The 72089-nt window shown below is 44.8% G+C and overlaps 1 long non-coding RNA gene across 1 annotated transcript; it reads left to right on the forward strand.

The window, feature by feature from the left end:
* Positions 1–30327: 30327 nt before the first annotated feature.
* On the forward strand, positions 30328–39061 carry LOC146208718 (uncharacterized). The gene is made up of 4 exons (XR_014703400.1): positions 30328–30378; positions 32808–32878; positions 35319–35392; positions 38974–39061. It is a non-coding gene; the product is annotated as an uncharacterized LOC146208718 (long non-coding RNA).
* Positions 39062–72089: the final 33028 nt, after the last annotated feature.

A 72089-nucleotide genomic window follows, 5' to 3' on the forward strand; every position in this document is an offset into this window, starting at 1 on the left:
CTCAATTCTGGATTTGTCTCAGAAGGTAACGGAGGCCAATCCAGCGTGGAACATTCCTTCTTCTGCAACTGCACCTTTCAATTTGGGATAACGGAAGTGGTTTCATACTTCATGTTGCATAGTGGAGGACAATCACACTGTAGGTTGTCCTTTCTCTAGCTGGATTCCTTTGAGTATGGTTTCCCCGCTTGAATTAAGCAGCGCAGCATTATATGAGGGCATGAAGTTTATTAATTTCACTGTAGATAACCAGGCTACTTTCAGCCGGGTGTCGAATGTAGCCAGTGGCTTCGAGATTAAATGCTCTGTGCAGGAAAGAACCTTCCTGCATTGTTCTACTTTTCCGTGACACAGCGAGTGACAATGGTTGTAGAACTGAAAGGAAATTTCGACGCAAGCTCAAGCATAACCTAGTCTGCAAAGAGTCGAAACAGGAAAATATTCTATTTACGCACGAACTGGTAAAGGTTGTTCGAAACAAGCAGAACGTATTACTGTCCTGGTGCTCCAATATGTAAGCGAAAGTAGCGAATCAGCATTGTCATGTAGAATGATGATTTATTAATAATTCATACACGTTTTAATGTGTTATCCGTTGACGTTGTTTCTGCCTCTGGGATCTGGAAACCGTCATACCTCTTAATACGTGCGCTTGTTTTAGCTTTATTATTACCTTTCTGCGCCCGAATACATATCGTGTTCCGCGCTTTAACTAATGAACGTCGGAAAGACGTTTTCGTTGGAGGTGGTTGTTTTTCATTATTCGTTGCTACGTCTTACGAAAAAACGCACGTAAATTTTGGGAAGGACTATATCCGTGTTCGTTAAATACAGGTGTAGGCTCTTGTGTTTCTAAAGTTCATCATCATCATTATTATCATCATCATCATCAGCAGCAGCAGCAGCAAAGATATACCCACTGCAGGGTAAAGGCCTCTCCCATACTCCTCCAATTAATTTGGTCCGGTGCTAGCTGCATCCACTTTATCACTGCGAAATTCTTAACACCAATGCCAACCTATCTTCTGCTGGGATCCAATTTCTTACTCTTAGCGACCATTGGTTGTCCTCTGTACGCACTGTGCCCATTTCTTCTTCTTGGTTTCCTCTAGAACGTCATTAATTCGAGTTATTTCTCTGACCAGCTCTGCGCGCTTCCTATCTCTTAACGTTACACCTGCCATTTTTTGTTAATAGCCCTCTGCGTTGTTTTCAACTTAAGTAGAACCCTCTTCGTTAGCCTTCAAGTTACAGCCTTATAGGTGAGTATAGGTAAGATGCGACTATTTTATACTTTCATCTTGAGCGATACCGGTAAGCTACTAGTCATAATCTGCGAGTGATTGCCAAATGCGTTCCATCCCAATCTTAATCTTCTTGTTACTTCCTTTTCATGGTTTGGATCTGCGGTTACTACCTGTCCTAAGTAGACATATTCGCCTACTACTTCCAGTATTTCGCTACCTAATGTAAACTGCTGTTCCTTCCCGAGGCTGCTGAACATTACCTTAGTCTTCTGCATATTGATTTTCAAGCCTACCTTTCTACTTTTCCTGTCTAGGTCATCAACCATTATTTGCAGTTCATCCCCTTAGTTACTTAGCAAGGCAATATGATCTGTGAATCGCAGATTACTGATCTATTCGCGATCGAAACTTATCCCTAACTGCTGCCATTCGAAGTCTCTGAATACTTCCTCTAAGAAGCTGTGAACAGTAATGGGGAGATCGTGTCTGCCTAAGAGCTTTCTGCATGGGAATTTTGTTACTTTGTTTACGGAGTATACGGTTTTTGTTGAGCCACTACAGGTATTTTTCAGTACTTTCACATAAGGCTCGTCTACACCCTCATTTCGAAATACCTGTATGGCAGCCGAGGTTTGTACTGAGTCATGTTTTTTTTTGTAGTTAGCGCCATTTATAACGACTGGTTATATTCCGAGTAATTTTCTATCACATGGTTGATGGTATGTACTGTAGCCCAGAGACAGTATCCATTTCCGCCCTGGTACAGCCTTCCCTCTACATGTGACCTCACACTGACAGCCTTCCGAAAAAATCAAACAGCACACGAACACATATTACAGGAATACCTAGCACTACGAGAGAAGTATATGAACTTCACAGAATTTTTCACAGATGGATCAAAAACAGCAAATTATGTTGGATGTGCTGTCGTGCAAGGCAACAGAGAAAAAGTTGTAAGGCTACCTAACAGTGCCTCAATATTTACTGCAGAATGTTACGCTGTCTATGTAGCTGTAAATAAAATTATGCAACAGAACTGTGAAAAGAGCATAATCTATACCGATTCTTTAAGTGTGCTAACGGCATTACATTCCAAAAATGCAGTTGAGCCTATAGTAGGGAACATCATTCACGGCATAGAAAAAATCACAACGCAAGGCCAAACCATAATCTTTTGCTGGGTTCCTAGCCATGTTGGGATAGATGGTAACGAAGTAGCCGACTCATGTGCTGCACAAGCTCGAACTAAGAAAATAAAGAAAATACCAATTCCCTACAAGGATTGTATTAAGTTAGAGAAAAGAAGCCTGATAGATAAATGGCAGAAAAAATGGAATAACGAAGAGCAAAATAAACTACACACAGTAAAACCCATAGTAAGAGAATGGAAATCATGTACACAGAACAAACGCTTCAGTGAGGGGATTTTGTGCCGTCTTCGAATCGGACATACACACTTGACACACAATTTCTTACTGAGAAAAGAGCAAAAACCCTTATGCAAAGAATGTGGAGGTGAGCTCACCGTGAACCACATTTTGATCTCGTGCACAGAACTTGAACAGTTAAGGAAAAAATATTTTACTCCATTCTATAATGAACGCATCCCATTCCACCCCTGTTTACTATTAGGAGACAACCCGCTTGTTGAAATTTCATCTGTTTTTAGTTTTCTTAAAGAGTTAGGGATTCTAAATCAGCTGTAATTTTCTAAACTTTTCATTTTCACTCTCAGCAACCTAGTGTTTGGCGCATGATGGCCATAGTAGCCTATGTGCCAAAAAACCCAACCCAACCCAACCCATTATAGATAAAGTACCTTTTCCGGAAATCTGCTTGATCGTTTGCTTGATTGAAATCAGCGATTGTCCCGATTCCGTTAGCGACTGGTTATATTTCGAGTATTTTTCTATCACCTGGTTGATCGTTTGCTTGATTGAAGTCAGATTGTCCCGATTCCGTTAGCAATTAGCTTAGGAGATACCTTATATTTAACGGATAACAAGATGATTGGCCTGTAATTTTTCAAGTCCTTAGCGTCCCCTTTCTCATGAATTAAGATAATGTTAGCATTCTTCCACGACTGCGTGGTACCATCGATGACACCTATAGTTGGTGACCAGTTTTTCGAGCACGATATCCCCCTCTCCTTCAAGTCTATAGTTATCCTCCCCAGCTGTTTTCCCCTTTTGATAGTTTTTAAAGCTTTCTTTACGGAGCCGATAGCTATGGGTAAATATGCTAAAATTCCCGCATAGGTTCAAAATTTATGCGTCATTACGAGCACACGTTACTTCAATAGTCTAGTAGCTACGCTGATCAAGATGAAATTGGAAGCCAGTTCGGTCCTTGAGGACTTACTAAACGTAAAAGAAAGAACGCAAGCATACAACGAAATAAAATCACCGGATCAATTGACCGCACTTTAACGCGCGGAATAGAGAAGAATAAAAATGATCAACAAGGTCCCGCCGCATAAGGTCGTCATCAATTAACTGCGCACGCATGTGCCGAAAGATATTAATAGAACTGGTGAAAAGGGCATAAAGGCTTGCGCACAGAAGGGTGCGGGCCAAGGCCATGATCGCTACGCAGATGCATGGTGACTCGTTGTGTCGATTGCGCGCCCGCGCGAACGACCGTGGCATAAGCGCAGTCAGTAGATGAGTACGATATTGGAGGACTTCCCGTTGAACGCGCACGACAGCAAGCATTAAGATTCGAGTACCCGCTTTAGGAAATCTTATAAACGCCGCGAAGAACCTAGTTTTGCATCTTGTCGTTAAGCAGCGCTTGTAACTTTTGACCTCCCACCCATCCACTCGGTCTTTGCAGGTACAGTGAGGAAGGCAATCAACAGAGCCACGAGCTGCAGCCAGTTAATGTAACATTTACGAACCCACTCGGGCTCCTTTAGGCACAGTGAAGAAGGCGAGTGAGGCAGGGCCACGAGACGCCGTCAGTTAAAGCAGCAGTTACAAATTGTGACCACCAGAGGCAGCATCATTAGTAGGGTCATTTTTCTCCGCTCTTTTCGCACTTTATATTGGTGCATACGTGAAGATTCTTTTTGGCTGGAGGAACGTTCTTTATATACCTGCGCTTGGAATTCCGTCTTTGGAAACTGTCTTTAGAAGCGCCGGAGAGTGATACCTTCTCCCTGCCTCGCGCCTATCCACAGCTGCAGCAACATAGAAATCATTTTTTTTTACATTCAGCGTATAGTTACGCGTTCTGCCGCTATTGAAGCACCATTCTGGAGTTACAGTCGACGAGACCACGAGTTGGTCCCTCCATGGGCATCGCCATTCTTGAGTCAGTTCTGCCGATCGTACAACCAGAAATTAGTGTTGGCGACAAGAAGTTATAAAATGTTTCATTGTCAGATGAGGCTACCTACAAGAGGGTACTGGCATGCCCTCTTCATAGCTAATCGAGCAGACGACGCGGGCCGATGTGTTTAAAAATTAGATGGTTTAGACAGCCAGTGACACGAAAGTTCCTAACCACGTATCGCTTAGTTTTTAAAAATACAAAGCGGGCATATTTGCATCTCTCAGAGTTTTCCTGCTCACAGAGGCCGCGAAAGCTCATCCCACCTGCCACTGCCTTGTAGGAATGGCAGCAGAATTGCCGAAAATCATAGCGCACTAAAACTGTACTGCCATCTCTCCGCAGCCTGGGAGCGCCGGCGGAGCACTTTTCTTTCCTTCACCATGGCCTTGTACGTGATGATCGGATCCTTTGATCTCGATGGACATGATCGGGAATGTATTGTATAGGAGGTTACGGGTTCATGCTCCATAGTGTAGCAAGACGACGAGGGACAGATAGAAGCGCTAAACTTCCATCAGCGCTTTTGTTGGCGCTCGCATAGTTTATACTTGAAATATTAAATTGATAAGTGTGAGGGTAGAATACATGCTTTGCAAACAAGAAATCAAAAAGCAGAAAGGAAACGTAAAAACCTCAAAACTTGCGAACTCGTTTCATCGGTTCGCAAAGTGCCCTGACTTAAAGGATGCAGTAACTGTTTCTGACTGCGACAATGAAGGACATCGGACACAGCTTCTAAGTCCGGGTTTTTCAATTGTCGAGGCCTCGGCAATCTCTCTGATTAATCTATCTGCATTTCTGTCAAATCCATGGCACTCCTAAAAACTAAATTGATCTTTTATGAACACGACACGGCCATGCCACATTTCGGATTCCCCATCCCTAACTTCCCCATTGTGCCCTCCTAAGCGCTTATTAAGACAACGACCTGACTCTCCGATGGACGCCTTGCGACACGAACGTTGTATCCTGCAGATAAGGTTCTCAGTGTGGCATGGTACAAAGCGGGTTCTAGTCCGAATTGTGCAATTATTCTGAACCCTGCAGCCATATTTTTCCCGTGCAAACACATCTTTGCTCCCACTTTTGGATGATCATTTTGTAGGACATATTGTAGGAGTGTGAAGTCTGTAGGATATGACACTACCACTATCTTCTTACCCCTTTCATCTCCAGTTTCTTTCTTCGCTGTCTTGCCCCGCTGGTACAGGCTCGCGGCGATAAACTAGACGCGCCTCGGGAATCCCGCTGCTTTAAGGTGGTCAGCCTGCTTTTGAAAACTTATTTTCATCAGGCATGCGCAAGACCTGCTAACGGCATTTGAAAGAGTGTAAGAGCGACTTTCAGTTCAAGGCCCATTCATACAGCAAATGCTCTTCGCAGAAACCAGCTTCACATGAAAACGCCGTATAGCGCCCTAAGCAGGAAACTGACGATGCTCCGTAGAGGTAGAAATATCACCATGGCTCTTACTAAGGACTACTAAGTAGTCGTCTACAAATCCGAACATTCAATTGGGTATTTCACCATCAAGACTATTTCGTAGTTGCCTTTCTGAACTCGCAAGCCAAATGTCACTCAGCACATGCGTAATACACGAGCCAATGCAGACAACATCCTTTTGCAGGAATATCTCCTTATTGTGAGTGACAAAGGTTGACTTCAAATAGAGAGACAATAAACTCACGAAGTAACAGCTACACCGGATTCACTCTGATAGGCTCCAGGATTAATGCTGCTGATGCGGAAGAAATCTCTATAAGATAGGATCTCTATAAGGATCTCTATAAGAAATAATATAGTGGGAGTAAAATGAGTTGCCTACTGTGACTTGTGCGCGTCTGATAAAACAGAACTATGAACGTTTTTTATCTTTATTGGCTTATTTGTTTGCGGCAGCCCATACGCTTCAGTTCCGGAATCACCGTAGGCCCTCGGCGGTTTCCTGATGGCGTCGGATGACAGCGATTCAAAAACTGCATCGCGTAAGTGTTCATTCAGTAGTCCTTGTAACAGAGTTGCAAAAAGTATTGAAAAACAGGTGGATGATGGATATACTATGTAACACTTTTCCATAATTTCCAGCTCTTCAAGTGCTTTTTAGGCAGGTCATGCTGACCAGTATCCAGAGCCGTGTGCGCTGAAAGTAAAGGGGCCAAACTAAAATGGGACGCTGCCATCTAGTTGAATTGTTGCTATATCTTCTATATTCTAGCAGGAATTGTAACTACACACCATAGTAAGCCCCGAGGTTGCCAGCTGCGCAAGCAAATTATGTCTTGTATAGTTCATGGCCAGATTTCCGCCCTCATACAGCACAATGCGACGCATGTCAACGTTCAAAGTACCCGGAATTGTTTTTGAATTACAAAAGCACAGCTGAGATAGATTTCCAATAGGCGGTGGTAGAAACGAATGATAAAATAGTTTAATTACAAGAAAATTCTTACCTGCTGGTAAACAGCCTGCGCCCGGAAAACCATCAACTTCCCCCAATAGTTACAGGCGCATAGCTTTCACTAGCTGTCTGACAAAATGTTTTCAAAAGGTTTAAAATTCAGAATGACCTAAATTTTAGAATCTCGCCAATTTTTTGATATTCGTCAATGCGCTTATAAAAGAACATGCTACTACAGATCACTTAATTCGACTTGAAGCTTCAATCAGAGATTCATTCATACACGCATGGCACTGCATTGCTGTCTTGAAGATACGGAACTGTTGTGTGACCTAGGAGGCTTAGTCATACTTTGCAGGATGCTGAGAGTTTTGAGCGATTTGTTGTCCAACCACACATTAAGGTTTGTCTTGGCGCAGTCTTGTCAAAAACCTTTACACAGGGAAACGGTGTCACTCATGGCTGTACTTTGAGCCCCACACTTTTTATTGTAAAACTGAATTTCATTAACTGAATGCCTGAATGTATTATGTATTTAGTTTATGTCTATGGCCTCGAATAGTCAGCCCCTCAAAATATATCAACCTGTGAAAGACAAGTAAAATTATAATAAATAAAATAATCACATGGGCTAATAAAAACGGGTTTTAGTTTCCTCCACAGAAAAGTGGCGGTTATGTCTTCGTTCAAACAGGGCATACAGGTCAACCCCACATGAGACTACACTACCAGTCAAAAATAAACGAGTTTCTGGAGATAACTTTTGACAAAAAGCTCATACTTCTACTTCATATCAACGACCTTAAAAAGGAAGCTTCAAACTCCCTGAACATACATACTCAAAGTGCTTCCACAAAAATTCTGAGGGACCGACAGAACACATTTAACACTCCGTAATGTGGTCTTGTTTAGACAATGCTTCTGTAGTGCGTGCAGCGGCAAGACCATCCTACTTGAAACGATTTGACCCAGTGCATAACCTGGGCTCGCTTATCTCAACTGATGCTTATCGAACATCCCTCATAAACAGCCTCTGCCTTGATACAAATGAACCTTCCCTTGAATGCAGAAGATCCATGCTTACAGGCTCGTATGTCTTTAAAATACAGCCCCTGCCAAAACATATACGCTACCCCGTGGTTACAAAGTGCTCCTCTAGAATACTGTTCCGAAATAAGCCACAGTAAACTAGACTTTTATCTCTCCATTTTGAGGAAACATGCGTAGAATCAGGAATACTGGACAGCCGTCCAGACATTGCTTTAAGGCAAGTTCTATTACTCCCCTGGTACAATCTCCCTTTGTATGCAACTTCACGGTAACACACTTTCACAAAAAGCTATCTCCACGTAACACATACAAGAGTTCTTGACATTGAAGGAGTAATAATTTAGGAACTGTACCAATGGTTCTAGGACGGCACATCAGGTGGGAAGCGCTGTACGGCAACCTAAATAAGAAAAAAGAGTAAGATTGCCTAATTGTGCGCGTGTTTTCACTGCTGAATGTTTATTTTTGTTGCAGTGAAATATATAATCGAAAGCACATTCTTCCTGATTCTCTCAGTGCAATCACGCCTCTATATTCCAGAAATGCAGTCGAGTCTTTAGTAGGAGCCCTTAGCAGGTAATACATTACATAACAGCAGCAACATAGGAATCGTGTTGCAGTCTCTGATGTGTGTTGTTTTAGAAGTTGCAATGCTTCTAAAAAAATTGTAAAATCTTTGGTTTCGTAATTTGTATTCATGACATAAACATAATACGCATCGTCTTTGGCGCATATAGCCTTAGCTGCTTATGCACCATAAAATCCAATACAACAGAATACTGAGGAAGTTCAGTGGACTCAGTACGGTATGAAGGAACAGCCAAACCACCTGCACTAAGATTATTTTGTAATGCTTGCCGAATGAGATTTCTTTTTACGCCTACTTTCTTGCTGCCATTAGCAGCCGCGTACCCACGGTTTCCGTGATAAAAATTTATTCCCCTCAAGAATATGAATTGACAGATTTGGGTAAAATGATTGAAATCAAAGGTTATATTACATAAATCGCGTATAGCAGTGGCAATATTTGGTTTGATGATGCACTAATTTTCGTTGATAATACTTAATGGCATGCCAGTGCCTATCGCATGCAATGATTTTCCCGGCTTTAAAGGTGAAAAACGCTGCAGCGTATTTTGAACGTAAAGTCTACATCACACTCTTGCAGTGCTAGTGAGTCTGACGCCCTGACATGACAGTGCTCCCAGAGCAGCGTGGCAGCAACTGCGATACATAGTTATGAACAGGAGCATAGATAAAAGCGTAAAATAGGTTTATAAAACTCACTTCCTGCTTGTCCGCTTAGTGTGTTTTCTGTAACTGTACAAAGACGACAATGTCACAGTTACCAGGAAATGCTTTAAATGTAGGAGCACTGCCAATGGTACTACCACTTTTAAGGCCGGCAGTATCTTTTTCTAGAAACTTTAACTGGTGTTGTAAAGCATATTGACTCAGCTAAAGATGTTTATTTGGTCTAAGAACAAAATTTGCCTCACATTATGCGTCGAAAACACGTTACCCCATAAAGTGCATTCTTTTCATGTTCATAAATGTGATCTTTACATAACCCTTAAGATTTACATGTACCCTAGCTCTCAGTTTATGTGGGCATAGGAATGACGACGATCAACAATTTATCATCTCTTTCATGATGCACAAAGCGAAAAAGGTTATGCAATAACGTTGATATTGCCGACCGTGATAACTTAGTGTCCTTGATTTACATGTGGTGTCCTAAGATCAGGGGCCAATCCTGGTTAGGAAGACCGCCCTTCAATGGACGAGAAGTGTAAAACAGGTCATATGTTGCAGAAAGACGCAACACTTACTTGTCACACTTTATGGTTTGACACACATAAACCGTGTCAAACCATATGTCTATGTACTAATTTTATGGCGTTTGAAGGTATGCCTTATCTGCCCTACCTGCTTCGATCGCATGCGGTCTGCAGCATTATGTAAATAAATAAAATAAATAAACGTTGGTTGAGTTCATGCGAACCTCTCCACTACGCCGCCAGCTGTAGGGCACATGCCGCTTTTTCACGTGAACCCCACGAAAATATAACGTACCACGCAAGAATGCAATCCTTGGAAAGCCGCCAGTATATAATGCCCTGACGGTCATGTTCTCTAAGCTGGCTTTTCACAACCTTGGCTTCATTTCTGTCCCTCAGTCTGGGTGTCTTCCCTGGAAGCCAATGCCGGATGATATCATCAGGCGGCTACGGTGTCGGAGGTGAGAACACGCACCTTCTTGCTTCTTCCTCTGTTTTCTCTGGAAACTCGAAGACTGAGAGGCTCGGTAAAATTTGAGGACTTTATCTTTTATTATAAGGTAGATGACACAAATGTAGTCAGGAATAGAGCGCAAAGCATGCAGAAATCAACTATCACATTTTGCATTTGTAGTGCAGAATTGGTAACAGGAAAGGATTCTGGACGTTATACTCTGGTTGGCAGAACCTCTATCCATTACCCTAAGAGTTTGTTCCTGACTAGCATTTAGCGTTCCTTCGGTGTGGCGACACTAAAAAACAGCTCTATCAATGCATGTGTCAGCAGGCAGATCGGCAAGTGGAAAAGGAGGGCCGCAGCCTTGTGGCCACTGGCAGCTGTGCTCAACTGCTTACCATACAATGCCTACGCTTCCCTACCAGGCCAATCGGCTCACCGGTACGTATCACGCTAATAAATGGAGAAATATTCGACGTCGCTATGAACGAAGCGATTTGCACTACATGGCATAAAATCGGTAACGTAGAGTGGCGGAGTCCGAGTCCTTAAAAGGCGTGTGTGTGTGCCCAGTAAAGTGTCTGCTCCACAAGCGCGAGAGAGAGCGATGTAATGAGTCGAGGCGGTGACCTACGCTGTCATCCGCTCCATTGCTTGTGACGTGAACAGCCGATTGGTGCCTGCGTCTTCTGCGGGAGTATAGTGTGTCCGAACTGAGTTGATTTGGTTCTAAGCAAAAATTATTCAAACATCGAATTTCTTCCTATTAACTAGAGGGAAAGATGGCGGCGCTGCACTCCTCGTACCAACGACTCCTCAAGCACCCGCTATACATTCAAAATAACATATAAGTCACTCAGCTACGATCTGGAGTGTCTGCAATTCCGCTATAATATCGGCTTCGGGGCACGTTTTAAAATCTCTGATTTGGCGCTATTGACTTAAACGCCAGCACCTTACCTAGACGTCCAGTGAGCGTGCACCAGTTATGTAGAGCGCGCCGTTGTCTGCAGGTTCACGCTTAAGACATAATCCCACTGTCAATATTTCGAACAGTAACTGCGATTTACAACAATTATAATAGAGCGATCATTGTCTGTGGTTTTGAAGGCCTTGGATTCGACTTTATATTGTACCCAGAATAAAAAAATACGATCACCTAATTAAATTATCTAAATGGCTATTAATGACCTGCGGCCTTTATCATAAAGCTCTGCTTGATTTACAATCCATCTGAGCAGAGTTAAGAGCCGTGCCCTTCACGGATATCACAATTTTGAGATACTGATAATTTAACGCTTGGATACAGCATCAAGCGTGTGTAGAAACAAAGGCTTTGACTATAAGTTCATATTCAAGCCCTTTAGTGTCTTCATGTTTTCCAAGTGAATGTGAATGTACAACAAGCATTTGAGGTGTGGCCATCTAGCATCCTTATATGGTTTTCCGCAACATCATTCTCATCAAACGTCTCCCCTTCTCCAGGCCAGTCTGTGTGTCCTCCATGGAAGCCAATGATGCGCGGGATCACCTTACCGGGAAGCGAATCTGTAGTGATCTACATGGCCGTCCCGATCACAGGAAGTGAGAAGCACTCTTTTTAATATTCTGTATACTACACTACGATTGCGCGAATTCTCGGAGTGTCCATTGGAGCCACAAACACGTCGCAGATGAGAATGATCGTGTGCGTGCCACACATGGGGCACGCGTCTACGCGAATGCCCGCGAGGAGGAGAGATGCATGCACACCTTTCGAATGTATGGGGAGGGCGTGCCAGTACTCAGCAGCTGTTTGCCATCTGTTAACATGGCAAGTAACCTGTACCAGCTACCACAATGTTCAATGTTGGCACCGAAATTTCCGGCAAAAAGCGAGAACAAAATGTAATATCTGATGTAATGTGATCAGATGGTTGAATTTGCGATGTCTGGATGTGTATGACGTGTCGTACGTTAAAGATTTGTGATGTTATTGTCATGGTCGTGTGAGTCGTTGTTGCATTCTTGAGTCGGGCATGAGTCATGATCAGAGCCATGATTAAACACATGCTTAAGGGCTTACCTAAGTCATGCAAAATCTTGAATCATATAAAGGATTTGTGTGTCGCGAAAAGTGCTGAGTCATGGGTGACATATTTCACGTTACTACGAGATTATCACGTGAAAAGGTCACGTTTAATAAATTTTAAGGAAGATATGACTTGGCTATGAGAGTATCTTGCGGTAAAGACACATGACGGCCAAGCATGAGAACTGCGCCTGACTGAGAACGTCAGGCGGCAGTGGCACACGTGCCACTGCTGCCTGCTGCGAACGCGCGCCAAGAAACGTCACGCGCTAAAAGTGATGCCCAACTCACAGGAAGACAACCTAACATGCACCAAAGAAAGGAAATGTCCACTCTACCTGATGAGCCTCGATTTTGCTAGCTAGCTATATATATATATATGCCGCGTGCGATGTCCCGGGGACAGAAACAAAGCCCAGGCTTTCGCATTTCTCCAGTGCAGTCTCCGCAGCGCTTTGTCTCCATCTGATGAACAAGAACTGGACGGATGATACGGTGCCGGAGGAATGGAGGCACGCGGACGTGGTCATGATCCCCAAGCCAGGGAAGAAACTGGAAATAGAAAATCTGAGACCGATCTAGCTAACGTCTTGCCTCGGCAAACTCTGAGTGGGTGGTCACCGAAAGGCTGCAGAATTACATGGAAGACAAAGATCTATTTCCCCAAACCATGTTCGGCTTCCGATCGAAACTATCAACACAAGACGTCCTGCTACAGCTAAAGGAGGAAGTCATCCAGAAAGCAACGAAGGCAAACGAGTGCGTCGTCATGACCTTAGACGGCAAAGGTGCTGTTGACAACGTGAGCCATGGCGCGGTCCTCGCAGGGCTTGAAAAGCTCGGCTGTGGGAAGAAGATCTACGACTATGTCAGGGCGTTCCTGTCGGACCTGACGGCCACGCTGCGACTGGGCGAAATTCAATCCGAAAAGTTCCACGTACCCAACAAGGCACGCCGCAGGGGTCAGTCATTTCACCGCTGCTATTCAATGCAGCAATGATAGGGCTGGTCAGAAAATTAGAGAAAATCGAAGGATCCCTCGGAGAGAAAGAGAGGCTGCAAGCGGCGGCCACCTGCGTGGAAGAGTACATCCTAGTGCGGGGGCTGTCATGCTCGACAGAAAAGTCGGAGCTGATAAGAATCTGGAGAGGCAGCAAAACAAAAGAGCAGATCGCAGCAGAACTGGGTCTCAAGATACTGCTGCACGGGGCAGAAATACCAGAAAAGAACATGGAGCGGATATTGGGGATGTGGATACAGTCAAACCAGCGCAGTACCCACACCCTAGCGCTGCTCAAAACGGCGACGTCACAGGTAGCGAAAATGATAAGAGTAACTGGGAAAAGACATGGGCTAAGGAAGGAAGACATCCTCAGGCTGGTGGGGAGCCTGGTGGTAAGCAGAGTGATCTACAGCCTGCCCTACCAGGCTCTCAACAAGTCGAGGCCATGATAAGATCGGCGTATAAGACGGCGCTAGGCCTCCCCGAAACGACGTCAACGGAGAAGCTCTTAGCTCTGGGGCTCCATAACACTTTCGAAGAACATAAGGAAGCCCTGCTGCACATGCAGAAAATACGACCCACCCAAACAACGACTGGAAGGGCCCTCCTAAAAAGGTTAGGGTACCAGGGGCAGCTTCGGGATGTTGAAGGCATGTGCAACAATCCAGATGAGACACGCATGATAAGGGTAGCCTCGATGCCAAGAAACATGGACCCACGGCTCCACGCGGACAGACGCGAGGCAAGGGTGAAAGCTTTGGAAAGAAGTCTCGAGAAGAAGGGAGCGATGTATGTGGACGCAGCCACATGCGGAAAGGACAGACAGAAGGCAGTTGCGACGGTGGTCAGCTTCACACACAAGAAAGTTGCAAGCACATCGATCAGAGACTGCTCTGTAACGGAAGCGGAAGAAGTCGCCGTGGCTTTAGCGGCGGCGGAAGGCTTTCGTAAAAGACGGTCGCTAACAATTCTGACTCTCAAATGGCTTGCCGGAATTTTAGAGACGGCAGGGTGCACAAGGCCGCCATGCGTGTACTCCTTGAGGCGGCTTGTGATGAAATAAAAAACGGTGAAGGAGTCATCAGACCTATACAGCACGATATCATATGGGTGCCGGGACACGCAGGAATGGCGGGGAATCAAGAGGCGGATCGGGTAGCTCGAGGATATGTATGGTGCCGAGCTCCCGGACCATCCGATCTTGAAGAACCTACGCCGGTGCCTTGCGAGTACTCGGCGATACTTGTATATTATAGGGGGGCGAGACGCAGATACGCGCCACCACATAAAGATCTCAACAAAGAAGAGGCGGGTATATGGCGAAAACTACAGACAGGGATGTTCTCGAATCTCTACGTACGAAACATTATTAACCCCACGGCATATCCGCCCTTATGCCCGTGGTGTGGTGAAAAACCCACGATGTATCATATAACATGGACGTGCCAAAAGATTGACGTGGTAAACGTCATAAGAGACCCTAGTGCGGAGCAGTGGGATGCAATGCTGGCCAGCGACCGCTGTGAAGACCAACGAGGTCTGATACAGCGTGCTCTACGGGCGGCGGAAGCAAGTGGAGCCCTGGAATAAGGACACCAACCAGTGCCGAAGGCTCTACAAAAGGAGCAACCGCGAAGAACGCCCTGATCAAATAAAGTTATTCAATCAATCTTCAGTGCTCTCAGTTTTTAAGGCGATGGCCTTTGACGACGCATCTTTGTCCGTCGGTCGGCAAAAGCTGTCACACTACAGCTGTATATCATCTAGACGCAGCCGTAACGGACACGTGAGAAATATATCCGAGTTCTCCATGCCTTTTGGCGCTTCCTCGAACGCTGCACTACACATAATACTCAAGCAGACGCAGTGAATCAGGATTTAGCGGCGTTTAAAATATGTTTACAAGAAAAGGCGCTGTATCTACCACACATTTCCACAGACATGTGAACCACACCCTAAGAGAAGGGAGGAAGGTGGGAGTCGCAAAAAGAGGGGCCATAGTGGAAGGCCACGGACCACTGCGCTGTAAAGGCATTTGTCTCATCACAGTTTGCTTTCTTTCTTCGGTAGAATGGGGAGGAAGCGCGCGCTGTTTTACGTATTTTATTTTTTTATTCCTCTCTACTGCGCTCCTCTCAGCCTGTGTGTTTGTTCTCTGACACTTTACTCAGTGTCCACACCGTCATTTGTCTGCTTGAGTCCTGGATTTAGAATGGTACAGGACGAAGTTCTAATATACGGTTGACGTTTTTGAAGCTAAAGCTTCACTACGCAAGACAGTCGGGTATGGGCGGTTTTCACTTTGAGAAATACATATATATAATATACCAGTCCTTATCCATAAAATAATAACAAACCTTGTTCCGGCGCATGATAACCTGAGTTGATTAGGCGCCAAAAAACCCAATACAATACAGTACTTTATCCGGAACTCCAAACTATTTAAGGTGTTCCCTCCCGAAAAGATTTGGGACATTAAATCTTTGTAAACCACACAATAGGCAGTTTATGCATATTTCATACATCTTTTCGGACACAAGAGTCGCTTGCGATTTCAATATTTATCGCACCAATATGTGCGTTTTAGAAACTTGCGCTATAAATGTTGAGCTTTTACAACACGCGCAGTCTGAGATGGTCATTCAATAAATACTTGTAGGATTAGCCTGCCAGCTGTCACCTCTTCTCTCTCGGCAACTCCACAAATGGCGGTGTTGTTAACGCGGAAGAGTGTGTTCGGTATTGAAAAGCTGCACCTTTGCAGATAACAAACGGAGACTGCACCCCTGGAAAGACAAGGTCACGTGATCAGGCCCGAGCTTTGACAGTGCAAGTCAGATTGGGCTGGGATGTCTGATGGATGGCTGGCATGAGGCTTGTGTTAATTGCCCTGAACGTTTCAGGATCCTCCAGTTTGCCTCTCGCGAAACCCTTCATTGAGAAGGTATATGGTAATACGTGGAGCCATATCGAGCAATAAGCTACCACAGGTGGCGGTCAAAAGATTTTGATTGGCTTGCAAGGTGCACTACAATGGTGACTGTATTGCAAAAGGGTAAAATGGGTGGTAATATATTGCTCTAACCCTACGCATTATACAGTGAAAAATTCCTGGCTTCAGTAATCTTAGTTATTTCTTTCGTTTAGCGCCAGCCCGTGCACCTGCAGTTCCGGGATCAACAACGACCTTCGGCGACTTCCTGATGACCTGGCCTTGCAGTTGCCTGCTTACTACTCGCGTGAGTGCGCTGTCAATATTTTTTTTATTGCAGCTGCATATAAAGCTCTATGCACTTTTGCCATGAAGGAACAGCGATATTCGCGTCATGTAGATTCTTATATGTCTGTCTAATTAGGTTTTCTAATTAATGGCTACTTTCAGGCTAAGATAAACAGGAATGCTCTTAAAGGTTTCTGTAGGATGTGATTTATCATGTATGACTGCGATTATCATTTTCGAAGCCGTGTAGAAGTGGCTCGTATTTGAATAGATAGGGCTTTAATTTCCACAGATGTTGTATTCTTTGCTCAAAGCCACACTTCCCATGCTGTGTATAAATAAGAAATAGGTCTAGGGTTAGACATGCAGCAGAAATATTAGAATTCGACATTTTGATTCGCTTACGTCACTATGCGAAATGCACGTTAATGTGCCCTTACGTCACTATACGGCATGCACGTTAGTGTGCCTTAGCATCTGACACTAGCGATCGTTGCCTGAGTTGTGATGAATATATTTCATGCGAACTGCATGTTATAGCTGAGAATGGGTGTACAGACGAGCATTCCAACAGACATTGATATATAGTTGACCTGGACTTGCGTTATACGAGTGAAAAGTATAAGGAAGGTTTTTCATCGTTCACGGTAATATTTCGTACCACACAACAATGCCCTCCTTTGAATGTCGCCATTCTTTTGCGTAATATAGCCTTATCAGACAAGTCTTGCAAGCAGCGTTTCAACAACAGTACCGTTATTTCTTACCTGCAGTCTGGGTGCCTTCTTGGAAGCCAAATATGGACACGATCATCTGCTCTGGATAAGCTAAGAGAAGCAGAATGCACTAGATTGTCTGCACTGGTATCGTCAACTCGGCGCAAGACTCTTCTGTGTTACAAGGTGAATACAGTGCAGGGGGTGAGTAGAGATACTGTTCTTCGCTTCGCCCGCTGTTTTCTCTGGGAACTCGGAACACTGCGAGGCTGTTAATAACAATATTAATTGGTTCACCGGAAGGGAAAGGCGCAATATCGGTCACACATGTTTCTGTTTACACCTGAACCACGTCGTAAGGGAAAGGAGGAGGGTGGGAGTGAAAGTGGATAGAGAGAAAGAGGAGCCATAGTGGAGGGCTGCGGAGTAATTTCGACCACCTGGGGATCTCGAACGTGCACTGACACAGAAGTTGGTTTGTGGTTGCTCCTGGCCCTATGGGGCTGGGACTGGTCGGTCATGGCCACTTGCGATGGGCGGTAGCCTGCCACCATTTTTTTATCTGTTGTAGGCGGTCATTGCACCGTATCAGTGCAATCTACTGTCTGCAGGAGGCAGCGGAGGTGGCTCTGCTGCAGAGCCAGTCGCAGATCCAAGCATTTTCTTCTTCCTTCAGGCTCGAGAACGCTGGCATCCCACAGCACACGGACGCCTCTTCGTTTCGCCTCCATTGAAACGCGACCGCGGTGGATGGGATCCCCGGTACTTCTGCACAGTAGTCGGGCGTCTTACCACTGCACCACCATGATGGGGCGAGGCTGTTAACATTGTCCTTTTGTTGTAAGCTAGATGTCGATGTGGGCTGGAATATACAGAAGTAGACAAGAAACAAACGGCATTTTTTCAATTGAGAGCATAGACGTGGGCTCGGAAAACGTTTGCGCAGTATTCGCGGGTAGGAAGCACCACTGGAAATCATTCTGCAAGTTATGCTACAATAGAAAGCACTGCTATCGTTCTCAACCTTTTAGCGTTTGTTTCCTATCTTTTAGCTGCGCGTGCTCTATGGCTCCTCCAAAAAGCTGGGCATTCTTCGTCACAGGATGCAGCTCGGCACGAGGGAAATGACAACCTCCTGGTTGATGCCAGCTGTGCTCTGTGGGCTTGCCATTATTCAACCGGTCATCATGGAGGGGCCGTGCTTCCGGGCTAAGATCATCGGCAGCCCGGTACGTATTACGTTAAGAAATTCGGGAAATATTGACGTCTCTTCACATGACGGTGTGCTCCATGCGTCATAAAATCAGTAGCATGAAGTTGGGAGTCCCTGTGCTTAACATGGCTGGAGTATGTCCAGTGAAGAGTCGATAAGTCGACGCGACTTATCGAGGCGGGAAGACCACGACCGATTTCTCCGTTTATTAGTGGGCAGCACCGAAGTAAGAGAAGACAAACTATCACTCAAACGTGTGCGTAAGCTATCACATTTGATCTGATTGGAATTATAGAAATTGTGAAAGTGTGGAGTGCTATAGCCCTGAGAGAAAGGTCGTGACACGGCTCTCTTGTCACCATGGGCTCTCTATACGTCGGGAGATGGCGCTGTACCTAGTGCGGGACAACAAGGCTTTTTAGACCGCATGGTGCGGCATACCTGAAAGGAACCATTCTGAAGGCTGTTTCTTCGTTCGTGTCCAGTCATACCGTTTAAGTGAGGATCCTTTGAGATCCGTGTTGCAAAACCTTCGCACTAGTTAAGAAAGGAAGGGAAGGAGGATTGTGCATGTAGATTCTCCATTGATTTCTCAGCTCTCGGTAGGATCGTTTATATATCAGCGTGGGCCAGAAACGGTTTTGTTTAATTGGCTACCACCAATGAAACATTTACCTGGATGGTTGCAGCATTGTGTGTTAAATCTACTTCATAGATTAAATCAAGGGAAATGGTCGCAAGGTGCCCTTGTCAGCATGAACACGGCTGCCACTTTCTTTAGTCAAAGTTCTGTTTGGCTCGGTGTGGATTGATGTTTTAAATATTAGAGGGTCTCTTAAATGTCTCTTAAAAGGAGAATGGCAAATGCCTACCCATTTTCTCCAATCATTTGCAGCTTATCGGCGTTCGTTCCAGTGGCACATATAGTTACCATTGTTTTACAGTAAAGGAATGGCGCAGTGTTTGTCACACTTTTTCCGGTAGTGTTTGGACGGTACACCATAGCTCCTGTTGTGTGTTCAAATGAGGCATTGCAGATGCCAGAAACGCTAGACAAGGACTAATATCGCAGAATCTTGAGCACAGATCTCGCGCACAACTATGACGCACGGGATTTCGTTTCATGAGTCTAGAGAGGCTTTCGCGCTAAAATCTACACGCTTAGTGAATTAGACATGGTGAAAACGGACACGTTACGCGCCCAGCGACTTCTCGAGGCCTGAACATAGTGCATGGAAAATGCAGCGTGGAAAACACAACAGTAGCCAACATCAATGGAAAATATATTTTTCACAAGTCAAACAGAAAAAGCGCATCCAATGAGCATATGAGATAACACTGAAGAAAATGTGCTAGAAAAGGGTGCCTGTTATGAAGTATCGCTCCTTTCAGTGGTGTCTTATATTTGTTGCTAGGTTACAAGGCTGTCTTCTTTTTGGGGCACACTTCTTGCTGGCTTACGTAAAAATACGTTTCTACTTGCTTTTCTCAATTTGAAGCCATCGTGTTCAATGTGAAGACTTTTGTGAATCTACAGGCTCATTTGTTTTGCGACATGTCTGGTTAAAATGTAGAGTTGAGCAGTCGGCAGCATGACACCCCATGATGCTAAGACCATCCATGGCCTTGGAAGCGATTTCTAAAAAAATCCCATAGGCATTATTTTGTAGCGAGAGCTGCATTGGCTAGAGTCTCGCCATTTCACCGTTCTTGTCCGTGCGTGTCCAGTGCCTGTCCGTGCATGTCAAAAGAGCGAAGAAAGAAATCGTGGAAAAGAGTGGCTGGCAGCTGACATGGTCGAGAAATAATTGGACGTAGGACTTCCTGTTTGGCAGGAGCTGCCAACTCGGGCCTTTTCATATGAGAGGGTGATATCACAATCAGGCTGCCAAAACCTTATCACTCACGTTATCCCTAAGCCACGGAGGCACGTTCTAACGGCTTGATTAAAGCGGGGCATTATATGTTGGCTAGTATTTTACGCTATTGAGTCATCGCGAAGGTGGGTGTAAAAACAGAGAAACAGAGGTGCCATAGTGGAGGACTTCGGACCACCGCGCGATAGATGCTTTCGCCTCATTGCACAGTCAGGGTGAAAAATGCCCATCTACTTTCAAGCCGAACCTAAGCGTAGCCATGCAGACGGCTTCCGCATACCTCCAGATCTAACCACAAGCTAAGACTCAGCTATTTTTTCCTATAGTTAACACCAAGCTGTTCGATGTATGCAAGTGAGAATTTGCGAACTGACAAATTGTCTACGAAAGCTGAGGTCAACACAGAGATACAGAGCGAAAAATAATAGGTGCACCGTTAAGAGACGGGAATCATTCGAAGTGGGTGCGAGACGGCTCAGGTTACTGACATTCTAGTCGAAATCAACAGGAGTACACAGTTGCGTGCCGGACACGTAATACGAACTGAGGAAAACCGATGGTTGCAAAGAGGCAAAAAATTGTATTCCAAGGGAAGGAAAACGCAGCAGGAGACTGCAGAAAGTAAGGTGGGGGGACGAAGTTAGGCATTCGCTAGGGCCAAGTGGATGTAGTTAGCGGAGGACAGGGTAATGTTTTTCAATATGATATATGCCTTCTCCCTGCGGTGACCATAGCCCGGCTAGTGAGGATGGTGAATTCTGTACCTGCAGCTGCAGCCCAAGTCACGTGTATGAGAGCTCTATCCTCAATGCCCTTGGGCTGCAGCTGCAGCCCAGGGGCACTGAGGATAGAGCTCCCATACACGTGACTCGGAGCGCATATCGGCAGCCCTCTGTTACAGAGAAGCAGATACTTCTTTTAGCTGAAAATATATCCATTGAAGAAGAGAACGATCAACAACAGAAACAGAAGACAAAGCTGTAGCAACTGTCGATGTTAAGAAGTTTGGCGCTTGCCAGAACCTTTACGCAAGTCAGCGGCTGATGTGTTTCCTGTTCTAACTTCTTCTTCTCCTCTTCTTCTTAGCGTTGATCTTCGTCTTCTTCAATGGATGTTCAGTAACGCAGGAGATATATGTGGCAATAAATGGGCTTGTCTCCTAGTTAGCTAAAATGGTGCAGGAAAAGGAACACTTCTTATTTTGAGCCTTACTATACTATACTTACAGGTAAGGCGAAACCTTTAGGGCATCAGTGGTACAGCAGACCGCATGAAAATGTGGACTCGTTTGTTGAGGCGACAGAGATCTCGGATGGGGAAGACGTGTTATGCGACAGACAGGAAGCGGCGAGTCAGGGTCCTAGGACTGAAATATTTTGCGGTTGCCGAACTGAGGGACGAAGCTAGCTAAACCTAAAATAAACCCTATACAAACACTAACACACGACGGCGCAGGTGGTAGTTTGGTGTCTTGTCTTGCCGCCATCCTTTACAACTGTCACCTCCGCTTTTGTGGAGCTTTCAGGTACGCGGAGCTCGGCTTTTATATATCGCACACTCTTTCTCTCTCTGAATTCTATTTGTACAGTATAATATGTTTCACTTGTTACGTTGTTTTCAAAGCTTCTGCTGTCGCATTTAGCGTTAATTCAAGCATCATTACTTCACAGAAAGCAATTTCCTACCAATAGCATGTGAACGAAAACCTTGTAAGTCTTAGATATAATGAAAAATTTGAACTATAACGCTAACCGGGTTATGACATAGGGTTCGCACATAAGAAAATTTTTTATTTAATTAATTAAATTAAATACTCTTACACTACCTCCATTATTTCACAGTAATAATACACTAAACCTTCTAACTACGGCCGCATTAGCACCTTTAGATATGTTCTTCCGCAACGTTGTTCTGAACGTCACTCATTCCCTTCTTGATTTTCAGCTCAGAGCCTGTGTTCTTCTTGGAAGCCAAAGGTGCGGTAGATCGCCTTTGCTAAGCATCTTCCAGGAAGAACGAGATTGCTGCTGCCTGCAGTGACTTCTTCGCATGGATACGAGTCCAGAGAGTGAATCTGGTGTGATCTATGGTCGGAGGGAGGACCCATGGTGAGGAGGAACCGATTTGAAATCTATGCTCCGCTGCGCGTTGGCGTCACCTTTTTGGTGTGGCTAGTGGAGGATCAAAGACATAACCAGTGAGACTGGTTATGTGACGCTTCGACGCTGTGAAGACGGTGTTTCAGTACGCAGCGATATGCCCTCATGAAATGCTTAACACACTTCGCCTTTGCTGTTTACACGGCGGGGAACTAATAACAACCCGTACGTTTTTCGTTTTTGATGGCATTGTTTATTCCCTTAAACCATAATTTGAGATGGAAATCCAAAGAGTATGACTCTGCGCTCTTCCTTGTTGGCTCGTGGTGTGCTGTGAACTAGACCCATTTGAGATCGTGGTTTTATACAACCTACAGCCAATGTCCGCCACAACTGCACGTTTACACCTAGTCTGGACTACGGTAAAGGCAGGAATTATTTAGAAACTCTTTTTCGCAGAATGTGTTGACGTTTGTGCGTGGGTACTGCATGACGTCGAGGGCGTGATAACAGGATTTCTTCGAGGATGCCACTATCTATTTCTATCGTTTTATTCTAGCAGTGTACTGTACTGTCATGACTGTACAGCTGCATTAATGTAATTGTGCAAAATGCTAAGGTTTCTGTCCCCAGGAATTTAGTGTAAGAAATTGATGCCCAACAAAGAAAGAACGGATGGAAAACGTTGAATGCACTCTGCTCGAGGAATGACGAATAAAAATACCTCATTGCAGGCAGTCAATTAACTAGTACCGTCTGCACACAAGAATAGCCACGTCTTTGCTCCAGTGCTAAAACCTTATTATCCACCAGGTAGAATATAGGCATTAGCCAGCCACCATCTCGGTGCACCTTGCGCGACAAAGAAATTGGTAAGGCTGCGTATCGCAACAGTGAGCATGAACAAAGAATACAGAATCAATTCGTGCGCTGGAATCACAGTCGGTGGCTGTCGAAAAACAAAGATGTGAATGTTTCGCGTCCTTATCTCTGATCGTTAAGCATTTTTACTTGTTTAAACTCAGTTTAGGTCATTCCAGTCACCGTTGGACCTATGTTCATTTCGTAGTCACTATGAGTCAAGCTTATTCGCTGCAGTCATTACCACTCGCAGCGAAGCATGTTTACTCATTTTCATTCAGTTGCGGTCATTATAAGTCGGCGTTTCACAATTGTTTCGTAGTCATGATGAGTCAGGCCTAGTCACTGTAGTCATAGCTGAGCATTTGAACTCATTTTCTATCAGTTGCTATCATTACATGTGGTCGTTTGACATACTGTTTGTTTCGTAGACATTAGCAGTAATGATGAGTCGTGATTACCAGGCATCGCTAAACACTTTTATTCATTTCCAGTCAGTTAGGTCATCATTTATTCATTAGCATTAGTCATTACCTCTATTGATGTCTATTTATGGCTTTTATTTACCAGCTGGCGGACCATTCATGAGACCATCGCCTTCAGTGAACAGGTCGTAGTTTTGCTGGAGCAGCATCGACACATCCTTCCAGGCTTGTTTTGACACGGAAAGCTTCGAATACATGCTCAACATCTGCATGCGTTCGTCTTACTTTTTTCAGCAGGTCCTGACAGCATAGACTGGGGCCATTGCAGTCTAAATCCGTCAGACTGCATTGCACTTTTGTACCTTCATAAGAAACTGGCATTGTCAGTGTACCGAGAATTGGCAACTTTCAGAAGTAGCATGAAAGCTTTACTTCCGACTTTTGCAGCTGCGGCCATCGACTGGAGTGAAATTTGTAAATCCTTTTGGGAATGACGCAAGCAGGGCAGCAGGTATCAATGTTCATCATTATTTCGATGCCATTCCATGCAACCGATTTTCTGTTGGGGTGTGTGAGAGAGTGCGTGGTGGTCAAGGACCAGATTTGTGACGCACTACTATCACTCTCTTCGGTTTCTGTCGTCTGTGCGGTTAGTGCTAGCATTCTGCTTGTTTCATTTGCCGCACACATTCTCGCTAAATGCCATGGCCGTGCACACTTTAAACGTTTGCGCTTGATTAGTCGACAGGCCCTTGTCTTATGACAATCTCGCTTGTTCTTTGTCAGTACCAATCCCTTGCGAATCGCGTTCAGCGCTCTCTGCTTCAAGGGCAAGAGCCTCGGCTTCTTCAAGATTCAGATTTTTCTTCGCTAGCAGCTGCTTCTGCAGATTATTAGATCTGCCGCCACACAAGATACGGTCCCTTACCATTCCGTCTAGCATAGTTTCAAAATTGCAATTGTGTACCATCAGCCGTTTTGCCACCATGAATGCATGTACAGATTTCCTTCTTGCTGGCAGCGATGGAAGAACATGAAACATTCAGAGATTTGATTCGGTACCGGGTCGTAGTAGCTGCTTAACGTCTCCGCAACTTTTTTGCAGGTAAGGTCGTTAGGCTTTTTCGGTGCTACTTTCCCGTCCAAAATTTCTATTGTCCTTATCTCAAGCGCACTGTCCACAGGGCTCCTTTCTTAGCATCTGCTATCAGATCATTCGCTTCAAAATAAGCTTGAACCTTGACAAGGCGCGCCTGCCACTTTTTTCGTCTTCAAATATTCTGGTTCTTGACGGTGGGCTCCATTTGCTTGGCTGTCGTGCTTGGGCGTATATGCTGGCTTCCTTGCGGCAGCGGAATCCCCGTCCACACTGTTACGTTCTACCCGGCAGGTACGCGATGAAAATCGCGCCGATTAGCAGAGCAAAAAGACGGCGCTTTATTCTCAGCTCGGAAATATATAGAGGAAAAAAAGCAAGGAGGGAAAGAAGGAAAGATGGACCATCGACGCATGCGCGGAAGGGTTTTGTTATCTGAAGCATTGTTATCTGCAGTAAGTTCTATTCGGATTGTTTTAGGATGACCAGGTCTTGTCAGTGCGGGCTGCATCTGATATGCTATTGCATTGAGTACAGTTATAGGATTAAAGATTTCCAGATGTCATCTGCTGTACACTTGAGGGTTTGGAAACACTATCCGCTGCTGTATAGGTCTTACGACCGAGCTTCTAAGGAGAAATGATTTCAGGGGGAGGAGGAGTACAAAACATCTTTATTTAGACAGTGGGTGGGGGAGAGGGGGGCGGGGAGGGGGCTTAGAGAAGGGGTAACTTGGCCCGCCCAAACCATGTGGTAGAGCGTCGCCCGCTCACCGCAATGTGAGCAGTCAGGGGAATAAAGGGAGAGGTACCAGAGGATTAGGAGAAATGGTGTAACGAAGTTATTAGTTTTCAGGCGGCGGTAACTTCCTGCTTCTTGGGTAGACGGGGTGTCTCGGAATCCAAATCACCTTGATCCTTTTCGGAGGGTTAGCGACGAGAATTATGCGGCTGGCGGCACCGATGCGTCCGTAAAGATAGTTACGGCAGGCCGTGCGGAAATCGGACATGGTAGCTTGTGCATTAGTTGTCTCAACATTATGGTGCATATATGCGGTGGAAAATAAATGGATGGAAGAGCTTCTTCAAGCAAGACTGTCAAACAACGCTGCCATATTGGAACTTTATTGCGTGTAGCATACCAGAGCTCCGACATAAAATTTTACTTGTCAATTTTTGTCAAGATGCATTCACTGGCCACAGGTTGCAGCCGGCCCAGAGGAGAAGAGAAACCACTGCTTCCGTGTGCAGATTTCCTGTGACTGAGTTTCTGGTTCCCTCCGCCCGACAACAGCCACTTCAGTGAGTTGTGTATTGGGTGACCGCCCTTCCCAGGGTGGGAAATCTTTTTCTGGGGGTATTGTTGTGAGCACGTTTCACCGATAAGGATAATGCCCTATATCTAAGAATATGCTTCTTTTTTTGCGCTAACAATGATGGATTAAGGACACAGCTTCAGTGCCTGGAGTTTTCGATAAATGATGCTTCGGTAATCTCTCTGGAATGTCTGCCAAACACATAGCTAACGCGTCATGCCCTGGCGTAGATTAAGTGTACCCCTGTTTTTTTTTTTTTTACATTATGGAGAACTACTGTTGCTGCACAGCCGCTAGAGATATCTTCTAGTACTTTACATATGGCTCATATGCAGAATTATTTCTCAACGCCTCTATGGCTGCAGCGGGTTCGACTGAGTCAAATGTAGTTCTTGTAATCAATGAATGCAATGCATAAGGGCCGTTTATATATCTAGAATTATTCTATCATCTGGCTGATAGCATGTATATGACAGATGGTAGAGTGCCCTTCCTGAAAAGTTCCTTCATAATTTGGTTGCTCGAAGTCTAAAGTTGCTCTTATTCTATTAGCGATTACCTTACCACATTGCACGTAAGCGGTAGTAAGGTGATAGGTCAATAATAGTTCACATCCGTAGCGTCAGCTTTCTTATCGACTACTCTAATGTAAGCGTTATTCCAAGATACCGGTAACTTTGATGTGATCAGACATTGCGTATACAGGGTGGTCGTTTTTTATTGGTATGATATCCCAGCCGTCCTTCAAAAAAATTGTAGTTATCTAATCATTCGGAACTGCCTTTCCACATTTCAAAGCTTCTAAAGATTAATCATCGTCCATTCATTACTGGCGGAATATTGATTGGTCTTCTCTCTTGGCAAGAACTTCAACTACTATGTAGTATGAGACAGCTATAGAGAGTTTGCATGAAGCGATGCATGCTGGGTAATCGGCTATGATGTTTTCGTTGACAGCAGACGATGAAGCACGGCCCTGCACGCAGCCTCGTCTACATGGTCGCGTAATGCGCGCAGACGATGCTGGCGCGATCGGACAGGCCGACTGCGGGCTCTTCATGATTCCAAAAATACGCCTGCACGAGAGCAAGAAGGCAAGTGATTCAGTAGAGTGGAGAGCTGGGCCAGTTGGTACATAATGATAAGGATTAAAACCAGCGGAAAGACGCAAAGAGCGACGCCGAAGCGAATGGCTCGCACTGGCCAACACACGCGATATCGACGCCAATGCGGGCATGTGTCAAACGACATGCTAGAACTAGAAATCATCGGCGTTGTCGACGGGTGGCCAGGTCTATACGCATATTGCAGTCTCGTTGTCGCGTAGCTTGAGCAGGTCTGCGTCGCACTGCTTTTCATTTCTTCATAGCGCGCCCGATTTTCCGGGCAGTGCGTCGACGCGTACGTTCCTCAGGAATCTGCGGATAATTGCACGCACGTAAAGGCCGCACACGAAAAGCCGCTTATTTGCTCGGTGGACCATCGAAAAAGACAAGACACTTGCTCAATTCAGCCTGGCTGCACTGCCCGCCGTCTGCTGGCAGGGACATCATTATGGCGGATTACCCGGCATGCATCGCTTCATGCAAGTTTCCTATATAACGGAAAATAAGTGTAACGTTAAGGATAGGAGGCGTACAGAGTGGTTCATGGAAGTAACTCCGGTTAACGAGACTGTCGTGGAAATCAAGAAAACATGGTCATACACCATGCATTGCGGATAGAAGGCGATAGTTCTTAATTGCAAGAAACTGAATTCCAAGGCAAGGAAAGCCTAGCAAGAAAACGGCATAAAATTAGGTGGGCGGATGAGGTTAAGACGTTTGCAGGGGTCAGTAGCTGTAGCTAACGAAGAACTGCTTTAACTGGCGGAGTATAGGAGAGGCCACAGTTCTTCAGTGGGTATAATGAGGCTGATGATGAGTGTGCCCTGTGAAGTATGTGCTCCGTGTACGCTATCCACGCGATAGAGTACGCGAAAGAGTGGGCGAAGTGACGAGTTGAGATGGCGATAACCGCCGTCATCCGCTCCGTGGCTTGGTGCACAACCAACAGCGAAGTCGAGACGTGTTGAACGCGTATGACGTGCACAGCGGTTTTCGGGCTAGTGGACTCCGGCTGCGTAAGCATGCCCGCAAACTGACATGTTGATATGGTTGTAAGCAACAAAAAATGCAAGCATTGAGTTTCTTGCTATTGACAATAGTGAAACATGGCGGCGCTGCACTTCTCCCAGCATTGAACACCCACAGGCATTTTTATTCATTATCTTATATCTGGGATTTATTCGTAAAACCGGGATCTGACCTCGCTCTAAACTGCGTTGAATTGTTGAATTTGTATAATGGTTCGAGATGTCCAAAATCGAATTATGCTCCCAAAGTATGAGCCTGCGAGTGACCTGAGCAGGAGCGATATTCTGAGACGAGCTTTGCCAGTCGCACTCGTCGATGAAGCCGCCCGGTGGTACCTGTTGGTAGGCCACAAAGCAAGCACTATGTCTGACGTTCGACGCTTGTTATGGGGGGAGTTCTGTCCGTACGACTACAAGCAGCACTACATATCACAAATGTTCTAACGAACACTTCTAGCGACAACTTATTAGAAATAACTAAACATGCTTCATAATAACTAGTAATGAATGACTTGTAAAGACTAAGGTAATGATGTGTTGTGACCAATATGTCTAATGACAGCTTGTAGCGAGTACAATTGATTATAAACGACGGCGAATGCATAATGAGCTGCAATGACTAAAATGACAGCTAATGACTTGAAATGTCTAAACGACTACAAATGACCAGTATGTCTCACAACGGCTTCCAACGACTAAAATTGATTAGAAATGACTAAATGTGCATAGAAATCACCAGTAAAGACTAAAATGACAGGCCACAAGAGAGAAGGAAAGAAAAATAGGTAGAGAGGAGATAATAGAAACGGGAATGATAAGATAAAGAACAGTAAGCTTTTGCCGTTAATGTTTTAAGAGATATCTCTTGAGACTCTGTATTGAATGACTTGTGAAGACTAAATGACTTGTGACCAATATGTCTAATGACGGCTTGTAGCGAGTATACATAGTTTTGAGGAACAAAGGTTCTGTGTGCGAATCCCTCACACATCTTGGGATATATTTCGCAAAATAATTCAGGTCGCCATATGGGGCCGATCCATCTCACACATTCAGAGCCGCGAACCTCAAACTGGTGGACACCAATTCCGCCCCCAAAGATGACTTTAAGTGGCGACACACGCACCAGTCCCTAGGTGGAATATGTAAGGCCGGTTTGTAGTATAGTAGAGGCAGTATTCAACGTTTGTGCCGTTATTGAAATTGTCGCCATCTCTACGGCCTCGAGTCGTCTGATTGGTGGAAACGTCAGCACCGGAAGAGGTACGGACATCAGGATCCGGCGTTTCCGCCTGTCAAATGATTCGAAGTCGGGGCAATAGTCACACTGAATAATGACGCTATTTTGCAATACGGCCCTACGTAATGCAGCGGTTTAAGGGAAGGGCTCGGTCAGGTGGCTTTGGGGAATTATGACGTCGAGGTTAGCCATAAAGTTTCAAGCTTTGATTTTATCTCATAATTCCGCCAAACCGAAAACTAATAAATGGTTTCACTTGCAACTGTCTTCTCCATAGCGTCCGCCATGATTTTATGTACGTTCCACCTGTACGGAATGAAGTGCCTTGCCCGTCTCGACACGACATTCAAAATTTTATTAAGGGAAGGTTTGGCTACAAAGTCAGACCAGTGAGAAACCATAGGCCGACACATAAGGGAAGACTGATGTAACAGAAGTCTGACATTTGAAAAAGATTTAACGAAGGTATGGGATATAAGCGGATTAGAAAGGGCGTATTCTCGGTATCTCGTCCGTATGAAATAGGTCACCCATGGGTTTCATTGGTTTTCTGATATTTTTCTGCACCTAATCGTTTTTGACCTTTTTCATTTTATATCAAGTGATTATAAATTGCGTGTTTCCCTCCTTTTTTGGTACATTACACCTTTGAGTTATATGGCCCCTCTCGCATATCTATATGTTGTTCCGCAACAGCCCTCTCATTTCTCTCCTTCTATAGCCCAGTCTGGGTGTCCTCTTGGGAAGCCAAAGGTGCCCTCGATTGAGTTCCGCAGCGTGACGTCGGCGGGTGATCCGGGGAGATCTGGTGTGATCTATGATTGGCCGGTGCCCAGAAGGTGATAACTACTTCGATATCCTGCACGCAATGCACCACTTTGGTGTGATTTCCTGGTGTAACCACTGGAGCTACAGACATGGCGCGGATGAGAATGCCCGTGTGCATGGCGGACGTATCGACAGGAATACCCGCGGGAATGAAATGCACATGCGAACCTCTTAGTGCGCTTGTGTTTGGATGTCAGTACTCTACGCTTCGCTGTATGTTACCGCGGGGAGTAACTGATACCAACAACACCAATGCATTTTCCCTGTATTGGACGATAGCTTATACAACTTATGGCTTATACAATGCAACAAATAGCAACAAGTTGCTTATACAGCGGCCGAAAAGCCGTTCGCGTCGTAGTAGTACAGTAATTGTAGCTTTGCTGCACAGCGTGTCGGAAATAAGGGGCTACGTAAAAAGAATCGTGTCATGGTAATTCGGTGTTCTAGGGATTGATGCTAGCTAATGCAATTTCAAAGCTTTACAATGCATAATTGATGAATTACTTGAGTTGAAATAGTCGATAAAGGGCAATTGGCAAAAGAATTGAAAAAGAAGTGAGAAATTGATAAAAGTTGTCTGAAACACGCGAAGTGTTAATTAATTAATGAATAATAGAACTAAAATAGAGTAAAAATTGAAAAAAGGGGTTTAAAATGTGGCAAATGCTCAGAATCAAGAGCCAATGAATGATTGTACTATTTAAGAAATTGGAGAAACAACGCGTTCCGCCCAATGCGTACTGCAACGCACCACATTTTATAAAGTGCCGTTCGATCCTTACGAGGATTTCAGGTCTCGGCAGACTATAAATGAAAACAAAAACTCAAATTAAAAATAAAAAGTAACAAAACATCGTCAGTGACCGTTTTCAATCGTGTCATATGCTTAACCGCGGAGCTCGTGTCCCTTTATTTGTTTGTTTTATTTGTGCAGTGTTAAATGCGAACTAATACTTTTGTCTGTTGTTTTGCACCTATAGAAGGGATGAGCTTGGGCATTGTTTTGTGTCCTTTGCTTTCTTCATTCCATGCTACAGCGTTTTGTCCAGGGCACATGTCAATCGTTGACTCCTTTTACTTCGAGCCCTCGCCTTCGTTTGCCTGCCTGGGGCAAGGGTTGCCGATATAACAGCACAAATGTTAATATACTGTTTGGGTACTTCTGAGATTTTTCAAAACTATGGCTCTTAGCCACACAACATCGCCGTTAAGCTGCTGCATTTGGTATGCTTCCTACTGATATCAGCGCAACGTCTGTATGAAAACGCTTTATATATAGACTATGTCTGGTGATGACGTGCTGTGGCAGCGGCACACGTTTCGTACTAGCAGCTCTGTTACAATTGGTCGTGCTCTTTATCTCGTTCCGTGTATGTCAAAGGTATGGAACAACGCTGTTTGTTGTCAATTGGGGCAATTCCTCTTGCACCAAACTGCGATGAGAAAGAATTCAAACGACTGGGGCTTATAATAGCTGCAGTTCGAAATGTTTATCGCAGCCACTGCGCACGACTTCCTTCACCGATCTTACGTTATTTTTAACTCCGCTGTCGTTTCTTACGGAAGACATGGTCGCATTTTCTCGCGCGACAAGCGCTCTAGAAAATGGGTTCTTCATTTTGATGACTAATATGACATCGTCTTGTCCCCAGCTTGAAACTACCGACTGAGGCTGAACACAAAATTGAGTTAATAAAAAGATAAATATAGTTCTTTTTATTAGCTTGGCAATTAGTAAACTTTTACAACACATTTTGACAGCCACTGTTAAGAGTTTGTTCTTGCGCATACCTTGATGATTTAGATTATTTTCAGATATTTTTGAAAGCGTTGCCTGAAGTACTCTCGATATATTAATATTTTTCTATACATTAACGAGCGCACCCATTTCTACGCATATTCCTTCTTAAAGTCTTATTAGGATTTTGATTCTGGCAATCTACCTAGAAGCGTTAATTGTCATAGAAGGTTCTCACACTCTTCCCTTTCTCCCACCCGATCGCGTTCCACACAACAATCCCATTAGTGTATACCGTGTCGTTTACACCGCTGTGGGTGAAGGTAGCGCTGGTGGGCATTTTTGAGTTCGCAGCTTTGAACACTACATGCTGGCCTTGCACATATATGAGACGGCGCCTACACTAACGCGCAGGGTTAACATCCGAGTACAGAGCAACCCCACCAAAAATTCCAGAAACGGCTCGGAAATACTCGCTTTTGTAGTTGTTTGTAGTTCTGGAGCGGCGATAACCAGAATATTCAAGGACGGTGTTTTGTGATTATAAGTTTGGTCGCAGTGAAACGTTATATGTAAATTAAAAGAAATCTGTCACGCAACCTTTTCATATCTGTGGACACCAAAAGCTTCAGAAATCAAGCATTTTCGCCCTGGCTTGTGCCACATCGACTGAGCTGAGGACCACGTCGGTTGATGCAGGTTGCCAACTCGGAGACAAAGCAAGGTGCCAGGGCATCATCTGCCTACCGCCGCTGTTTGCTGTGTGGCCGGTGAGTGCTGACTTAGTGTTTTGTTCTTTACCGCTGAGCCCTGCGGTAAGTCGGTGTGTATGAGGTAGCGATGCTCCGAAGTGAATATGCATCTGTGACAGGGCAGACGGGAACCAATAAGGGAGCAGTGTCCTCTGCTAAATAGGGGGCGCCTTACTGCCCATTATGGGACAATTCTGTTCTGTCGTGGCCGAAGAAAGACACAAACGCAGGCAACCAGGAACGGAAGTGGCAGGAACGGACGTCTCGGCTTATATAGCCCTTGTCTTGCGCATGCGCTTAAGCTGACATCAGATATCACATTCTTCTCTTCTTAGTGAAAACAAATGCAATTTAATTGCTACTCTGCTTCTTCCTGTAATCTTGTAGTGTATCGGTCGGTGGATTTTCGCACACGCGAGTAATGGCGCTGGTGACTGGTTCCGTGTAGAATTGGGCTTCTCTGCTTCGAGGTTGGACCTGATTGCGTCATGAGCTCCGGATTGCCTCCTCCTGAAACCGTTTATGGGTCGGGTGGCAGTCTCGGTTACGGCTTATCGTCAGACCGGCTTGGCTCTGGTGCGGTTCCCCGAGTTTGATCCATTGGAGAAGGTTGAGTTTTCTCCTCTTGAGGAGAGAATTCTTGACGAAGACCTATTTGAACTTCTGAGCCTCCCAGACCGATACCTTCATTCCATTAAGATGTTAACTGTGTCGCATTATTGGTGGCTTCATTCCACGTTGTAGTTTGTCTTGACCGTAGGTGGTCAACGTAAATGAACTGCAGTCGACCTTGAACTCTTAACATGTGACTGGACTAACAACTTGTTCGACCGTACCTTCGTGACATGACACAGGCTCACCTCGTGTGGTATTCACGTGTGCTTCATCAACTACGGAGAAGGAATCTTCGGGGCCTCTTCGGTCGTTGCGTTGTTCAGTGTCTCTTCTTAGACGTTCATCTATGCCTCCCGCACAACTTGGATTTAGAAGGGACAATGTAATTCTGGGCAAACGCTTCAGGAAAACTTAGCTGGTGTGCGCGAAGTTATTGAGTGCGGAATATGTCTATAGAAAAGCAGGACCTTATTCTAACGTTCTTGTACTGTACTCTTCACGCCAGCATTTGCATCGCTCAGAACCTATTTTAGGAAAGCTTCTTTATTTCTCACCAGTCGCTCTGCGGCACCATTAAAAGCGGCAGTGAATTGTAGGCCATTGTCGGTAACAATTTCTTCGGGGAAGCCGTGGGCCGCGAACAATGTGTCCAGCTTATCCAGTGTCGGCCATGTCGTGGATCTCATGGCGAACACTTCAATCCACGTAGAGTACGCGTCTACGAAGGCTTGTAGATTTACGCCGTCTTTTACAGCATAGTAAGCGTGAATCCTATCCCAAACTTCTGTTGGATACCTCCAGGGTTGCAGAGGCCGGGTACCTTGACAAACTTGATCATTTCGAAGTTTCTCTTATGTTTTTGTCGAGGGAAGGCCACCAGACGGATGCCCTCGCCAGCCTCTTCATGCGAGTCATTCCTGGGTGACCGTCATCTAGCAACGAGAGCGCATGCAGTTTGTGGCACGATCACCAGATTTCTCCAAGCCAAGCATCCCTGTTCTGCAGACAGTTCATCTTTGAGGAAGGAAAACGGTCGCAGTTCTTCAGAGCAATGCTCTGGCTATCGCGAAAAAACGTAGCATAAAATGTGCGTTAGTAGGTAGTCTCGCTTCGTTTACCGAGCGACTTCTTTAGCTGTTAGCGGGGTTGCATCAAAAACAGCCAAACTCTCCGGCTCATCATTGCTTGAAGCGGTCGACAGCGGTAGTCGTGATAGTGCGTGAGTAACTTCCATTTTCTTGCCGTTCTGAAACTTGAAATCATATTGATACGCTGTTAAGGACAAAGCCCACCTCTACATCCGTGCAGCTGCTAAAAATGGCAGCGGCTTGTCACGCCCAAGAAGTACGATAAGCGGCTGATGGTCTGTGCAAAGAGCGAACTTGAGCCATACAAGTAAGGATGGAGCCGCCGCAACCCATATATGAGCGCGAGCTCTTCTTTTTTACCTTGAGCACAGTTTTGTTCGCTACTTGCTAAAAGTGCACGAAGCGGATGCGATAGGCCGCTTAGTTCCGTGTGGCATTTTATGGAAAATGACAGCTCCAAAGGCCAATTTTGTGATGTTACTAGGTTCTGGGGCATCCCTCGATGTTTTTATCTTCTCAGCAGTGGGATAAATTTCCTCCTTTGAAACTGTGTGCCCTGGGTAGACAACTGAATCGCAAAAAAAACTTTCACTTTGCTTCTTTTAGCTTGATGTTGTGATCGCTTAATTGCTTCAGGACGTTAGTGGTATTGTTGTAACAGTTTTCTGTGCTGCTGCCTGTGATTCTGACGTCTATGTAGTATCCGACGTTAGGAATTCTTTCGACTGAGCTGAGGGCCACATCTGTTGATGCAGGTTGCCAACCCGCAGAGAGCACAACAAGTTGCCGCGGCACCATGCGCCTGCCGCCGCTGTTTGCTGTGTGGACGGTGAGTGCTGACGCCGCGTCTGTTTTTTTACTCCTGAGCGCTGCGTTAAGTGGTTGCGTATGAGGTAGCGATGTTCCGAAGTGAAGGCGCATCTCATTGACGGGTCAGATGGTAGTGGTGCAGTTGTAAGGGCATACCGTTTATGTCACCAATAAGGTATCAGTGTCTTCTATTAAATAAGTATGGACTTACCTTCCATTGTAGGGTTATAAACTTGCTATAAAAACAGAGATGTTACCAGTGCCTCGTCACCTACACCCTTCTGAAGCATCCCCGATACACTTCTCGTTCAGGGCTTGGCTGTAGTTCGGAGGAGCTCTGCTGAAATGTACTTGACATTTCGCCTCACGCGATGTAGCTCACACTTTTTTTTGCAGGCGATCAAGACCTAGACTCAGTGGTTTGTTGATCATGCGTATTTAACGTGATTCACAGCGATTTTATTGAACACCACGTGCAGATATGACGCAATATCCGGAGCTACGCATTACGGTGGGACTTCTAGCCCACATTGCTTTGAGGTATTAAACCGTCGTAAAACGCCGAACAAGGCTGATGCATTTTTTTCCGGCAGTGTGTGGAAAGAAGACACTTGTGAGTTCATCAATAATTACAGCACAATACCGAATATTTTTGAAATATATGCGCTATAATTGCCGATTGTGTACCGCATGCATTCGGCCCTGTTCCTTGAGTGACATATGCACTATGCGCACCATGCCACCTTTTCTTTCTTATCCATTCTCCGAACGTTGTTTTTCTTCTCGAGAAAATACGAGTATGAGCATGCACAGAAACGTCTACAGGTTTTCCCTCTGAATTTAATCCTAGCGCCAGCGGAAATAATCTGAGCGCTGACTAATATAATCTAAGCACCATGTAATTTAAATCGAATGCCAGGCATTTAATCATAGCGCCAACATATTTAATCCAAGTGCTAACTCGAATAATGTCAGCGCCAACCAATTTAATCCGAGTGCCAACGCAATTAATTTAGCTACATGTAATTTCATAAGCCAAACATTACACAGCCAATGCCCAAAGCAGACGGCAAGTTTTCCGCCTCCGTTAACTCGGTGCCGAATTGTCGTCTGTTTTTGCGCTATGTTAGGAGAATGGATGAAAGCACAGACACGTGAATTCACTATTAGAAATAGGTGTACTTTCTTTTGTAAGAAATAGAAATGTTTTCTCAAGAGCCTAAAACAAAAACTGCTAGAAACGCAGAAGACAAGAGATTTCAAAGCAGGCGGCAATCTTCGCGTCTCCGTTGTGTGTGCCGCGTTGTCGTCTGCATTTGCATGACGGAGTAGAGCCCGACGGTGGTGGTGCGTACTCGTATACTATAGGCAGGTGGTCTGCGCGTTTTCATCAGTTTTGTATGAATTTAAAGCGCGTTAATTTCTTCCATGGAAGCTCATGAGCAGTGCCTTGACATCCTAATCGGGCACCGAAAACGGGGACTGACGTTCAAGCCTCCAGGTGCACCAAGAAGAAAGAACAGCAAAGTCTGCGAGCATGACAGGGCCAGAATTCTCGAAGTGTCGAGGTATGGAGGAGATGTGAAAAAATTGGCAGACACGCTGGGCATCAATTTAAAGCGTTGAAGAAAGGCGGAACATCGAAGAAATTCGGAAATGAGGTAGTAACGGCTCTAAAAAATATTGTGGATAACAACCCGGCTTTCACGCTAAAGCAAATAAAGCAAGCAGTGGAAGAATTGCCGGGAATTGCCATCAGCACAAGTAGCATTGATCGCTTACCGGATTCCCACGGTTACGCTATGAAGTTGATGACTCAGAGGCCGATTGACCGCAACAGAGACGACGTGAAACGCAGCCGCAAAACATACATCTAATGGTTGCAGTGTGAAGGACCTCACTTGTGCAGGTTTTACATCGATGAGACTAACTATAACATATGATGTTCAAGGAGCTTCGGCCGTGCAGTGAAGGGACAGCCTGCGGTGAAGACGACGACTGGCACCAAAGGATCAAACCTTACCCTTCTCGCCTGCATGTCCGCAAATGTGCGCAAATGCATGTGCGCAAAGTCAGCTTTCCTCAACGAGCGGAGAAACCTGGTGCTAGTAACTCCTCCCGGAATGACTAAAAAGGAACATCGACGCAGTTTGTTGCTCGACGTTGCCCGACACTCTATGCAGCAAATACAAAGGGTAGAGTCTGCTGCTTTTAACCGCCATAACATTTCTTTTATACTGGCAGCTTTGCATGAAGACTACATGTAAAACTTTCCGAGTTACACTTAGACCTGACTAATGTCTCCTAGAAAATAAAATTGCATTTCAGTCGGCTGCTTCCGTGCTTGTACGTGCTTATAGTTTGTTGGCGACCTACGCCGCTAGGATTGCCGCCCAGGCAAATTAAGTACTGCTGCTAAGTTGACCATAGTTAGAAGCCAGTAGCTATTCCTGGCCTCAGTTGTAAGCTCCGCTGTACATAGTTTCATTCACCCTACCGTGTCGCGGCCAGACTGAATACAGGGGCGCGCTATCTCTTTCCGTGGTAGCGTTCCGTGGTAGCGTCACGCCGAAACCAACTGTGCGTTACACTGATCCTTTTCTGCTAGTGGTGTTAAATCTAGATTAGAAACAAATACATTTCTCCACCGGTTGCAATTTCTAAAAACAGCCGGCTGTTGTGTGAAGGCCGCACTTGCCATCAGCATGCAGATTCAGTGCATATGACAACCCATGATAAACAGTGCTGAACCAAACAATTAGAAGATGACAGGTATATTTATTCACTTGCCATGCGTCTAAGCTAAAAGGGGCAAGAAACTTGTCACAAACCGCATTTTTTTTTTCAGCTGCACGTTGTTCTTGGTTGTTGCAAGATATAAGAACAAAGCAAAATAGTGCATGCAGATGTGACGCTTACTCGTCGCTTGGTCTGGATGTGATCTCAATTACTGTTTATTTCTAGAATTCATGTTTCGTGCTTTGGAGCTCTCCACTACATTCATTTTCCACATGTGGATTAAATAGATTGGCACCCGGAATAAATTCGCTGGCGCTTGTATAATTGCGTTGACACTCGGATTAAATTGGTTGGCGCGGACATCATTCGAGTTGGCGTTTGGATTGAATATGCTGGCGCTATGATTAAATGCTTGGCACTCGAATTAAAATACATGGCGCTTAGATTATATCAGTTGGCGCTCAGATTATTTCCGCTGGCGCTAGGAATCAGTTCAGAGGGAAACCTGGTACATTTCTGCCAGGCACACACTACACGCCTGGAAAGACATCGACACTTATCAAGCCCTGCTGCAAGCGTGCTGATGACATCGAGCTGTGCGATATATGACCGAGAATGACGCCAGGAAAGTTTTCAACGAACTGCGCTCTGCAAGAGTACGCCAGCTTTATTCCTCCCGGTGTCCTTTATTGAGAAGGTATACGGTAGTACGTGGAGCCAGAGCATGTAGTTGGGGGCAACGTGTGTCAAGAGATGTTAATATGCTTTCTTAGATGAGAGATATACATTTTCGTGGCTTCAACGCGTCCCATAAATAAAACATGCCTGACATTAATCGTCCTACTCATTTTTTCAATGCAGAGAAACCTTGCACACTTGCGGTTTCGGGATTACCCACCCTCAGTGAGTTCCTGATGGCTTCGGATGGCAGTGACAGATCTTCTGCAACGCGTGAGTGTGCAGTCAATAGTATTTGCAGCTGCCTAATAAAGAGGCTTGGTTGGCTTTTAGGGTGAGAAAACAGCCCTACCTACATTAGAAAGATACTACCTACCAATACCAAACTTCCTATGCCATATGAACAAAAATATTGGTGCAGAACTGAAAAAAGCCACAGACAGTTGGTTTTTGTGATACGCCTATGTCACTGGCCGCCATACGCGTATATGTGCCCTTAATTCCTTATACGATCGAGCTCTGCCTGAGGCGCAGTAAGCTCGACAATTGCTGTGAAGACGCTTCATGAGAACATTACATCAACACTGAAAATTATTTAGCAGGCGAGCCTCCACCATATCTCCTTACTCCTTTCGCATAATGGCAAAAATAATCACGCGTGTTTAAGCATGGCTTGGAACATAGTTATATGACAGAAAGGTCTTTTATGAATGGTTTTGCTTCGTTTTGCAAGGTTGTACACGGTTTGGATTAAAGCAGCGCTCAAGGTTTCGATTTAAGAATGTTCGCGGTGGCGAATGTAACGCTCCTTGTCACTCCTCGATTTTTGCTGTATCTGGTATGTTCACTTTCGAAGAATTAAATGATAATCAGCGGTGTCACTGTTTAGAGGGTACGTGACTGCGCCGTAAGGGTGCGTAGTTACTTTGGGGTGGAATGTTAAGATTAAAGAGGCAAAACGAAGTGAAACTCGAGTACAACCGATTACTCTCTAAGCTCCTGATGATGATTGATTGATTTATAGGACAGGAAAGGCGCGGTAACTGTCTCACTTGTTTTCTGTGGACACCACCTCAACCGCGCCATAAGGGAAGGGAGGAAGGTGGGATTGAAAATGGAAAGAGGAGCCGTAGTGGAGAGCTATGGAGTAATTTAGACCACCTGGGGATCTTTAACGTGCGTTGACATCTCACAGCACACGGACGCCTTTTCGTTTCGCCTCCATCGAAACGCTGCCGCCGAGGCCGGGTTCGAACCCAGGTACTCCAGCACAGTAGTCGGGCGTCTTACCACTGCAACACCCCGGCGGGGCGAATCTGAATTTGCACCTCGAGTACAACAGATTACGCTCTAAGCTCCTGATGATGTGTCAGCAAGCGTTTTTAGCTTAAAGCAGCACTGAGAATCGTACCGTCGTTCTGAACATAATATAACATAACATAACATAGACTAATCAGACAGAATAGGCGATTGCGGAAAATAAAGAAATGCGGCCAATTTCATAAAATATATGCGTCTGAATTGTGCTTAGTCTTTTTTTTTCAAAAAAATTATATCTGTCTCACCTTTAGATGATCGCATGTCTGTTTTGCATTCGTGTGGTATCCCAAGGTAGCGGTGTCAGTACTGGGAAATAAGGCGGCACTTGAAGAAAATCTCTTGTGGTGCGGTACGAAGCATCTTTAGACATGATCTTCACACTGCCCGAATCATCCGCAGCGCCACTCATTAGCACCTGCTGCACCCATTGTGCCAAATCAGCACCATGGTATACCATACCGCACAAAAATGTTGCGCCTACCCTGTGGCCAGGTGCTTAATGATAGTCTTAAAAATGCTTTCGCAGCGTTCTCTCCTGCAGTGTGGGCGTCTCACTTGGAAGCCAATGTTGGACGCGATCGTATGCTATGTTTTGGAGCTAAGAGCAGCCGCCGACTGTTCACCGGCGGCACTATAACAACAGCAACTCAGCGCGAGCCTCTTCAGCGAGTCCAAAGCGAGTGTGGTGCAAGGGGTTAGTGCAAACGCACCTCCTTGCTCCGCCTGCTGTAAAACTGGAAACGCGAACACTGCGAGACTTAAAATTAGCGAGAACTTATTTTTTATTTTAACTTGGAAAGCGCAGTTGCAGGCAGTAAGAGAGAGAGGAGCAGACAAAAAGCAAATGTCACTTTTTCTATTGGGAGTGCACAGGATAATGCGAGAAATAATCCTGCAAGTGGTGCTGCAGTAGAAAGCATTTGTATTGTCTGCAGCTTTCGAGCGTTTGTTTCCCGACTATCCTTTAGCTGGGCTTGCTCCATGGCTGATCCAAAAAGCTGGGCATGCCACATAAGAGGAAGCAGCTCGACTTGGATGGAGAACATGACCGGGTTGCTGGTGCCAGCTGTGCTCTATCGACTGGCCACTTCTCTCCCGGTCACCATAGAGGTGTCATAATTAGAGGCTAGGATCATCGGAAGCCCGATCCGTATGACGTTAAGACGTTCAGGAAAAGTTGACGTCGCTACACATGACAGGAGTTCCTCCAGCGTCATGCAGTCGTAGCATGAAGTGGGCACTCCGCATGATTAACATGGCTGGAGTACGTTTGAGGAAGATTGGTTTCTCTGATTGTAGAAATTGATAACGTGACGTGTCGAGGTGGGGAAGGCCTCCGCGGGTGGCTCCGTTGGTTAGTATCAACGCCGAAGTGATCTCTCCCGTCCTCTACTCTCTTCTTGGTCTTTCCTCACTTCCCGGCAGCAAGGGTTAACCTTGTGTGGAGTAACTACCCTGTGTTGCCCCATATTAGGTTATAGTTATGGTGTACAGCTAGCGGAGGCAGGACATGTTTGCAATTTCCTGTCCCGTCCCCTTGTTGGGCTCCGTGGTGGGCGGCTGGCACCGTGGCCGAACGGCATACTTTTTTATGGCATCCTCAGCAAAACCAAATGATCGCCTTAAAAAAAGGCGGACCGATGTAACTGCTGAATTCTTCTCCTCAAAACAAGAAATCTTCCCCAAGTACCATGTCAGCCACAGTGAAACCACTGGAAAACATGCCCGGATAATTTCACCTATTGTAGTGTCCCTAACAAACATCCTAGGCCCCAGATACGAAGTAAGCAAACTGGCCAGCGGGGAGACAGCTCAGAGACAGGAACAGCAAGAGCTGTCCTGCCATTGGAGAAACGGGGCCCGCTGCCTCTCAGACAGCACCCCACACGGCTTCCCCCCCAACAGGAGAAGCCAGAAACCCCCACACCAGCGTCTCATTTGCAGATGATATAACCCCTCCTCCGCCACTGCTACAGAGGCGGAATAGCTCTCTCGAACGAAAAAAAAGGAACACGTTATAACTGGACCACACAAACCATGAACCTAAGTTTTTAATCAAATCATTCTATCTTGGTAAACATGGCATTCTTCATTCAGTGGAACTGTCATGGATTTCTTAAAAACTATAGAGAAATAAGACATTTTAGGCTCACTTTCTCCATATCATTATGTACGCAGGAGACAAACTTAGGATCCCATCAAAAAGGTGTCCTGAAACACTAAAGTCTTTCGGTGCGACTGAGAGCAGCCAGGAAGGTTTTCTGGAGGCGTTGCAATTGTAGCCAGAAGTGATGTTGAAACTAGCGAAATCAGCCTAAAAACAAAACTCGAAGTCATGGCTGTTATCGTCGTCCATTTTAAAACATTAACAGTATGCTCTTTACATCTGCCATCACATTTAACCACAACCCTTGCTGACTTGGAAGAACTTGTGCAACATCTTCCAGAACCATATCTCGTAGTCGGTGATTTTAGTGCTCACTCATCATTTTGGGGAATTGAACTAACCGATATTAGAGGTCGTGTTTTTTATTTGATGTAGCAACATCTGCCTTCTAAACACTGGAAAGAAAACATGCTGCTCTCCAAGGTTCGGAAAAATGAGCTGCTTAGATTTATCATTCGGTTCACCCTCCATTTTTAGTGATTTCAAATTGGATGTTCTAAACAAACAACCCTTATGGGAGCGACCCCTGCCTGTGGTTGTTAGCCTTTTATCCTCCCCAACAGTCATCTCTACTAAACCACGCCATTGGAAATTGCACCTAGCTGATTGGTCATCGTTTAAATCAGAAGCTTGTCTGGAGGGAATAATTTCAGATAGCCTCAGTGTGGATGAACTCAATGATATATTTACATCCTGTATTCTCACTGCTGCTCATCTTGCCGGGAGTGGCAAGAAAAAATAAATATTGGTACACACAAGAATGTAGGGCACCAAAGAAAGCACAAAATAAGGCATGAGGCGTCTTTCGTAGATACCCAACATACGAAAATCTAACAGTTTTTGAAAAGGTCAGAGCAATAGCATGGCATATCTGTCATAGCTCTAACAGACATCCTGGCTAAATTACATATCGTCAAATAGTTCAATCACATCCAAAAAAATGTGGAAGCAGGTATCACTCTTCCCCTTCTGGCAGCCCCCGGTGTACAAACCAGTATGGAGGAGCAAGGTAATATATTAAGGGAGCATTTCTCGACAATTTCAAGTTCCAAAAACACAACAGCTGAGAAACAGACTTCCAACAAGTGGAAGCCATGACGAGGATTACAATAGCCTAATTACAATCCAGGAATTAAAAAAGTGTTTTATCTGCAGATAAACAAACCGCACCCGGCCCTGACCGAATACATTATAAAATGTTCGCCAATCCATCCGAATGTTCAAAACACGCATTTTGAATTTTTTAACAAAATATGAATTGGCGGAATACTCTCAGAGAGAGAGAGAGAGTTAAGGCGATAATTTTCCATTTTTAAAACCAGGAAAGCCACCAACATCCCCAAGCAGTTATAGGCCCATTGCTCTCATGTTCAACAACATGTTCAAGAACAGACCATCTTCGTCTCAAAAACACAGTCAGAGAGGCTTTTATACACAGGCATTACTGCCACACCATTTTCTTTGACCTAGACAAAGCATACGACAAACGCTGGAGGTTTGGGATCCTACGCGACCTAGCAGACTTAGGGATTCGTGGCCGAATGCTCAAAATTCTGAATGAATTTCTATCCAACCGTACATTTCAGGTGTGTCTTAGTACTGCTCTATCAAAAACCTTTGCCCAAGAAAATGGTGTTCCGCAGGGATGTATTTTAAGCACAATGCTCTTTGTAGTAAAAATGATTTCAATTTTCAAAGTAATACCAAAATATATTACGTACTCGGTCTACGTCAACGATCTTCAAATAACTAGTGACGTTGGCCGACAAAAATGGATTTTAGCTTTCTGCACAGAAAACAGTGGCAGTTATGTTTTCACTCAAACGTGGAACACACTGACCCCTCTCTGCACCTGAACGACACTGAATTACCAGTTAAAAACGGCCACAAATTATGCTACAGCCTGCAGCCAATACCTGTAGTAACCATTGCATGTTTACATATACTTTTGACTGCGGTAGAGGCTGGAAATGTTTGAAAATGCCTTTCGGAGGATTATTTGGTGTCTCTTTGTGGTTACTCCACGACATCGAGGGCGGGATTCCTGTCGCTTTATTTATCCTGAAGTAGCTGGCCTGCTGGGTTCATTTAGCCGGCTATAACAGGCCTAGTTTGCGGATGCCACTATTTTCCACTAAAGTGCTAACTTTAGCACTCTTAGGCATGCCGCAAGCTGTGACGCTAATGTATTCACAAATGGGAGGTATTGCAGGGCAAACCAAAATATCGCCACTTCTGCCGTTTATTTCTAGTCTGTGCTGTACAGTCATGATCGTACAGCTTCATCTACGGTAGCGTGCAAAATGCTAAGGTTGCGGCCATCACGAGCTTAGCGTGAGAAATTGATGCCTGGCAAAAAAAAAAAAAAAAACGCTCAGAAAACGTTGAACGCACTGCGCGAGGTATGATAAATAAAAGGCATAGGACTTTATTTGGTATAGTAAGACCACTTTTGTCCGCTGGCAAGTTTTACAATATCTCTATCTGGCCCGGGCTTCAACTAACATGTACCGTCTACACACGAGAATAGCCACGTCGTTTCTCCGGTGCGCCTAGATGTATCTCGAATAATCCAGCCACATGCGTGTGTGGCTGGCTAATGCCTATAGGCTTATGTCAATAGTGTACCTGTTGGATAATAAGTTTTTCGCACCGGAGAAAAGACGTGGCTATTCTCGTGTGTAGACGGTACATGTTAGTTGAGGCCCGGGCCAGATAGAGCTATTGTAAAACTTGCCAGCGGACAAAAGTGGTCTTACTATACCAAATAAAGTCCTATGCCTTTTATTTATCATACCTCGTGCAGTGCGCTAACCGTTTTCGGAGCATTTTTCTTTCTTTTTTTTGCCAGGCATCAATTTCTCACGCTAAGCTCGTGATGGCCGCAACCTTAGCATTTTGCACGCTACCGTAGATGAAGCTGTACGATCATGACTGTACAACACAGACTAGAAATAAACGGCAGAAGTGGCGATATTTTGGTCTGCCCTGCAATACCTCCCATTTGTGAATACACTAGCGTCACAGCTTGCGGCATGCCTAAGAGTGCTAAAGTTAGCACTTTAGTGGAAAATAGTGGCATCCGCAAACTAAGCCTGTTATAGCCGGGTAAATGAACCCAGAAGGCCAGTTAGTTCAGGATAAATAAAGCGACAGGAATCCCGCCCTCGATGTCGTGGAGTAACCACAAAGAAACACCAAATAATTCTCCGAAAGGCATTTTCAAACAATTCCAGCCTCTACCGCAGTCAAAAGTAGATGTAAACATGCAATGGTTACTACAGGTATTGGCTGCAGTCTGTAGCATAATTTGTGCCCGTTTTAACTGGTAATTCAGTGTCGTTCAGGTGCAGAGTGGGGTCAGTTTGTGTTCCACGTCTGAGTGAAAACATAATTGCCACTCTTTTCTGTGCAGAAAACTAAAATACATTTTTGTCGGCCAACGTCACTAGTTATTTGAAGATCCTTGACGTAGACCGTGTACATAATAGATTTTGGTATTACTTTGAAAACTGAAATCATTTTTACTACAAAGAGCATTGTGCTTAAAATACATCCCTGCGGAACACCATTTTCTTGGGCAAAGGTTTTTGATAGAGCAGTACCAAGACGCACCCAAGGACGCGGGATCGAATCCCGGCCTCGGCGGCCGCTTTTCGATGGAGGCGGAAAGCAAGGCGCCCTTGTGCTGTGCGATGTCAGTGCACGTTAAAGAACCCCAGGGGGTCGAAATTTCCGGAGTCCTCCACTACGGCGTCTCTCATAGCCTGAGTTGCTTTGGGACGTTAAACCCCACAAACCAAACCAAACCAAACATCCAGGCACATCTTGCACGACAAAGAAAATATTAAAGCTGCGTTTCGTGACAATGAGCATGAACAAAGAATACAGAATTGGTTCGTGCGCTGAAATTGGTGATAAAGCCGCATGTAAGTGGCTGTCGAAAAATTAAAAATAAAGATTTGAATGTTTCGCGTCAATATCACTGGTCTTTAAGCATTTTTACTTGTTTCAAGCCAGTTGGGGTCACTCAAGTCGTTTGACATATTATTCATTTCGTAGTTGCGATGAGTCAAACCTAATTCCTGCAGTCATTACCACTCAAAGCGAAGCATTTTACTCATTTCAAATCAGTAGCGGCCATTTGAAGTTGTCGTTTGACATATTGTTTCGTAGTCATGAGTCACGTGCAGCCATTGTAGTCGTTACCACTCGTAGCTAAGAATTTGGACTCATTTCCTATCAGTTACGGTGACTACACGTCGCTTGACATACTGTTCATTTCATAGTCGTTAGCAGCCATGTTGAGTCATACCTAGTCATAGTCTTAATCATTTTTACTCATTTCCAATCAGATGGGTCGTTACTAGTCGCTATTAGTTCTTAATATTAATCATTGCATATATTCATATATTAATAATTGTTATTCAATACTTACTACTGTCAGTCATTTTCAATCTTAATCGCCTCCTCACAGCCCGCTTTTGCGAGTGATCCATCAGTGCGCAGATGCGACTCACAGATCACGGGCATCTTGCGCCGATTTTCGCTTCATAAACCTAATGAAGGGTTACGACCAATTTCGATCACCTGACATTGCCCAGCTCACAGAGGCCTCTCCATTTCGCTCTATCAAAACGCGGTCGCCGGCATTTGGGATCGAACCTGGGTGGTTCGGAACAGTAGCCGGTTGTCATAACCAGTGCTCCTCCACGGCGAGGCCCGCGCAGTCAATATTACGGAGTCCTCCGCTACCGATACTACTTTCTCTCTTCTTTGAACCCTGCCTTCCTATCTTCCTAGAGGTAGTTGAGGTGTCCTCCAAAATATGTGATAAATACTGCGCCTTTTCTTTTTATAAACTAATTTATATTTACGGTTTCGAAGTACAAGCGCTAAAAGTTCTGAGACTATTCTGCCTTTTACAAGGTCGTTATTGTAGGTAATATTTAGAGTATTCGTATTTAAAATGAAATTCAAGAAACAGCCTTAGCTTCAATAGGACTATTTGTTATTTTGATAGAGGCAAAAAAGTTGAGAAAGCATGTATATACAATTGCAGACAAATGTTTACTTTTCACACATATTCCTTAGTAACTATAGTTACTATTCTGCGATTGACAGCTACTGGACCTTTCCTTTCCTGTAAACTGTTTATCTGGCTCTACGTTTCGATGGCGGCGAAGCGAAGAGATGTCCACGTGCTGTGCGATGTCAGTAAATTATTCCAGCAAGACATGTATGTGCCATTACAAATTTTTAATTTTCGCATGTATTCCATACCAACCGGTTCCTCTTCCGCGACTGACAGATACTGGGCTTTTTCATGAAAACCACTTAAGTGGCTCTAATCAAGCTTCGATGAAATCAAAACGAAGAGGCGTCCGTGTTCTGTACAATGCCAGGGCACGTTGAAGATGCACAGGTGGTCGAAAGTACCCTGAAGCTCTCCACTGCGGTACCCCTTTTATTATTTCTGCTTTCAATCTCATCTTTCTCCCTTTCTTTACGGCACGATTAAGGTGTCCGCAGAACAAGTGTTACAGACATTGCGCGTTTTCTTTTCTGTCAACCAATTATTACTGTTATTGGCGCTATATAATTACCTAACTAAACCACAACACCAATTTTGTCAATTGGGCACCTTTCCTTCTTTTACAGCGCCGGCACTCCCACGTGAAACCCTCCTACATACCCATAAAATGCTTACGCATTAAGAAAAGACGCGTGCTGGAACAGCAGCCGTCCCCCCGTCACGCCGTCAGGCACAGCGTACATTAGACTCACCTTTTATACTTCTTGTGCGTCATGTTTACTGCGGCAGCGAAGTATGAACGTGTTGTTTCCTATGGGCGCCCATACGCTTGTCCTCACATCGCATCTAATCGAAAGATCTGTAATAAATTTCGTTATTCGCCTAATTATTGGTCCTGTATCACATCCTGTTTAATGACACAGCTGTTCATTATCATAAACTAACGTTATTTTACTACAAGAAGCGTCGAGGATCTGTAGTCTGAAGATACGGCTCTTGCAGGACACCGGAGACCAGGAGCTGCCCGATGTCAGACAGGCACTGCGGATGAAACTGGCCGAGGTCAAGTCCGATGTTACGGAGGCCACCAGGACGCTAGGTGCAGCGACCGACGAGCTTCGCCGGTACCTGTTTCCACGCAAACGCAGTGCGAGAGACTCGAGGTCGGTTCACCATTCACTTGGAAGGGTTTTTATTTATTTCCTTCATTTGAGTAAATGTACCACGCAAAGATGTTTTGAAATTCATACAAAAAAAGCTCAGGGAAAAATGGCAAGCCTCATGGAAAAATGAAATAAACAACAAACTACACGTCGTGAAACCAGTTGTCGAAGAATGGAAGTCATGCAGTCACCAGAAACGCTTCATGGAGGTAATATTATGTCGCCTTCGAATAGGACACACGCATCTTACTCATAGTTTCATTCTCAAAAAAGAAGATGAACCCATATGTGAAGACTGTGGGCATGGACTGACGATAAACCACATTTTAATTTCATGTAAAAAAACTCGAAAAGCTACGGAAAAAGCATTTCACTCAATTTTACACCGAACAGATACCATTCCATCCATCCCTTCTCCTAGGAGAGAATGCAATTGTAGACATTTCATGTGTTTTTAGTTTCTTAGAAGAAACATCTTTCTTAACAAGCTATGATATCTTAACACTTCATCCCTTCTAAAAAAAAAAGAAAAAAAAAACATAATATACCTTGTGCTTGGCGCATGATAGCCTGAGTTGCTTATGCGCCATAAAACACAACACAATACAATACAATACAATACAATACAATACTATTATCTTCGACACAGATTTACAGGACGCTTAAGCTTCGAGTTAAGACTAGACGCTATAACGCGTCCGCAACTAATTATATGATTTTCCTTCCTTCTGTTCTTTAATATTCTAAAGTATTATTATTTCATCGTTAGTACACATTGCAATACTGATTAGTAAATGCACAACACATTCTTATGTACTCTTCAAACACGCCTGTTACCTACGTTCCTTCATGGAACATGCGTTTAGAATTTAATTTATCTATCTCCTGCGTCATATGAATTTGGGCATGGCAATTACCGTCATCTTATTGTGACGTCATCGTCTTGTGGATCATTTAGGAGTTATTACGACCGCGGCCTACGGCGGCACCTTCTCAACGAAACAAGCTGTATACGCTGTCTCACCTAAACTACATCATGGAGGAGCTTCCACGTAAGCAGTTTAAGGGGCTTACACACGAGTCGGAAACCCACCTCACTCAACAAGGATGTTGTGAAAACGAGTGGTATTTTGGCGCCGAAACTAGCTTCCCGATGGCCCCTCGAGGGTGAGGGGCTTTTTATCGGCTGACACAAAAGCTCTCCCGGGAGGAACAGTGTCCGCGGCCTTTTCTTCGCTCTCCTGATAACTTTGCGGGTGGCGCTCTGCGGAAAGAGCCTTGTTGTACTTGATTGTAGTTAGGAGGGCTCCTTTGCTGTGGCAAAGCTTATTATGACCTAAGAAGAAATACAATTTTTTATTTTCATCAGCTGAAAGTACCGGCTACTTCGCTATGTCGGCCGTGCGGCGTACAATAAAACAATCTCGAGTACGTTTGTGTCGAGGATTATAGCGAAGTGGAGGGTTGTAGGCCACCCTATCTGCATGTTGGACGCATAATTAGTATATAATGTTCGTAGCAAAGTAAACAAAAAACAGCTGACCACACGCAGTTTTTCACAACAATGAAAGTTGTAATCAACATTGTTTCCCTACCACTATTTATCGCATCTAGCTTCCACGTCTGGAATGCGATAACGAAACGGAATAGTCTAATATCGTTAGCACAAGGATTCATTGCGCAGATGATTGCTAACATGGCGTTGCATGTGCATTCTGAGGCACACTCTGATAACTGATAACTTAAGAGTTTATACACCCTCAGAAGTTTTTCTAGGCATAAAACTCCTTTTTAGTTAACATTGACTGCATGCTTAAAATGCACCATTTTTAATTCGATACATGCCTGCTTATGCAGTGCAAGAACCACACCTTTTGGTCCTTTGCACTCTGCCGCACCACTAATCAATCATACGCATTAATTTCGCTGCAACTTTCCGAATCAAATCAACAATCTTGCGAAACATGGCATGAACATCGAAAACCATGCAAAATAATTAGCTTTGGAATCTCAGCTCTCTGACGTAACATCTTTTCTTGAACATCTTACGTGCTTCCTTTCGCACTCAAAGTTTATTTTTGCAGCAGTTAAGTTTCATGTATATTTTTTTTCCTGCCAGGTTCAGTGTGTGCATTATTCGTAAACTATAGTTGACATTTGAGCCACATGTTTATTGTATTCTAATCACAGACTACGAATCTCATACTACCCGGCCAACGCTCAAGCCCGGCCGCGGTGTGAAGGGGCACAAGGAGTTTTTCGAGCTGGGGCTGACAGCCTTTTGCTATTTGTCGTTCGTTGTAATCTTGAGCGAGATAAATATTACAGTTTGATTTCATTTCTTTTTTGATGTAACGGCAGTCCTCATCTGTTACGAATGTAAGAAGGATAAGAAAATGCACGGGCCTGCTACTGGCTCTGTAGCTGAGCCACCTCCGCTGCGTCCAGTGTACAGAAGAGAAAATAGAGAAGAAAGAACAAGACTGAGAGAAAGACGCACGTCGCAACAGCCGTCGTCCACCACCGAAGCGGCGGAGGGTGCAGCGACAGCCTACAACAGAAAAAATCCGCTGGCAGGCTGGCCAGCCCTGTGAGGCCGGCCCCAGCCAACTCACCTAGGGACCTAGTATTAAAGGCAGAGAGAGCAAGGGTGTGCCTTCCAGGCAAATCTTGTTGTGGCTCTGGTGCCTACCTTGTCTCAATGCTCTTTAATGTGCCCCTTGTTGAACACAACCAGCGTTCCGTTGAACGCATCAAAGTTCACCGGCGTTGTATAATTGGTTTTACAGGAAAAGTAAGGCGCTGGATCTGTTTCCGTGGACACCTGAAGTCCCTTGGAAAGTTTACAGGTCAAATCGGCTTCGGAATCGGGTTTTGTTGCGAAAGCAACGCTGCGCTAGTCGTCGAGCCATTTCGCGTGGCATAGCGTGGGCTAAGCTGCGCATGCGCGAGGAGCTCCTTGACGTCAGAGGCAGCGCAGCTGGTGCGTCGTAGCTGCCGTCGCGGCCGAGCTCTGGCGGTGCCGGAGAAGTGACGTCATAATCACAGCCGGTGCCAGCTGCGCCTCTCTCTCCGTTGGTTGTACGGAGAAGAGGTGTGTGCGCGAGGTGTGTGCAAGAATCGACCAGCAATGGAGAAGGAGAGCCCGGCCGCTGGTCAGCGGCGCAGAAGAGCAGAGAAGTTATTTATCCGAACCCGAGGTGGTTGCCTGGCTTGTGGCTGCCGATAATAGAAGGAATGAGAGTAAGAGAGCTAAGCGTACTACAGACACCGGAGCAGAAAGGCGCGTCTTTTGCAACTGAACTAGAGTTAACCAGAGCTAAACCACTGCCAATTTTTTGCAAGAATGCGGCTAGCAGTTCTGCAGCACCAAATGTCAGCTTTACAAAAATGAAAAAACAATTACGAAGGACTATAGCGACTGAAGCAGTTGCTACGCTACTGACATTAATTAGTAATTAAATAATTATTGAATAATAATTCAATATGTGCGATGTCAGTGCACGTTAAAGAACCCCAGGTGGTCGAAATTTCCGGAGTCCTCCACTACGGCGTCTCTCATAGCCTGAGTTGCTTTGGGACGTTAAACCCCACAAACCAACCAACCAACCAATTTATCTTTAGGTAATTGTATAAATATTAGTCACACAGTAGATAATTATTTATTACCCGTTAATAAGTAAACAATGGATTACTTTTAGTCATCAATCATTATTTCATTATTCACTAATTAGCAATTGATCATTGATTGACATATGGCCATATAAGGCATGCATTCGCGCATACTGTGATGGTGCTCTGATTGGTCGAAACCTCTATGACATCATCCGTCTCGGAAAATCAGAGCCGCAGCAAAAGCGGGACACATTTTGTTCATGACAGCATGAGCCATTAAAGGCTTTCACGTTAAAACATCCTACATGTGCATGAAATGCCATCTGGAGGCGAACCAGAGTGGACTCCGTGTGCTGTGCGATGTCAGTGCGCGTTAAAGAACCCCAGGTGGTCGAAATTTCTGGATTCCTCCACTTCGACGTCTCTCATAGCCTTAGTCGCTTTGGGACGGTAAACCCCACCACAGCCGGTCTCGAGGGAGAGGAGCGCTTCTCTTCTCTTACGGCCTCTCCAATGGGGTCTGTTTCCACCACCCGCCGCGCCTCGGTGGGGTCGCCACCGCCCCACTGCTGCTCCTCCATTACAGCCGTTCATGCGCAAGAAAAACGCGCGCTTGCTTTTTGCTTCGCCCGCGTCAGTTGCAACCGCCAGGTCCTGACATTTCGCCCCTTATGGTTTATACAAAGTCCGTAATCAACATCGAACACTTACCGTGTACGAGGAATAGTCCAGGCTATGCAATGTGCCTTTGAATGTTTTAAGCAGGTGTAGCGCTACCTGACGTGAGTGCATGGTGAACTGTTGGGTGGAGATTCTCTCAACCGCTATTGTTTTTGTTTGGATCAGAAGGGGCGTCGGCAAAAATTCATGGCGCGTCTCAGATTCAGAGTAAAGAACGAAAATCTACTCCTATAGTTAAAATTTCACTTGTCTAGTGGAGTGGGCTGTTGTAGCTTCGTTCAAACATATCAGTCGGTTGAAAGACCGAAGATGTATATGTAGTCTCGCGACTGCTTTCAATCAAGGAAATGGGCATAAACAGTTAAGCAGAATCGAAAAGATCGGCAAACAATAAATAAATTGTCCTTCACAGTTACACATTGCAGTATGTATTCATCCATTTATCAAAATGCGACCTGCGTCTAGAAAGTTCAGTCTCAAAATCTTCCTGCACGGCTTGTGCACATAAGGAGTTGTCCTCTCGATCTTCTCTGTCACTTTCCTGGTATAATTATTTGAGAAGAAGAATTCTGAGAACTTTTTCAAAGATCAAAGAAGCAGACCTAATACCATAGCTGTTGTCAATTACTTTCGGACAACTCATTGTTGAATTCTGAAATGCTGACTGAATCAGGATCTTAAGTACTTCGAGAACATTTGTGTGTAGTAGGTGCACGACAGCTTTTTCTAAAAACAAAAAAAAGCTTGTGAATAGGGCAACAAGCTCTGGTTTCGGATAATGCCGTCCACTAGAATATTGTCCTCGTAGAAGAGCGCACTACATGGGGCTGCTTCTTTCGCTAGTTTCAAGAATAGCGAAAGCGTCACACCCGAAGTTGATTAACTAAACGCTATATCCAGCGACGTAAGATAAACCGGAATATGTGACAGAGGGAAATGGGTTGGTAGAAGATGCCATCACTTCCATCGGTGCCTTGATTTTGCTCTCAGATGAAATGTCCGTCTTGACAATGTAGTCATGTGCCGCTAGCTGTTACGGCCCTCGAATCTAGCACATGTCATTCCCTTCCGCACATTAACCTTACTTTCCCGAAGAGAGCCTCAATGGGTCGCTATATAAGGCTTGAAATGAGTCTTCAGTGAGAGTGTCCTTCTTTAACGCTTTAGAAGTTTCTTGCATACTTTCGATATAGCAGGTGAACTCATTTGTAAAGTCACTGCATCGAGCATCACCTTCATCAGTTATTGGCCGCTCTTTACCACTTCAAGCACAAGTGGTGTCATGAATATCATACCATTTTTTATTGTTTTCATAATAAGCTTAATATCATGTAAACATTTCATTAAAACAATCTTTATATTTGTAAAATTAAAATAATGTTTATAACACTCCACATTGGCAAATATATGAATTGTAATAACATTTAAAACTCAACCATAAAACGTTTACTTTGACTGTTATACCAATACATTATATCATGCAAGCATTTTGCAATTTACATTACATTTTTATGAAATTATTTTCATCTTCAGTGCTACATGAATGGTTTCGCATTAGCGCCGAAAGACTGTTTTTCCGTTGCAGACGAGTTGCTGTCATGTTAGCCTTGAAGAAGCTTCGATGTGATCACTGCTCATTCAGTTTTTTTTTGTTCCTATTCTTGTACAGGCTAGGGAAAAATTCGGATTAAAATGGACAAAAGTAGCTACCATGCCGCAATGTATGCCATGCTTGTCGAATATTTGCTGAACGACAGTTCTTTATATCCGTTCACGTGTGTAAAACGTTGACGACATTCCGCTGCAGCATCTACCTTCTGTGTTCTTCAATTTCCGGGCTGCACTCACCACGAAACTCGCGAGCGACAGCGCGAAACCAGGCAAAAGCCACCCGCCGCCGCTGAAGCAGACGCGGAGCGAACAGTGAGCAGGTCGCGCCCCTTGCTGCGGCGGAGAGTGCAACTCAAGGAGAAACTTTCCCACTGTTCCCGCGGCGATTGAGAAGGTCGTAAGAAAGAGAGCGCGCTCTCCCTCGAGACCGGCCGTGACCCCACAAACCAACCACAAACCACCATCATGTGCCCTCAGTGGCGAGCTTAAGTGTTTCCCTGATCCTCACTCCTGGCGACAATTAATTAGAAATGACTAAACAAGCTTAGTAATCTGTGGTAATGACTAAAATGATTACTATTGACCACACATGACTAATATGTCTAATGACCACTTGTAACTACCACAAATGATTAAAAATAAACATGCTTCATAGTGACTAGTGATGACTTGTAAGGACTATGATAACGATTTGTTGTGACCAGCTGTCTAGCCAAATATTTTGAAAGCGTTCTTAATATCAGATTAATGTTTACTCTTGAATCTCGTGAACTTTTAGACATCAACCAGTGCGGTTATTGAAAAACATGTTCAACAACAGACCATCTGGTTAGCCTCGAAAGCAGTCAGGCGTTTGTACGCAGGCAACACTGCCTCACAATTTTCTTTGACCTAGACAAAGCATACGACACAACCTGGAGGCTCGGGATCATTGGGATTCGTGGCCGAATGCTCAAAATTCTGAATGATTTTCTATCCAACCGTACATTTCAGGTGCGTCTTGGTAGCAACGTGTGAGCAACGTAGCAACGTGTGAGAAGCAAATACAGCTAACAATTATTAAACTAGTTACGTGGGCAGACAGAAGTGGATTTCAGTTTTCTGCACAGAAAACAGTGGCAGTTATGTTTTCACTCAGGCGTGTAATATAAACTGACTCCACTCTGCACTTGAACGACACTGAATTACTCTTGTCTCATATCAATACTCTTAAAAAGAAATCTACAAAATCCAGCTACCAAATCCCTAAATCTAGTCAAGGGCATTTCAAGAAAATGGGAGGTTGATAGAACATGCCTTTTGCGCATTTATCACTCCGTTGTACTGTCTTGTTTCCATTACGTTGTGTAGCGTACGGATCTGCAAGAACATCATTCTGGACCCTGTGCACAACCTTGGTTTGCGTCTCGCATCTAGTGCATATAGAACCTCTCCCATAAACAGTGTCTACGTTGAAACAAATGAACCCTCCCTCGAATACAGAACCATGCTTACTTTTTCATATCTCCTCAAAATACGCTCAACCAAAACATATATGCTACCCTCTTGTTACAAAGTGCGACTCTAGAGTACTGTTCAGCAATAGACCCCAGGTAATCAAACCCTTACTACTCCGGTTCGAGGATAAATGCCAAGAACTGGGAATACTAAACTCCCTCCCTGATATAGAATCCATGCACGAACCACTACTACCATGGTACAGCCCCCCCCCCCCCCCCCCATTGTTAGTGGTTTCACATTTTCTCGGTTTTGTAAACAAAACACCGCATGAATATATTTTGCCAGAATTCTTAGCTCTTGATAAGTATTCAAATTGCACACAGTTTTATACAGATGACTACAAGACAATCAAGCATGTTGGAAGTGCAGTAGTTCAAGGAAAATGGAAAAAAAGACAGTACGATTACCTCAGTGTACGAGAATTTTTACGCACTTGCTATTCGCTGTAAGAAAAATAGTTAATGTGAACGTCACAAACAGTGTTATTTACACAAGTGTCTTGGCAGCCCTTCACCACAAAAACGCAGTTGCTCCACTACTTGGAGACATCATACATAATATAGCAGCAGCCTTTGCTCTAGGACATAACATTTTGTTGGGTTTCGAGTCATGTCGGCATTGGAGGCAATGAGAGAGCTGACGTTTGTGCTGCTCAAGCCCATAACAAACAGATCAAGAACATAAATATTCCATACAGAGACTACATGACACTAGTGCGCTGTAAACGAAAGGAGAAATGGCAGAGTTCATGGTGTAGCGAGGTAAATAACAAACTGCAGTTGGTAAAGCCGATTTTGGGGGAATAGAAATCGTCTGTACGTATCATCGAGAACGTTTCATAGAAGTGATTTTGTCGACTCCGCATCGGCGATACACTCTTGACGCATATTTTTGTACTGAGAAAAGACAGCAAACCATTGTGTGAAGAATGCGGAGAGTTCACCATAAACCATGTTTTACATTCGTGCACATGACTTGAAACACAGAGGAGGAAGTATTTTACTAGATTTTACAATGAGCACATTCCGTTTCATCCAGCACTGATTTTAGGGAAAATGTTCTTGTTGATCTGTCATGCCTTTTTAGCTTTCTAAAGGAAGCAAAGCACTATAGAATGAGTGCATATACTCCACTAATTTCAAGATATAACCTTGTGTCTGGCGCATGATAGCCTGAGCCGCTTATGGGCCATTAATCCCAATACAATACAAAAAAGTCTCCTGTGAACCAACACACGCATATCTCATACTTTAGACTGCCAGTTTTGTATTGCGGCGGTCTTGACACGCTTCAACAGCATCTCCAGACGCAAAGAGGGGAAAGGCGCCGAAGCGGACTCCCAGGAAGCTGCAAAAGGCTACTTCCTCTTTAAGAGTTCAAACCCCTCACCCAGGCGTGTAGGGAGACACAGCAGTTTCGCGGATTCTCGCTTCTGGCTGCCCTGCAGGTTCCCTCTTCGCGCATAATTCTACCCTCGATATTTCAAACAGTAGCGGCGATTAGTTCAGAAACAAGGCTATTTAATTTTGTGATATTCAGCCCCCAGCAAAAAATAAACAAAGCTATTGAACTGCCTGCTGCCTTTTCCACAACATCCACCTGATGTAAGGTACAAAACACCTGTACGGAAAGAAGTGCCTTACTCGTCACTACATGAGATTGAAAAGAAAAACTCACACTTTTTGGATACAATTCCAGACCAGTGATAAACCAAAGGCCGCCACGTAAGGGAAGACCTATGTTACACAAGTCTGGAATATGGAACAACAATATTGCGAAAGTATAAGCGTGTTAGAAAGGGAATTCTCGCCATTTTGTCAGTTTGAAATAGGTTGTCCATGTGTTTCTATGGTCTCTTGGTATCCACTCTACTATTACTGCTCATGCCTAAAATATTGGAGATTGTTTTCTGCCCATAACCTTTTCCGGCTTCCTTCGTATTATACCAAGTGAATAAGAATTACGTTGTTTTTTTTTTCTTTTTGATACATTACGCCTTTGAGTTATATGGCCCCTCTCGCATCCCTAGTAGTGTTGTTCCGCAACAGCCTTCTCATTGACTCTCTACTCCTTCTACAGCCCTGTCTGGGTGTCCTCCTAAGAAGCCAAAGGTGTTCTCGATCGAGTTCCCTCAGCGTCTCGTCGGCGGATGATCCCGGGAGATCTGGTGTGATCTTTGATCGGCCGGTGCACACAAGGTGAGAACAAACTGCTCTGATATCCTGCACGCAACACACCACTTTGGTGCGAATTCATGGTGTAACCACTAGAGCCACAATCATGGCGCGGATGAGAATGCTCTGGTGTGCGCCATGCATGGTGGGCGTATCGACACGAATACCTGCGAGGACGAAATGCGCATGCGCACCTCTTTGTGAGCTGCGTGTAATGTAAGTACTCTACACTTTGCCGCATGTTAGCGCAGCGAGTAAGTGATACCAACTAGTGCATTTTTCTGTTTATTGGACCATAACTAATATATCTTGCTGGACCGAAAAATTGTCGGCGTTGTAATAGTATACTAGTAGAAGTTATCGGCACGTGTCGGGAATGATCAGTGGCTACGTAAAAAATCTCTTGCCGTAGTAATTAAGGGTTTTAGTGATTGGTGATTTATGGGTACATGATATGCGATGACAAGTTGATCAATCATTGTAATTGATTTAAAGAAATAAAAATGGGGAAAAAGGGGCTCGAATAGTCAGAATGCTCAGAGTGAAAAGGCAATGCTATAATATGTGATTTCCAAACTTAGTGCATGACTGATGAATTACTAGAGTTAAAATAGTTGAAGAACGCAAAAATTAACAAAAGGTGGCTATAATTGAAAAACTATAAGAAATTTGATAAGGGCGTTTCAAATGTATCAAAATGTTTATGAGAAGGCAATGCTTGATGCTTGTAATTAAGAACATGCGGGGCGTTAGAAACTCGATAAAGCGCGCGTTGCGCTGAATGCGCATTAGGATGCTCCACATTCCAAAATCGCGGTCCTAGCTTTCCGATGACGTCAGGTCTCCGCAGGCTACTAAAAAAAAGTCGTCAGTGACGGTTTTCTATAGCGTCATATCACGATATGACAGCACAAATTTTGAATATACTGTCTAAGTATTTTCTCACAGTTTTCGAAAGTAATGTTCTGGGCCATACAAGATCGTCGTAGGTCTGCGGCAGTTGACGTGCTTCCTATTGACATCAGCCTAACGCAGCGTCTGTACGAAATTGCTTTCTATATATGCTGTGGCAACGGCGCTAAATTCATACTCGCTTCTCTGCTACGATGCGGCATGCACTGTACTTTGTTCTGTATGTGTCAAAACCAACGACCGCGCTGTTGGGAAGTGATGGCCTTGACTTTGTATCAAGTTTGCGAGGAGAAAAATTCACATGACTGGCGCTAATGAAAGCTGCATTTGGAATTGAGTGCCGTGGCCGCTGCGCCCGTCTTCCTTCACCGATCATCTTTCAATTGACTTAAGCTCAGCTGTGGTACGTCCCAATTCCTCCCGTTCCAAGGATTCGTAGCCTGTTTGCTATGTGCCCGGTGAATTCTGGCGCAGCGTCTGTTCTTTACTGCTGAGCCCTGCGTTATCTGTATGCTTCAGTCATCCCCGATGTATCTCTCGTTCTGGCCTCGTTCGGAGGAGCTCTGCTGGCATGTTGTTGTTCAAGGGTATTTAACACGATCCGCAGCAATTTCATCGAACAACAAGCGCTAATATCACACATCATCCGAAGCTGCCTGTTACTGTGTGGCTTCTAGCTCACATTGCCTTGAGATATTGAACAGTCAGAAACCGCCCAACAAAACTGATGTGATTTCATTTATAATTACCGCGCAAAAAATAATCTTACCGCCACATGCACTTTAAATTCCGGTTTTGCACCGCGTACACTAAGCCCTGTCTATTCAGTGAACACTTTCATGGCGCGTATTACCTTTTCTCCGTTAATTACTCCACAAACGTTGTTCTTATTTCTCGAGGAAACGTGAGTTTGAGCTTGCACAGCCACGTGTTCATTTCTGCTAGGCACACACTGCAAGTTTGGAAAGACAGCACCACTTTATCCGGCCCAGCTGCAAGTGTGCTATTGACATCGCGTTGTGCACTATATGACCCAGAATGACACCAAGCACGTGTTAAATGCACTGCTATCTGTAAACGTACGCCAGCTTTATCCTTCCCGGACACTGTCATTGAGAAGTTTTACTTTAGTACCTGGAACCATACCAATCAATGGTCAAGAGATGTTAATTTAATATTCTTGGCTAGATGAGGGACTACAATCTGGTCACTGCGTTGAAAAGGGGTAAAAGTGGTGGTCTATATTTCTCCGTGGCTTCTACGCTTCCCACCAAGAAACACATTGCTGACGTTAATCCTCTCACTCCTCTCTTTCATACAGCACCACCTGGTACACCTGCAGTTCCGGGATTACCCACACTCGGCGTTTTCCTGATGGCTTCGGATGGCAGTGACAATCTACTGCGGCGCGTGAGTGTGCAGTCAGTAGTGTTTGCAGCTGCATAATAATGAGGCTCAGTTGGCTTTTAGCTTCGCAAACCAACCCTATCTACACCAGGATGTTTCTATTGGTGGTCTACGTCCTTATTGTGCTAAGCGGAAAAATAGTGAAAGTTGTTTGATACGTTTTACTATGTCTCAGTACGATCACCATCATCGAAGGTTTAATTTATTCCGGTTGAAACGTGACTCGTATTTGAAATGATCGCGCAGTAGTTTGCACTGTGTATATATGATCTTTGCCCAACGCCAAACTTCATATGTCATGTAAACAAGAAATGTTGCTGCAGAACTGAAAAATGCCACACAACATTTTATATTTGGTTTTTGTGATGAGCATATGTTACTATACGCGAGGCGCGTATATGTGCACTTAATCCTGATGCAATCGACCTTTGTCTGAGCCGCAGTAAGCTCTACAGGTGCGGGGAAGACGCTTTATGAGAGACGTACATTAACGCTGAAAAGTGCTTTACAGACGAGCTTCCACCATATCGCCTTAACTCCCTTGCATCAGTGCAGAAATAATCGGGAGTTCACGGGTTGAACCTAGTTATATGACAGAAATTGCGGTTATGGATGGTTTTGCTTGGTTTTGCAAGGTTGTATAATGTCTTACGATTTGAATTAGAGCAGCGCTCAAGCTTCGATTTAGGAATGTTCGCAGTGACGATTGTAACGCCCCTTGCCATTCCTCAATATTTTGCTTCATTTGTTAGACTGGTTTTCGAGGAACGATGCTAATGAGCTGTCTGACTCTTCGGAGGACAATTGGGACCATTCCGTAAGGGTGCGTAGTGAATTTGTGGTCAAATGTTAACACCAAAGAGACAAAACGAAGCGAAATCCGAAGCTGCACCTGGAGTACAACAGATTACGCTCTAAAAACATGAATATGTATGTGAGTCTTGTCAGCAAGCGTTTTTAGCTTAATCCTGATCTATTTTACCTACAGTCTCGGATGATGTACCGCGAAGCTCTTGGTAAAATAAAACAGGATAATTATAACAGTACTGAGAATTATACCGCCATTCTTAATCGATATGCACCTCTTCGCGTAGCTCGCTGTTTAACTGGAAACGCGAACACTGGGAGACCTAAAATTAGCGAAACCTTTTTGGTTTATTTTAAAGTGGAACGCGCAGATATCGGTAGGGTTAGAGAGAGAAACAGACAAAAAGAAAATACCACTGTTTCTTACTGTTTCTTTTGGGAGTGCACTTGAAAGCGCGAGAAACAATTCTGCAAGTAATGCTACAGTATAGAAAGCATTTCTTTCGAATGCAGTTGTTTAACGTTTGTTTCCCGACTATTTTTAGCTGTGCGTGCTCCATGGCTCCTCCAAAAAGCTGAGCATTTGTCATTACAGGATGCAGCTCGGCACGAGGTAAAAGACAACCTCCTGGTTGATGCCAGCTGTGCTCTGTGGACTTGCCACTACCCAACCGGCCATCATAGAGGGGCCGTGCTTCCGGGCTAAGGTGATTGGCACTCCGGTACGTATGACGTTAAAATATTCAGGAAACACTGACGTTGCTACCCATGACATCATACAATCAGTAGCATGAAGTGCGGAGTCCGTCTTCTTAATATGGCTGGAGTAAGTAAGTAAGTAAGTCTAGGAAAAGCTGGCGGTGCGGCACTCTGTGACCATGGGCTCTCTATCCGCCGGGAGACGGCGCGGTACCTGGTGCGGGGACAGCAAAGCTTTTCGACCGATGGTGCGGCATACTGAAAGGAATATTCTGAAGGCTGTTTCTTAAATTGTATTCTTGGGGATCCATGTTGCAAACCCTTAGCCCTGGTTAAGAGAGGAAGCGAGGGAGCATTGTACATGTAGCTTCTCGATTGATTTCTTATAGCTGTCGGTATTATTTCAGCCTGGGCCAAAAACGGTTGTTTGTCTAATTGGCTACCGCCAGGAAGACATTTCAAATTTTAGCACAGGTGGTGGTGGTGGTGGTCGAAAATATTTGTTAGATGTTCAGAGGTATATGCACAAGGTGGGAGGCCGAGACATATATTATGCTGAGGCATGCAAAAGGAAAAAAAAATAGCCTCTGCCCCTGCCAGGGATGCCTAGACAGGATGCCTAGATAGGCATTCCATTCATGGCGTTTGCCGCAGCTCGGGCACCCTGCGTTAAGGCCTTTTGGGCCTCTAGGGTGCAGCAGCCGGACATGGTCGCCTCCCAGTTCTCTCGGGTGGAAGCTACTGAGAGACGCGTGAGTTCTCTTACCCTCAAATTTCGAACCCGGATTGTCGCCGGAATTGTCAAATCCAATTCATTGATTAAATCAAGGAAAATGCTCGCCAGTTGCTCTTGTCAGCATGAACACGGCCACCACTTACTTTAGGCAAAGTTTTGTTTCACTCGGTATGGATTCATGCTTTAAATATTAGAGTGTCTAATAGATGTCTCTAAGAGGAGAGTGAAGAAAGCCTACCCATTCCTGTCTTATCATTTGCTTGTTATCGTTGCCCTCTTACCGGCATTCGTTGCAGTGCTACATATAGCTATAATTGGTTGGCAGGAAAGGAAAAGCGTAACATCGGTCACACCTTTTCAGGCATTTGAGTTTTGGCTGTACACCTTCGCCCCTGTTGCGTGGCATTTTTTTGCGCGCGTTCCAGTTTAGTATTAAAGATGGCGGGCATACTAGACAAGGAGAAGACATCTGGCGGAATCTCGTGGAATCTCGCGGAATATGACAGATCTCGCTCAGAGATCTCACTCACAAACCTTGCGCACAAACCTCGAGCACGGGAAATCGTTCCATGAGCCTAGAAAGGCTCGTTGTTGCCTTAAAATTCACACGCTTAATAACATTTGTCAGGACTCCATGCGGTCTGCGACGTTTCGAGGCTTGCATTCATGTGCATAGAAACATAGAACGTAGGTGTGTAAAAACTGTAGCGCGATAAACAAGAGTAAACAACATCAATAGAAACGTTTTTTTGCAAGTCAAATAGAAAGCGTGCAAAGGAGGTGCAGACAGAAAACACTAGAAAAACCTTGCTAGGAATAGGTGCCTGTTGTGAAGTAAGCTTGATTTCAATGGTGTCCTATGTTTGTTGGTAGGCGAAAAGGGCGTCTGTGTTTGGGACACACGTTTTGCTGGTTTACGTCAAAAATACGTTTCAACTTGTTTATATCGCTCTAAGAAATCTCTAGGGGATCTCTAAGAAATCCGCATAAACGGTGGCTTTATTTTGTTCTGTAATTAGCATCAAGGTGCTCGATGTATGCAAGTGAGAATTTTGCCAGCTGACTAACCTTTTCCCACAAAAGCTGAGCACGCTATGGAAAGATTCCTAACAGAAAATAGTGTTTGGGTTTCAAGGAAAGGAAAACGCAGGAGGAGACAGCAGAAAATAAGGTGGGAAGATGAGCTTGGGAAGCTTGCTGATGTCGAGCAGATGCAGCTGGCACAGGATAGGGTTATTTTTTAAATATGGCATATGCCTTCTTCTTGCGGTGGGTACAGGCCGGCCAATGAGGATAATGAACTCAGTTGCTGCAGCTGCCGCACAAAGGCGCTGGGGATAGGCTGGAGCAGCACATATCCGCAGCCCTCTGTTACCGACAAGCAGATATTTCTTTTCATTGAAAGCATTTTGGCTTATCTCCCATTTAGTGAACATGGTACATGCAGCGGAACACTTGTTACTCTTCTGAGCCTCACGATACTTACAGCTAATACAAAACATATACGTCATTGGGGTGCAACATATTCCATGAAAAAGACAACCCATTTGTTTAGGCGAGACAGATCACGTATGGGGGGAGGCGTGTTATACGACAGGAAGCAAGTGCGCAGTGATGGTCTTAGTGCTGAAAACGTTTGCGACTCCTGAACCGAGCGACGAAGCTATAGATAAACTTCCAAAATGATAGCATGTGACGGCGCGTGTGGTAGTTGGGCGTCTTCTGATGGTGCCATCGCTTACGCCTGTCAATTCCGCGTTCGTGGAGCTTTCACGTAGGTGGAGCCCAGCCTCTATTTGTCGCACACTGTTTCTACCTATCAATTCTCTTAGTACACTATGAGATCTTTCACTTCATGCGTTTTCTTCAATCCATCTGCTGTCTCATTTAGTGCTGCGCAGAAAAAAAAAAAACGTCCTACAAATAGCATGTAAAGCAAAAACCCTGTAAATCCTGAATACAAGCAAACACTGGTGCATAATGCCAGGCCAGGCTATAAAATAGGGTTCGGATGTAAGAAACGTTTGATGTAATAAAATTATTCGATGTGAGCTTCCATAAACGAAAGAATTGCGTATAAGCGAAGTCAAAAAAGCGCATACTCTAACATTACCTCCGTTGTTTCATTGTAATAATGCATTGCTCCTTCTAAGGCCGCATTAGCATCATTAAATATGTTCATCCGCAACGTTCTTCTAAACGCTAGTCATTCTCTTCTGAATTTTCCAGCCTGTAGCCTGTGTCCTTCCTGGAAGCCAAAGGTGCGCTAGTTCGCCTTCACTAAGCATCTTCCAGCAAGAACGAGATTTCGGCTGCCTGCAGCGCCTTCTTCGCATGGATATGAGTCCAGAGAGCGAATCTGGTGTGATCTATGGTTGGAGGCAGGACATAAGGTGAGGAGAAACCGCTTTGATGCCTTCTGTGATACGCTTCGCAATGACACGACTTTTTGATGTTGCCAGTGGAAACTCGAAGATATCACCGGTGAGATTGGTTCTGCCACGTTGCGACGCTGTGGAGACAGCGTTTCAGTAAACAGCGCTATGCACTCATCAAATGCTTGACACACTTCACTACTTGCTGTTGACATGGCGAAGAACGAATAGCAACCCCTGCGTCTTTTTAATAACGTTGTTGATTCCCTCAAGGCACCAATTGAGAATGAAACGCTTAGAAAATGACTCTGCGCACTGCCTTGCTTGACGGAAGGAAAACACATGGTATGCTGTGCTGTGCACTAGACTCATTTGAAAACCGTGCATATAGTACAACCTACAGCCAATGCCTGCAATCATTGCATGTTTACATTTACTTTCGACTACGGTAAAGGCCGGAATTGTTTGGAAAACTTTTCGCACAATGTTTTGGCGTTTCTATGTGGCTGCCCCACGACGCCGAGTGCACTTCTGTCCCTTTATTTATCTTCAACTAGGCAGTATTCTGTGGCCGTTCAGCCGGCTCTAACAGGATAAGTTTGCGGATGCAAATATTTTCGACTAAAGTGCTAACGTTTGCACTCGTAGGCATGTCACAAGCGGTACCGCTAATGTATTCACAAATGATCGGTATTGGGAGGTCCCATCGCAAGGGAGACCGAGATATCGCCATTTTTGCCTCTGCCGTTTTATTCTAAAAATGTGTATACATACAGTCATGACTATACAGCTGCATCTACGGAAGCGCGCAAAGTTCTAAGGATCCTGTCATCAGGATCTTAGCATGAGAGAGTAATGTCCGACAAAAAAGAAACGCAAGGAAACGTTAACTGAGTGCATTACATCAGATATGACGACTAGAAGCGCAGTCAGGCACAGCACTTTATTTTGTGGGGTAAAACGACCACTGTCTTCCTTGGACCAGATGTGCAATACCTCTTGCAGGCGCTCAATTAGCCAGTACCGTCTGCACACAAGAATAGCCACGCCTTTGCTTCAATGCTAAAACCTTATTGTCCAATAGGTATGGTATTGGTGTTTGCTTGATCTTCCTTGACAGCGGCCTGGAATCCTTGGACACGGTCTTCGTGTTCGGCCGGTCGGATTAAGCCTAGCTGAATCACAGGTTGTGAGTTTAACACTGGAGCCTCCCAAAATCATTATTTTGTCTCTTGACCTAATCCCAGATTTCTGAAGACGTCCTTGCCATATATACTAGATCCGCCCTACACTGACATAATTAACATCTCTCTAAGAATTGTTCCGAGTACCACTTTCTTAAGGTTAGCCGAATTACCATATGCTCTTGGTTGTAAGCGCCTCCAGGCGCATTCTTGGCGCGTCCTGTCACATCTGCTGGGGGGTACTTTATTCTTATTAGCCGATAGAGCTGAGTAGTTTTTTCTAACTTACTAGCCTGCGCCTGCTCAGAGTGTACTGACTATCACAGCCTATCCGAAAGGTGATACCGTGGGCGAGTTCACGCGCTCTTATTTACCTGAGGCTGGGAGTGAGATGGTGCTCATATCATCCGGGTTATTCTGACATCCTGCCTTGCATACCTAATATGCCGGCAGTAGCGCGACCTGAGGACGCATCGAGAGCGGACTACGCCCGGTACGTGTAGTTTAAAGCAACGTCCTGTGGTCTTCTGGTGACGACCCACTAAAATGACTACAATCGTCTGTACTCAAAACCTCTTCCTTGAAGAAGTTACTGGTATTCTCTGCAGTTGATAACGCAGGATGCAGGCATTGCCGCGCTACCTTGCTTTTCGATATACGAAGCGTTGAAAAACAAAGCTGGGGTCTGGTGTGTTGAGTTATGGACTCGCCATCACCAGCGCAACTAGAAGGCTGCGCCCTTCAGTGGCTAACATACAAATTGTAAGAGTGAACCCGCTACGCAAAACCTTCCCATAGACCATGTGGGAGCTCCGCGCACCAGAAAGAAGCGTCGTGATTGTGGTGTGTATCGGTTGCTTGCTTGCCTCGTCATCTGAAGAGCCAGAATTCGATTCCTGGTCCGTTCGTAAGAACGTTTATTGCTTATTTTGCTTCATTGCTTCATTTCAGGACAGCACCGGCTCCCGCCTTAAAAATGTGAAGGGTGCTTAATTGGGACCTGCTACATAACTTTAGCGCACTGTTTTTCTTCTTTGTTGCAATTGTTGAGTTGGTATTTTTGCGATGTTTACTATGTTTACGATGTTTAGGTGTGACGGTAAGTTTCTACATTGACGTCCAGGAGTGAATGATGATTTAATCCGTGCGTCCAATCTTGGGAGAGACCGGATGCTACCAGGTGCCGATTCGGCTTCGGCTTCAGCGTGACCACAGTGTGAACTGAAAGCGCGAAGACGTTTCGTGACGCTGAGAGCAAGCGACGCTCCTAAGCAGATATCACTAAAACGGACGTAACCACGGAATAGCGAACATATCTGCCGTGAAAGTCTACTACACGTAGTGCCTTTTATGCAAATGGGATGAAAAACATTGAACAGCACGATTTCATTGCTTCAGTGGAGTAATTAGATGTGGAACCGATAAGACGGTCGCCATCACCAGTGCCACTAGGAGACTGCTCCCTTTAGTGGCTATCATACAACCTGTAGAGATAAGACGAATGGAAGTATCATGGCAAGCTGAATCTGATATCACCCTCCCGTATGAGAGGAGAGGCTCGAGTTCGCAGCTCCTGCCAAACGTAATGTCACGAAGCCCTGCATCCAGTGAGTGCTCAGCCATAATAGCTGCTAGCTACTGCCTCCCACCCTCACCTTCCCCCCTCCCTCTTACCAGGTATTCTTTCTTTTATTGGGAAAGCAATACTGCTCGCAGTTTGAGCCTTCAGCGTGGAACGGCGGTGACCACAATTGACCTTTGACCTTTAGACGACCCCCGTAGACGACCCCAAGCTGGCAGGAGCTGCCAACTTGGGTCTCGTTTCACATGGGACGGTTATGTCAGAATCAGCCTGCTAGGATCCTGGCATTCACGTTACCACTATAGGCCACTAAGGCACGTTCATATGGGTTGGTTAAAGCGGAGCTTTATATGTGGGCTGAAGAAGAAAAAGTGAAGAACGCTTGGTCATCTGCTGCTAATGCTTTCGCACAATATTTGGTTCAGCAGCGCTGAGCACTTGTAATTTTTTTTATGGTACAGTTTAGGCAGTGTGAGCCATAAAGCCACTTTGATATAGTGGAAGGTTTGGATACAATGTCAGACCAGTGTTAAACCAAATGCGGACACGTAAGGGAAGACTGACGTAGCAAAATTCTGGCATATGAAAAAAAGATGTAATGAAAGTATAGGATATAGGTGGATTAGAAAGTGCGTATTCTCGGCATCGGGTGCAGCGGTGGCGTAGCGGTAGAACATCCGCCTCGCATGCAAGAGGACCGGGGTTCAAATCCCGGTGCCGCGCAATTCTCCACCGGATGACAAAAAAAAAAAAAAAAAACCGCGTGTCGATGGAATTGCACATACAGGTTTGGGGTGCGACCTGATGCCGGTAAAAACCTCCGGCAACGCACTCCCTCACCAGAACAGGAGTTGGCCACCCTGGTGCAGTAATTGGCCACAACCTCCTATGATAAGCTCCATAAAACCCCGGCCCTCAGTCACCAGCGGCTGCGGAACAACTGACCACGGCGGCGGTCAGACCTGTAACGCAGCAGGGGGTGCTAAGAAAGCCTGGCTCCGCTGGACAGGCCGCCATTGGAAACTGACCCTGGCAACGTTTAATGCTAGAACCCTTGCTAGTGAAGCTAGTTTAGCAGTGCTGTTAGAGGAACTAGAGGGCATGAAATGGGATGTCATAGGGCTTAGTGAGGCTAGGAGGCCGAATGAGGCATATACTGTACTGAAGGATGGGCATGTACTGTGTTATCGAGGTTTACCAGAAAGGCGACAACTAGGGGTAGGTTTCCTTGTCAATAAGTATATAGCGGGTAATATAGACGAATTCTATAGTATTAATGAGAGGGTTGCAGGCATCGTAATAAGGCTTAATAAGCGGTATAAACTGAAGGTTGTACAGGCCTATGCACCAACATGTAGTTATGATGACCAGGCAGTTGAAAGCTTCTATGAAGATGTAGAATCGGCAATGCGAAAAGTAAAGACGCAGTATACTGTACTAATGGCGACTTCAATGCCAAGGTAGGGAAAAAACAGGCAGGAGACAAGGCAGTAGGTGACTATGGCATTGGTTCTAGGAATAGCAGGGGGGAGTTACTAGTTGAGTTTGCAGAGCGCAATGACTTACGAATCATGAATACCCTCTTCAGCAAACGGAAGAACCGGAAATGGACATGGAAAAGTCCTAACGGAGAGACTAAAAATGAAATCGACTTCATAATGTGTTCAACCCCCGCCATTGTGCAGGATGTAGAGGTAATCGGGAAAGTTCGATGTAGTGACCACAGGGTGGTGAGGTCCCGAATTAGCCTAAATCTGAAGAAGGAACGCTATAGATTAGTAAGAAAGAAACCCATCAACGAATTAGCAGTGAGGGGGAGGGCAGAAGAGTTCAGGATCTCGCTAAAGAATAGGTATTCAGCTCTAACTGAGGATGGCGACATTACCCTAGAGGCAATGAACAATAATTTCAGAGGTATCATTACTGAGTGCGCGGTAGAAGTAGGCGGTAGGATAGTTAGAGAGGATACCAGTAAGCTGTCTAAGGAGACGAAAGATTTGATTAAGAAACGACAGAGTATGAAAGCTTCCAATCCAACAGACCAGATCGAATTGGCCGAGATATCAAAGCTAATCAATAAGCGCAAGGTGGCCGATATAAGGAAGTATAACATGGAGAAAATTGAGCATGCTGTAAAGAACGGCGGAAGCCTTAAAGCGGTAAAGAAGAAATTGGGCATAGGACAAAACCAAATGTATGCGATAAGGGACAAGGCGGGCAACATCATCACTAATATGGACAAGATAGTCAAAGTAGCCGAGGAGTTCTATACAGATCTCTACAGTAGCCAAAGTAGTCAGGACCGTAATGAGATTGGCGGTAGGGAAAAACAGTCAGACGTTCCACCAGTAACGAAGGACGAGGTCAAGAAAGCACTAGAAACTATGAAAAGGGGGAAATCAGCTGGAGAGGATCAGATAACTACAGATTTGCTGAAGGACGGGGGGGATATCGTGCTAGAAAAACTGGCCACCCTGTATACGCAGTGCCTGGTGTCATCGACGGTACCAGAAGCATGGAAGAATGCAAACATTATCCTCATTCACAAGAAAGGGGACTCTAAGGACCTTAAAATTACAGACCAATCAGCTTACTGTCTGTTACGTATAAGGTATTTACTAAGGTAATCGCTAATAGAATCAGGACAACCTTAGACTGCAATCAAGCAAAGGATCAAGCAGGGTTTCGGAAACGGTACTCTACTATCGATCATATCCATACCATCAATCAGGTGATAGAAAAATGCTCGGAATATAACCAGCCCTTATACATAGCATTCATTGATTACGAAAAAGCATTTGACTCAGTTGAAACCTCGGCGGTGATGCAGGCATTGCGAAATCAGGGGGTAGGCGAGCCGTACGTGAAAGTGCTGGAAGATATATATAGTGGCTGCACAGCAACCATAGTTCTACATAAAAAAAAAACAAAATTCCCATAAAGAAAGGTGTTAGGCAAGGAGACACAATCTCCCCAGTACTATTCACAGCTTGTTTAGAGGAAGTATTCAGAGACTTGCAATGGGAGCAGTTAGGGATAAGGGTAGATGGAGAATACCTCAGTAATCTGCGATTTGCTGATGACATTGCCTTGCTAAGCAACTCGGGGGATGAACTGCAAATAATGATTGATGACCTAGACAGAAAAAGTAGAAAGGTAGGCTTGAAAATCAATATGCAGAAGACTAAGGTAATGTTCAACAGCCTCGGGAAGGAACAGCAGTTTACATTAGGTAGCGAAATACTGGAAATAGTAGGCAAATATGTGTACTTAGGACAGATAGTAACCGCAGATCCGGACCATGAAAAGGAAATATCAAGAAGAATAAGATTGGGATGGAGCGCATTTGGCAAGCACTCGCAGATTATGACTAGCAGCTTACCGGTATCGCTCAAGAGGAAAGTATACAACAGTTGCATCTTGCCTGTACTCACCTATGGGGCTGAAACGTGGAGGCTAACCAAGAGAGTTCTACTTAAGTTGAGGACAACCCAGAGGGCTATGGAACGAAAAATGGTAGGGGTAACATTAAGAGATAGAAAGCGTGCAGAGTGGGTCAGAGAAATAACTCAAGTTACCGACATTCTAGTGGAAATTAAGAAGAAGAAATGGACATGGGCAGGACATGTAGTGCGAAGAGAGGATAACCGATGGTCGCTTAGGGTAACAAACTGGATTCCAAGGGAAGGAAAGCGTAGCAGGGGGAGGCAGAAAGTTAGGTGGGCGGATGAGATTAAGAAGTTCGCAGGGGTCAAGTGGGGGCAGCTAGCACAGAACCGGGTTAAGTGGAGAAATATGGGAGAGGCCTTCGCCCTGCAGTGGGTATAATCAGGCTGATGATGATGATGATGATGATTCTCGGCATCTCGTCTGCTTGAAATAGGTCGCCCGTGAGTTTCATTTGTTCTCTTGGTATCCACCCTGCTATTGTTACGCATGACTAAAATATCAGAGATTATCTCTTCTGCACCAAACCTTTTCTGGCTTTCTTTGTTTTGTCAAGTGAATATAAATTGCATTCTTGATCCTTTTGTGGTACATTAGGCCTTGAATTACATGGCCCTTCTTCTATCCTTAGGTGTGTTCTTACGCAATAGCCTTCTCATTGACCTTTTCAGGTTCCCTCCATCGAGTTCCTTCAGCGTATCGTCGGCGGCTGATTCGGGGAGATTAGGTGTGATCAGCCAGTGCACACAAGGTGAGAACAAAGAGCTTTGGTATCAGATATGCCACGCGGCGATTTAGTGCGAATTCCTGGTGTAACCACTGGAGGCACAAACATGGCGCGGATAGAATGCTCGTGAGCGAGGGCGGACGTATCGGCGCGAATG

Source organism: Amblyomma maculatum, chromosome 1 (genome assembly GCF_055883805.1).
Source record: "Amblyomma maculatum isolate TAMU_Amacu chromosome 1, ASM5588380v1, whole genome shotgun sequence".
Classification (NCBI taxonomy): Eukaryota; Metazoa; Arthropoda; class Arachnida; order Ixodida; family Ixodidae; genus Amblyomma; species Amblyomma maculatum.